This window comes from Phodopus roborovskii, unplaced genomic scaffold (assembly GCF_943737965.1).
Source record: "Phodopus roborovskii unplaced genomic scaffold, PHOROB, whole genome shotgun sequence".
NCBI lineage: Eukaryota > Metazoa > Chordata > Mammalia > Rodentia > Cricetidae > Phodopus > Phodopus roborovskii.
The window spans coordinates 8,485-80,228 of record NW_026125052.1 but is presented as its reverse complement, the minus strand read 5'-3'; the positions used below and the strand labels follow the sequence as shown (position 1 = coordinate 80,228).

Here is a 71,744-nt window from a genome sequence, read left to right as displayed (position 1 = left end):
CCCTCTGTGTCCTCCACCATCTCAGGCCTGAAAAGGACAGAGTGGCTCCTGGTTGATTGTGACCACCCAAGGCTTACCTTTGCACACAGGAAGACCTTAATTTGATACCCAAAACACACATAATATGGCATGATTGCAATTCCAGTGTTGGGGAAGTGAAGGCAGGAAGACTACTCACTAGCCATCATAGCCTGACTGGTGAACTCCAGGTCAAGGAAAGACCCTATCTCAAAGGATGACACCTGGTGTTGGCCCCTGATCTACACAAGCATGTGCACACATTTGTGCACCTCCCTCAACATGCATAAACACACACACACACACACACACACTGTGCTATATTAAATTGTAAGGGTGTCCTTTAAAGACTGCAATTAAACTCAACAAAGGAGATAATATGTTTTCAAAATAAACCCTAAACATCTTTTTTGTTTGTTTGTTTGCTTGCTTGTTTTGTTTTTTGAAACAGGTTTTCCCTGTGAACTGCCCTGGCTGTCCTGCAACTCACTCTTTGTAGACCAGACTGGCCTTGAACTCACAGAGACCCACCTGCTTCTACCTCCTGAGTGCTGGAATTAAAGATGTGCATCACCACACTGGGCAATCCCTAAACATCCTGAACTCACTTGTGCATGGCTGATAAAGCTGGGGTCTTGGAGATCACTTTTGATCTCTTATGCAGCAACAGTTGGCAGAGTTTCTTCTGCCTCAAGCTCTCCTTGCTGGCTTCTTCCATGAGCCTAGGCATTGTCCTTTGAACTTCATCAGGGCATTCAACTGTTTGCTGCAATTCTGACTCTGAAGTCCCTTGCACACCCTGAGCTTTGGAGTTAAATTCCTTTTTGCTGACTTTGGAAGTGAACCAGGGCTCTGAGGAATGACTGGAGGAGAAGCTAGGAGGAAGGGTGGAGGGGAGCAGGAGAGTCTTAGCTGGTCAGTCTGCATGGACACAGACCATAGGCACTGGCACCTCTTTTTGAGCTGCCTCCTCCTAGATGCTGCTCCTCCCTGTTCTGATAGCTTTTCTACATTCTTCTCTTCCTCCCAGTGACCCCCTAAAGCCCCAGGTCATTGGCTTGGCTTGCCCTGGCTCTCATGCTAGCCCTAGGTTTTTCCCTAGGAAGGAGGAGGGTGCATTTGTACCCACAAGGTTTGGTGTGGAGGAGGATGACCCACCGGACTGGGTTCACTGACTCACTTCCTCTTAGCCACTTCCTGCCCCAGTTCGTGACACCCTGAGAACAGAGGGGGTTTCCGTCTCTGTCCACTCTGGGTATTGATCTGAATATCCTCCCTCAGACTTTGCATTCTTCTTCATTGCTTCCTGTCACCCCAGGATTCTTAAAGATTAAAGAAATCATTGTTGAAATTTGTGGAGCGATTTCCTCAGATCTGGCCTGGTGGTGACAGGAGACAAAGCTGTGGATTCCTTCCAGACTAATGTGGTTTGAGCAAGCCAGACCCCCTGAAACAGCGTTCCCGGTGATCCAACATTCAAAACAGCTTGAACAAGGCAGCCTAAGTGGTGGATGAATTCTGATTCTGGACCACTAGTGGAGGGATCACTAGTGGGTTCTGGGCTGCACATCTCCCAGCAGGCAGTAGAGAGTCAGGGGTGGGCTCCCAGACAAGTTCACTGCAGAGACGCCCCAGTGAGCTGAATATTTCCGAAGTCCCTGCCTTTCCACGACTGCTGTTGCTTAGGGAAACGGAAGTAAGAAAGGGTGACGGTGGGCGGAGCATGAGTAAAGCGCATTATGAAAGCGGAACAAGGAACCCGAATATATTGTGCAGTTCGTATGCGCTCAAAACCAGAATCAGTTTCTTAGGGCAGGTTTAGATGCAACAACTTTGGGAAGTATTACTATAACCAAGTGGCAAGTGGGATGATCACCACAGGATAGCTCTGGGAATCGCACAGAAGGCTCTAGGATCCTGAGGGCACGGAGAGGGCTCTCACCCATCTGCATTTCCCCCCGGAGTAGTGCACTGCATGTCTTAAGCCCTGTGTTCAAGTGACTACCCGGGCACCTTTAGAGCAAAGGGACAGCCCTGCAGCTCAGGAATTCCAGCTGCTTTGGGGATGAAAAGGTCAGATTACTCACCCCTGAGCGTGTTTCGTTCTGACCAATAGAAAACACCTTGGGCTTTTCCCTGTTTCCAGTTTGCTATTTCACTTCCTGGATTGAGGGTGGGGTGGTTAAAGGCTCGCACGTAGTTCTCAAGTTTCCAGTGGGGCTCTGGAATTCAGGCAGGAGCACTCTTCAAAATATTGGGTGCAGCAAAGAAAGGATTTAGAGGTGAGGGTACAACCTGGGCTGTGGATGGTACTCGCCAAGTAACAGAGCCCATCCTGGAAGACATTCCCTGGCCGGGATTTGTAGCCCTGGATTGTTCCTCGGGTGACTCCAGACTGCCTCACTTCACCAACGGTCCGACTGGGAAGCAGGTATGAGCCCCGGACTCCAAACAACACAGCTAGGCAACCGCAGAACTCAAGGGTAAGTGGCCTCTTCGTTATAGCCTACTCGAGCCTCAACCCCTTCTGCCCTTTCTGTCCCTCTTTTCCTTCTCCGGGTACAATCTAGTGGACCTGGAACCATATGGAGGGTCGTCAGTACAAACATTATCTCTCAGGGGACCTTGGTTAGTTTATGTTTCTACTTGGAACAGTGCCTTTTGGAGTCTTCATAGCTCAATTTGACGAAGTACAGGCTGTGGAGGACTTGGGCACCTGGTGAGCCGAGGGTGCGGCCAAATGCCTTTGTCTGCTTGCGGTGGGGGGAGGGCTTAAGAGTTCAGGCAGAGAGCTCCGGTTCTGCTTTGTGTGCGCCTGAGCTGATGAGGCAGCGCCTGCTCCTGTCCCAGTGTGCTTTCCTGCCTGTCTGCAGTGCTGGTGTCTGAATGCCATGTTCTCCCCCTCTGAAGACAACTAACAAGACACCTTAAATCCCAAATCAAAATCCTAGAGAATTTTCCCCAGTGCACACTATAATTTCCGGGTAGGTTTAAAGGTGGGGAATCCATGTGTAAACCAGACTAAAAGATTCAGTGAGGTTAATGAATTTATATGCCAGGATTTGTGGCTCAACTGTCCTGTTTCTGAAGGATTGTGTCCCAGATAAATGAGGTGGTCAGTGTCCCAGGCTAGTCCATAACTCTTAAATATGACTGTATTGTGTCCTCCAGGAGTTCCAAATTTCCTGGGGACATGAGTATTGTTCTTTGGCACTTTGGTGTGAGATGAGATTTCTGTCCCCTTTCCATGTGGTCAGGATCCAAGGCTCAGGACAGGGCCTAATAAGGAAGGTGCCGAACAGGAAAGGCAGGGAAGGAATGAGGAACTGAGGCTGCTCAGCAGTGCTTAACACAGGGTGGGGCCGCAGCTTTAACTCTTTACTGGGCAGAGAGGAAACTGCAACCTCCTGGGCAGTGCGGGCTGCTTTAGATACAGTTCACTTTAGCTGTGGTTTTCTTTTAGTATTTTAGAGGGGAGGGAGACACACAGGGTCTTGGTGTGTACCCTAGGCTGGCCTGCAATTCACTGTGTATGTTCTGCATGCCTCAAGTCACAATGTTCACAACAGCCTCCCCAGGGCCAACACCATGCTAGGCTCTTTGCAGTGCTTTGGGTGGAGGTCTCATGGTGGTCTCTGGCAGGGCATTAGGGAAAATGGGCTCACTTCTGGGTGGCTCAATCACACCTATCCCCTCTTTCTGTGATTTCTTACCAGCCTGCAATTGTGGCAGAGAAAGGATATCTGAAGGTCATTGTTTCCTGCCAAAGATTACTGATTAGACACCCTGTGCCCAAGATCCCTTCTGAGAGAATTTTCCCAGAGTCAGGGCTATAATTTGAGAAGAAACTACCTGGTTAGACCCAGAAGTCCCTCTCTTTGCCTACCAACATTGGGGTGTTAGACACATAAAGTCAGCTTTTTTTTTTTTTTTTCTTCCATTCTTGGCTTTTGATGTGGGTGCAGGTCCTCATGCTTGCATAACAAGCACATTTCCTACAGAGCCACCTCCCAGCCATAGGGACCTTAAGTTTGACTTCATGCTGAGGCTGAGGGCCTGCCCAGCTAATCAGCAAAGGGGAAGGAGGTGCCCAGGAGATTAGCAGAGCCAGTGACTTTCTTTTTGTTTTTGTGTTTTTGTTGTTGTTATTATTATTTGGTTTTGTTTGTTTGTTTGTTTTTCAAGACAGGGTTTCTCTGTGGCTTTGGAAGCTATACTGGAACTAGCTCTTGTAGACCAGGCCAGTCCTGAACTCACAGAGATCCACCAGTCTCTGCCTCCTGAGTTCTGGGACTAAGGGCATGCGCCACCAACGCCCAGCCGCTAGTGACTTTCTGAACCAGCCAGTTATCACCCAAAACTCACAAGGCTCAAGGCTCATGAACAACAGCAAGTCGTGGCTCATACAAAAGCAGGAGGCACATGGGCAGTATCTTCTGAGAAAGGCAAGAGCCTAGACAATAGACAAAGTCATTCACACACTTGAGGTGATCTCTACTTGTCAAAAATGAACTCGGAACTTTTTCTCACACCACATTACACAAGCTGACTAAAAAATGAACTAAACATGTAAAGGTAAGACCAGAAAAGGAAACATAAGAAATAGAAAAATTACTAACAGAAAAGGAAACATAAGAAATAGAAAAATTACTAACAGAAAACACAGAAGAGGAGTTCCATGACATTGGCTTTGGCAAAAGTCATTTGGATGTTGCCTTGATTAGCTTTACTGTCAGTGTGACAGAACCTAGAATTATCTGAGAAGAGTATATCCATTGAAGGATTGCCTCTATCTGATTGGCGTGTAGCCACATGTATGAGATTGTCTTGATAATTGATATAGGAGTGCCTAGACCACTTTGGACAGCCCTATTCCCTAGGCAGGGGGAATCAAACAGAAGAAAGCAAGCCAGCCAGCAACATCCTCCAGGGGTCCTGTTATATTTCTTTGGCTGTGAATTGACTTCTTTGGTCAGAGATAATGTTGTTTGGAATAGCAACAGGCCTGTCTTCAAGTTCCTGTTTTGACATCCTTCAGTGGTGGACAGTGATCTGGAAGCATTTGCAAATAAACCTGTTTTATCCCAAAGTTGTTTATGGTCAGGATATTTGTCACAGCAACAGACAGGAAACTAGTGCAGAGGTTTCCTAAGCCACAAGCAAAAAAAGTCCCAGTGTAGACCTGCGATTCCATCAAACTGGAATGTACCCACACAAGCAAAGGAAGCAGTAAACAAAGAGAGACAATCTACAGAGGGAGAAAAGATTTGTGACACAGTCTAATAAAGGGTTAATATCCAGGTAGATAATGCACTTAGCCAAATGTAAATAAATAGTAATTGCAAAATGGACTGAATGGATACTAATCATAAATCATTTCAAAGCTGAACTAGACAGATGGCTCAGTGGTTGGTAGGAGCACTGGCTGCTCTTCAAGAACACCAGATTTCAATACCCAGTATCCACATGGGTTTACAGTCAACCTGTAACTCCAGTTCCAAGGGGTCTGGTGGTATCTTCTGGCCTTTAGGCTACTGCATGCACATGGCATCCAGAATTACATGCAGGCAAAACACTGGTACACATAAAATACCTAAGTCTAAAAAATGGTGTAACTAAAGCCCATGATACATAAAAGATGAAAACCACACAGATTCCACTGAGGGTTTATTTAGAGGAGGCTGAATACAATATTAAGTGTTAGAAAGTGGTAAAATGAGATTGAAAATTGGAAAGGCTTAACTACACTTGTAACATTACATCTGAAAACCCAGTAGGCATATAAGTTCGGCTAATGAGTGCAAAGGCAGAGGGAAAGAACCACTTCTCCACCTGCACAGTGACTGGTCCAGTGGAACATACGTAGCCAAGGATTATGCTCTTGGCTCCACAGTACAGAATTTGCTGTCTCCAGGGTTTTTCTCATTCTAAAGGCTCTGTGTGTTTTACAGGAAAGAAATTCAGCTTGAAAATGCAAAGGCTGATAGGGAAATGGTCATCACTGTTGATCAAGAAACAGATTGTCCTGAGCTGGTACTATATGTAGGAGCCATCACACTTGGGGAGAAGCATAGAAAGAAAATGAAGAACCCTCTCAGAAAACGGGAGAGTGAACACATCTCTCAAGCTATGTGTGCTCTCCTGAACTCTGGAGGTGGGGTGATCAAGATTAAAATTGAAAATGAAAATTATAGCCTCAACAGGGATGGCCTGGGACTGGATTTGGAAGCCTCTCTTTGTAAATGTCTTCCATTTGTGGGGAGGCACCTAGACTTCATGGAGCATGGAAGCTACTTTTACATCTGTGTGAAACCCTGGAGTGTGGACATCTTTGGGTCACCGATTGGCACCCTGAGAACCAATTTGTACGTAAGAACCTGGTCATCCTCAGTTGAAGTGGTTGCCTCTGATGCTCTCGAGTTTCTCCAAGACCTGGAGGAAACTGGAGGGAGATCCTGTGTCAGACCAGAGCCTCCTGTAAGCAGAGCCTGCCCTGGAGTAGAAGAAGAGAGTCTCCTGGAGGACCTGGCTGCTGCAGTTTTCAACAAAACCCAATTTCAGTACCAAGAAGACGTTCCCTTCACCAGGTCAGCTTATGCTGAAGTGGCATTGCTTTCAGGGAAACAGCTTCGAAAACACATTAAAGAGCTTATCCCTCGAACAGTTTCTGCCTTTGCAAACACTGAAGGGGGATATTTGTTCTTTGGTTTGGATGGTGACAAGCAACAAATAATTGGTTTTGAAGCAGATGAAAGCGATCTTGGGCCCCTAGAGAGTGAAATAGAGGAGTGCATCCGACAGCTGCCTGTCACTCACTTCTGTGAGGAGCAGGAGAAGATAAAGTACACATGCAAATTCATCCAAGTCCACAGACAGGGAACTGTGTGTTCATATGTCTGTGCGCTCAGAGTAGAGAGATTCTGCTGCGCCGTGTTCGCTGCAGAGCCGGAATCCTGGCATGTGGAAGGCGACCATGTGAAGAGGTTTACCACGGAGGAATGGGTCAAGTGCCTGATAGCTGGCAAGCCAAGTTCAGGCACCACTGGTGCGTGAGTTCACACAGGTCTACTGGGCATGTATTAGCTGCTGCTCTCAAGGAACACATATGGTTCAATAATGCCATTCTTTTAACCTGTCACAGCTGAAGTACTTCATGGCCACAAGTGGGCTCATGGCCACAAGTGGGCTAAGCCTGCAAGTCCCTGAAGCTCTGTAACTGGAAACTGAGAAAGAAATGCAGTCATGAGATCAGGCTTCTGTCAAGCTTGTGGGACTTTTTTTTTTTTTTTTTTTTTTTTTTGGTCTTAGACCTAGCTCGAGGCCAGCCTCGAACTCACAGAGATCAACCTGTTTCTGCTTCCTGAGTGCTGGCACTAATGGTGTGCACCACCAACATCTGGCTTGACTTTTCTCCCTTCCTTTCTTTCTTTCTTCCTCCCTTTCTAACTTTTATTGATTCTCTGTGGAACTATTGCATCCCAGTTCCACTCATCTCCCCACCCCTCCAGAGCTGCCCTCTGCCCTTGCAACCTCTAACAAGAAGGAAAGCAATAAACAAAAACTAAATAAAGATTTACAATGAAAAAGATCTCACCATGGAAGGTATGGTGTGTTGCACACAATAAACACTTTTTCTTAAACATCTTTACTTGCAAATGTTTATTTCAATGAGATATTGGTCTAGTTCCAAGCTCTCTGGCTTCTGCTGTCAATATTGGATCCTGCCCTGGACCCCTTTCAGATACCCTACTGTAGTCCTGTGTCATGGAGATCCTGCAACTGTGGTTCCCTCAGGACCAGCCCCTTCACATGTTCCAGAAGGTCACAGATGGGGTAGATGCTGAGGTGAGCCAACTTATTTCTGTGGATCTGGGCCTGGGTGGTCAGCTGGGATGGCCAGCCAGCCCACCCACTCCCTTGCACCTGTGCCACCAGGGCCAGCTCTGCCCAATGCCCCTGTGAGTGGCAGGACCAGCTCACCTGGGTGCCACAGCTGGTCATGGGCGTGGCTAGCTTTCAGGCTCTGCTGCCCAGGAGAGCTGCATAGGACATTTCTTACCTAGTGATTGATGTAGGAGAACCCAGCCTCTGCATCGGCTCCTGCCCCCATATTTCTGCATGGTTTGAGTTCTTGTCCCAGCTTCCTTCAATGCTGACTACACCGTGGAAGTGTAAACCAAGTACATCCCCCAAAACTTGCCTTTTGGTCATGGTGTGTCCATGCAGCAACAGGAACCCTAACCAAGACACCTGCTTACTGTGATGTCTATGAGGAAATTCTTACTGTAGCCCACTGGCTGAAATCTCAGTGATGGAGTGAGGAGGGTGATATCATGGGGTGGGTGAGGCCATGGCTGTGGGGGTGTGGGATAGATTGACAGGAGCAGGTTTTTGTTTGTTTTTTGAGAGAGAGTTTCTCTGTGTAGCTCTGTCTGTCCTGGAATTCACTCTGTAGACCAGACTGGCCTCACACTCAGAAATCTGCCTACCTTTGCCACCCTAGTGCAAAGATTAAAGCTGTGTGCCACCATTGCTGTCCTAAGGAAGGCATATTTTATCCCTATTGCATCTGTGGGTCTTCTTAGTGAGGCCCCTTATGTCTCCATCCTGGTGTCACTCAGAATAGGTGAGCAACATTAAAATAAAATCACATATAGAAATGAAAATCAAAGGTGCCCACTGTACTTCCAGTTACCATAGAACCTATAATGTGCCCTCTGCTGTGGCAATGGCATGACTAGAATGGGTACAATCATTTTTCCAGTTGGATTTAAGGTCATATCCATTCCCATGGAGGGAGCCTGTGCTTACTGAAAGCCAAGACAAAGGCCATGGTTGCAGATGTCCCAGGACCCATGGCAAAGCAACTACTTCAGTTGTAAAACAGAGATGTGCTTTTCAATCTAACTGCTATCTAAATACTGGTCCTTATGGATTATCATTGCAGCCTGTCTCATAAAGACATTTTCTTCCCTTACAGTGGGACTGGATAATGCAAAGACTCACAGCTGCTCACAGTCCCCAGTAAAAGTGATTACTGTTATGGTTCAGTGGACCAATATTCAGACTGAACATGGAGAAAATGAGCAGGTCTCAGCATCACCTGCTCCAAAAGCTTTGGGATCACAAAAGAGGTGATCCCCCAAAAAGATATCATCTTCAAAGTTTGTTTTTAGGATGACTCAGAATAAACCTTATTGTGATAAATGAAGAGAGATAGCATGTTTTTTTTTTTTTTTTTTTTTTTTGAGGTAGGTCTTATGTAGTTCAGACAAGTCTTGAACTCAGTAGGTCAGAGAGGATGAGAAGAATTCATGATCCTTTTGCCTCAAACTACACAAGTGTTAAGTGCCTTAGCTTTGTGATGATAAAATCTAATTTTTATTTTTCCAAATAAATAATAAGGCAATTATAAAATCACTATCCCAGGCTTTCATAAAGAGCAAAACACGACACTCACAGTATACACAAGCCCTAACATGGGTCTTTAAAAGTCAGTGAGTACTGGGGTAGAGAGATGGTTCAGTGCTCTATCAGAACACTTACTGTTCTTTCAGAAAAACAAGGTCAGTTCCCAGCCTCACATGGTGCTTCAAAACTATCTGTAATTTAGGTCCATGGGCTGTGATCTGTCTTCTGACCTCTACAGGCAACGTGCACACCGTGACACAGACATGCATACAAAGAGAACTTTCATACACATGATGTAAAAGCAGAGAAATCTAAATATTTTTAATCTAGTTCAGTAAGGTTTGATGGTACATGCATATAGCATTAAGAGGACAAACAAGAGACTATATAAGGTTCTAGAGTCAAGCGAAGCTACAGCCAAAATCTTGTTTTAAATAAACAAAAGATAAAAGTGTTTGCTCAGGGTGTAACTCAGACACCTGCTTACTGTGGCCCAAGTTGGATACCTATGAATCAGTCCAGCCCCACCAAAGCCAATCAATGTCTATTACACATTTACAGCTTAGTTCTGCTTGTTGCCCTCTGAAGAACACTTTGGTTATATTTCTGGTTGCTGTAACATCATCCTGAGGGCAGAGTCCATCTTGGCAAGGACGGACTGCTGATAAGAGGGCCTCTAGTTATAAGGGATGCAGTATGAGGTGACAGGTCATACTGTGTGCAAATTGAGCAGTCAGAGAGAAGCAAATGCTAGTTTCCTGGTGCACTTCCCTGTTTATTCATCCCAGGACACCAGACCATGGGATAAAGACCCCATACCAGGGTGGGTCATGCCTCCTAGCTAAACCTTCTTGGAAACTTTCTCACTGAAAAAAAAGCAGAGATGTGTGCCCTAGAAACTTCTAAGTGCAACCAGGCTAACATTGAAGATTAGTCATCATCTTATCAATAATGTCATGGGCCAGTGCTATAAGCTGAATGAGTCATCTTCACCCACCTCGTTCCTATTTTGAAGCCCTAATGTGGACATGATGCCACTAAGGAAGTGAGTGAAGTTAAACCAAGTCCTAAGGGTGGAACATCACATGGACACTAGTGTCCTTATGAGGTGACATGCCAGAGCACTTGCTTCCCTGTCCTTATGTACAGGTGACCACGAGGGCACAGGATGACTGGCAGCTAAGGAAAGAGGCCTCTGAATGAGCCCTGCTCTGCTTAATCTTGGTCCTGGACTCCCTAACCACAGGAACTGTGGGAAATGAATTTCTATTAAGACACTCAGTCTCTGGTATCTCCTACTGCAACAAAGAAGACTAAGGAGGCAGCACAATGTTTATTCTTCTAATACTGGCTGACTTTGCTATGTCAACCTAGGCTCAAGGTGTAGCTTTAATCAGTGGACAAAAGCATGTTAGCATTTGCTAGCCCCATGTTTGCTTAGCCTCTAGAACTAAAAACCAAAAACTCTTAAGGTTTTTTAATTAAATGTATTTATTTGTGTGAGAGAGAATGTGGATGAGTATATGTGTGGCTCTCCTTCAAGCCTGTCTTGATTTCTCTTCAGTATATTGCAAATTGTTAGGAGATGTTTTCCAAGGTGACCAGGTGACCCTTCTGAGCCCTGAGACAGGCCTCCTGCTGTTGTACACACAGATCTGGAGGAGCTGGGATAGCCACGTTTGTTTGGGTTGAAATGATTTTTAGCCAACATATAAAAAAATGTGCCTCATTATGTGTTCACACCTACATGTGCCTCATTATGTATTCACACCTACATGTGCCTCATTATGTATTCACACCTACATGCCATTGTACATCGCTCACATTCATCTCTCCATTATCCTCCTTCCTAGCTCCTCTCTCCTGATGGTCACCTTACTAGTCCCACAGTCCCCCTGTGGTGTCCACATATATGTCTGTACACAGAAGTGGATTCTGCAAATGAAAGAAAACACTTAACACTTATCATCCTTTGGCCCTCTCCATCTTCTCTCACTTTTCATCCTCTCACTTTTAGACACTGCCCTCACTCAACAAAAAGCGAACTTTCATATAGATGAGGAAGTAAGAAATATTTGCATTTCTGGGTCTGACTTATTCTATTCACCATGATGATTTTTTCTAGTCTTTTCTGTTTTCCATCCTGCAAATGACATACTTTCATTTTTTTTCACCTGAAGGACATTCCATGATGTATGTATGAGTATGCATATGTTACATATATAACATATATGATACCCATAAATGTTTAAATGTTTGGCCACATGTGAGATGAAAGCTGGAATTTCAATGACTCAGGAAAATGATAAATTCTGGCAATGCCAGGAGTTGGAAAGCCTGTCCATCAAAGGCACTTATATAAGCAGGTGGACACAAGTTTGCATTGGTAGATCAAGTTTAGGTTCAAGGCCTTGAGCATAATTTCCTCTGAGGACCCAGCAGTGCAGGAACATTGCAGTGGTGGAAAGGCCAGGAGGCATCAGAATGCATGCAGCATCGTTGCAGTAACTGCAGGTATGTGACAAGTGAGCCATATGAACATTTGTTCTACCTAAGGTGGGGGGAGGAGCACCGGGGAAGATGCAGAAGCCAAGCTTCTGATCCACTAGCCTTCCCTTGACTGGGGTGTCTTGAGCAAGGGAGCTTGAGTCATCCACAGGCTCTTTTACCTGAAGGCATGGGTGTCATGAGTTCACTAGACCCAAGATAAATGACAAATGGGTGTTTTATTGGGGAACAACTTAGAACAATAACAAACCACCACAGTCCTTCTCTGTCCTTCTGACCTGATCCTTCCTCCGAGAGAGAGAGAGAGAGAGAGAGAGAGAGAGAGAGAGAGAGAGAGAGAGAGAGAGAGAGAGAGAAAGCCCATGCACAAGAGATCACAGGCCAGATGCTGATGCTGCCACATTTACCAGCCTGAGGTTGATTGATGGAGAAGCACCCACAGCTGGGGATTCTGAGGTCCTGCCTCTTGCTCCCTGGCCATCCCTGGCCTCTCACCTTTGCCTAACTTCCTGCCTACCTCCTCACTGCCTCTGTTTTCTTACTTCTCACCCCTTCTCTCAACTCTACAGCCTGATCTTTCTCCTCACACTTTGTGGCTGTTAAAAAGCAGTGAGTCAGAGAAGCTTGAGTTACCATAATTATCCTAAGAGAGGGCACAAAAAAGTGGTAGATAAAACTTGTCTGCCTAGGGCAGCCTTTGGAGTGTCCCCAAGAAACCCATCTTCCCAAAGAGCTAGGAGATGCATCTTGCACCTCATGAGTCATCAGCCCACTCTGTCTCCCCTGGCTCCCTCTCCCTCCCTGTGTTCTTTCCTTGTAAGTTGTGACAGGTGTTCTTGTCTGTCCCTAATGTCATCTGCTCTGACTGGGTGCAGACACAGCTTTACCCTGTGCATTTGGATAAAGTTATGAAGGCCAAGGTCCCAAGTCTAGAAGCCCAGTTCCTCAATTTTTGTCAGGCTGAATGACAAGCACAGAAAGGGATCAAAGAGCTTAGAGAGTCCTCACACTTCCTGGATTGACGCTGACCAATGAAACACGGGTTCTCCAGGACTGAAATCAGTACTGAGAGTGGAGGAATCTGTCCACACCGCAAAGGTACACAAAGAGGAAAGGTTAGAGTGACCACGAGCACTGTAGCTTGGCACTCTCAAATCTAGTTGCTGAGGATATCTGGTGACAGAGACCAAGCCCCTGCTGCAGGAGTCTGTCCCCAAGCTTGAACTTTGCTGTTTCGTCCAGCAGGTGTCTACAGCACAGTAGGCTTCAAGCCCCTGGCTGAGTTTCATTGGAACAGCTCTTAGGTAAGTGAGCCATACTTCCTGGCAGCATCCTCCATCTCAACATCTTTAGCCCTCTTTTTCTCCATGCTGACCCAGAATTCACTCTGCTGGACCTGGGATGAGGTGGGGGGCTTCCAGTGCAACCCATGGACCTAGAGAGGAACCTGGTGGCTTTGTCTCCTTTCTGGGAGCCTTGGCACTTTCATAGCCTCTTCACAGATGCTGAGGGCTTGGAAGCTTTGGGAGTATGGGATGAGAGTGAAGGCCCTCATTCTGCTTGAGTCGGGGTACTTACAGATCCCTGATAGAGGAAGTCTGGGTACTGAGGGTCAAGGTGGGGCCAGTAGGGCAGGGAGAAGATTATGCACAGGTCAGGTCTGTGTATGCCAAGCCCTTCTGAGGGAGCTCTATCTTCCTGGAGACCCAACTCTGTGGGGAGTTAGGGGAAATTTGTCATGAGGCAGGGAGGAACTGCATCCCAGAACTAAAGATCTAAGAACCTGAAAGCGCTGAAGGGTCTTTATCTAGAGTGAGGGCATTAAGCTCCCAAGCGGGAGGCAAAGCATCATCCTAGCAGGGAATGGTCCAGGGTTATTTCTTTCCCCAAGAAACAGCTTCTTTCACTACTATGCCCTACCCCCAACTCTGTGCCTTTCTTTCAACCTGCACTGATTCCAGAACTAGGGGCATGGGTCTGAATGCCATTCATTTCCTGCCAAAGACATCAGCAGCCAAAGTCCTGAGTTCAGCTCAGAGAGAATTTTCTCCAATGTACACTCTGAAGAATTTTAAAAGAAACAACTAGTGTTTAAACCAGTGCAAATCTTGTGGGAGGAGTTTCATTCAGGCACTAGAAATGGTGGGCTCCAGAGTCCAGCTTAGTAGTTAAGGACTGTTTTCCAGATAGATGCCCAGAGGAGAGGGTTTAAATCATAGAAAATTTTCATAGTCACAAAAGTTGAGGTGATATAGCCCTGGTCCCATACAAACTCAAAAGATTCTCTATAAGATGATATAACTACAATTCCCCTGCGTTCCAAATTTACCAAGGACATGAACATTCTCCTTCAGGATTTTGGGACCCAGTTGTGGTTCCTGTCTCCTTTAGATATTGGCAAGTGAACCAGATGTGTTGGCTTCAGGCAGGGTCTGATTCAGGGGTGCTGAAAGGGAGGGGCTGGGAGGAAATGAGGAACAGGTACTGCTCAGCAGTGCATAGAACAGGGTGGGACTTCCGCGTCTAACTGGGAAGAAACGAAACTATGTTTTCCCCTGGCCTTCTTATACTTTCGGTTTTCTTTTTCTCTGGTGTGTTGGTCTCCTCCCTTCCTATATCGCCACCCCAATACCTACCCTGCAAGCAGACTGTAACAGACAGAATCTTACTAAAATATAGCACAGGTTGTCTTCAAACTCAGCTTTGCAAGTGCTGAGATGATAGGCAACCACATCTTCCCCACTCCCCTACCCAGTTCCCCACTTCCCCTTGCTGTGAGGGTGAAGCTATCTTTTGGCAGGCCCTCAGGGAAAATGGTCCAAAGTTTGGGGTAGCCCTCCCAAGGAGGAAATAGGAGCCAGGCAACATGAACTCACCATAATGAGGAGAAGAAAGATCAGCACAACACAATATGCACAGCATCGTCACACTGAGACTGTTGTGGAGCTTTGAACTCAACACAGATGGCTGTGTCTGCCTCGCCCCATTTGTGTTCCCTGGCCAGGAGTCAGGACTTTGGTGGCCTCAGCCTCACTTCCTCTGAAATGTCTTGGTCAGGTTCAAAAGCTTTCTCTCGCCCATCCCCACCCCCCCCCATGGCCTCTTTGAATGAAGTTCTGTCAAGAAGGCACCTTTGAGTTCCTAGGCAACCCTGAGGGATGCTGTACATGGTGTGTTCTAGGTTTGCAGTCACAGAGTGTTCTCCTAAAGGCATTAGATGGAGCCTGGAGCCCTGTAGACTTTCCTGAGATAAATCCGATAAAGACTGATGCCATCCTCCAGGGAAGGATTTGCTAGTTCCTCAGCTGTCTCATCACTTGGACAGTTAGCCTAACGTCAGAAGCATCTCTCTCCGTGCACACAGATGTATGAGCTCAGATGATGCTTAGCTAGTTTACACACCTGAGGCAGAAGGCCCGGTGTGGCATCATGGTTTAGCCTAAATCTTTATTTCCAGAAATTTCAACTCCTTCATCACATGAGTTTGCTCCTTCAGAGTTCCACTCTAAACTTTCTGGAGTCTGGCTCCATTCTGTCTACCTGTTCTGGCTTCCCACTCCATTCTAGCAGGTCTTTATAGATGCCTGAACTAGACCGTGTATAGGGACTCCATGAGGGAACTCTTGGGCTTAGTGAAAAATCAGATGTGACTAGCATGCCCAAGCCTCAGTCACTCTGAACCATGATACTAGTGTAGTTACAGTAACAAGGCACTCCTTTATTAACAAACACATAGATACTACATATGGTATTATGCTGCAGGATAGAGTAGTTTTAAAAAGAGTTAATGATATTATACAAAACTGACTTGAATAATATGCGATCCCATGGGAAGCAAGATTCCAAATTTTCTCTTTCAGTTTTTGTTAGGATGTCAAACCATGATGAGTTCATGTTCATAAAATGTTGACTCTGTATAATATTTTACTTTATTATACATTGGGGATTAACCAAGTGTGCAGTACTTATCAGGCTAGTGTCCTTTCACTGAGCCCTCCCCCATCCTCAAGTGTGGTTTTATAATGCTGTTACATATGACACAATCATCCACCCATAACAATAGGGGGAAGAACTTATAGATGCAAATTAAAACAAATACCAGAATATTAACTTCAGTGCTAGGGAGAAGAATGTTTCTCTGGTCACAGTTATTCAGGAGACTAAGGCAGGAGGATTGCTTAGGAGTTAGAGCCCACACTAGGCAGGAAGAAAGAAAGACAGCCCTCCTGAGTTCTCTTTCTTCCACAGAAATGTTAAAAATCCAGAAACCCACTGAATTAAAAGTCAGAGGTTGATGGCAACAATATGTATACCCAATCAAGATGAAGCCACATTCAAAGCTGGGAGATCTCAGGCTAGAAAGATGGCTGAGTGGTTAAGAGCACTGGCTGGCTGCTCTTGCAGAGGATGGGGGATCTGTTCCCAGCACCCACCTGCAGGCTAACATCCTGTCTCAGACGATCTGAATCTGTCTTCTGTGAACACCACACGCGCAGTAACAGATACACATGTATGCAAAACACCCATATGTATACAATAAAAATGAATAAGATCTTAAGCCAATAGCAACAACAAAAATAGTTAAAAAAAAATGTCACATTCTTTTAGTTCTCTGTCTGTAGGGAAAATGTACCCTGATGGTTCTTAAAAGGAAAACACCAGCAGGTGAGACTGAGGCGGCTGCCTGTGTCATTCCACCTGATATGACAAAGTGACATAGGCTTGGTGGGTTATAAATAATAAACATTTTGTTCTTGCAGTGTAGAGGGCAGAAGTAAAAAATGAAGATGCCATCATGGTCAGGATCTAGAGGCAATCTTGTTTTCTTTGAAGACTGCCAGTGTCTCACAGTGACATGATGTAGTGTTGGTGAGCTTAGCTATCTCCAGTACATTTATCAGAATCTTAGGACCATTAGATGATTCTACCTTCTTGACCTAGCAACTTCCCATAGGCATCATCACCACAAGAGTAGGAACACAACATGAATTTTGAAAGGTAGGAAACACTGGAGGCTAGTGATTCTGTTTTAACTATAAGAACCCCACCTCTCTGGACCACAACCCAGTCTGTACACTTCAGATCAATGGTCAAAGTTTGTGACTGAAATTTAGTGTCAGAAAGAAGATAATTCATCTGCTCTGTTGTTTTACTCTAGGTCCCCAAGGGCAATTTAGCCAAGAGACTCTCTATGAAAGTAGACAACTGATGAATGAACATCTGAGATTATTAAAAAAAAAAAGTATAGGTGGGTTTCCATAATAAACCTCTTCTTCTTAAAAAGCCCTGAAAACATAGGAAAATTGCCCTGCAGTTTAGTGAAAGAAGAGGCACAGAATTCAAGTTATATTATATTGAATTTTAGGAAGGAGATAAATCACTGATAAAATGAGGTTAAAATACAGAAGGATCATAATGATGCACAACAAAATACCTGAGAAATCAATACATATATACGTTATCATGGTCTAAAAATCTATTCCCAGATAACCTATTTCCACCACCACCACCACCACCACCACCACCACCCCGCAACTGCACACTGCTCCATACCATGAAACATCCAGCAAACAATTTTGCTGTTAGCTTCTCAGTGCAGAATTTCCTCTGTCCTATTCAACCTTATTCTAACAGCTGTCTGTCTTACAGGAAGAATTTCAGTTTGGGGACAGAATGGCTGCTGAGCAAATGGACATCACCATAGATCCTGAAAGCACCCCCTGAGCTGGTGGTTCTAAACCTAGGAAAATCACTCTTGGGGTAAAAAAAGTAAGGAGGAAACGAAGGTTTCTCCTAAGAAACAGAATACAAGGATTTTAAGAGCTGTGTGTGCTCTGCTGAATTCTAGAGGGGGCATGGTAAAGGCTCTTATTGAAAATGGGGACTATAATTTCAACAGTTATGGACTATGGAAAGATTTGGATACCTCTTTGAGGGCTATTTCGCCACTTGTTCAGAGATACCTAGATTTCAAGCAGGAAAGAGGCTACTTTTTCATCTCTGTGAAATCGTGGAGTCCGGATATCTCTGGTTTGCAGCTTGCCACCATTGCAACCAATTTGTACATAAGAAATGGGACCTCCTGTGCTCAAATGGACTTGCATACTGCTCTGCAATTCTTCAAAGACAAAGCCAACCCTGGACTAAGATCGCCAATAAAGAGGTTGCTTGACAAAATGCCTGGTGAAGATGTTTTAGAAGAACTCGGGCAAGAAGCTCTCTATGTTCAAGAAGAACTCCATGTGCAAGAGCTGGCTGCTGCTTTTTTTGACCAGACTATACTCACAGAAATGGCAAAATTCTCCTTTAGTGAATCCAAAAATGTTGAATATAAGTCATTTGGAACAGATAAGGTGGTACAACGAGTTAAAGAAGCTCTCCCTCGAATTGTCTCTGCATTTGCCAACACTGACGGAGGATATCTGTTTATTGGTTTGGATGAAGAGAAAAAGCAAATAATTGGTTTTAAAGCCAATGAGAATGATCTGGTGCATCTAGAGAGTGAAATAGAGAAGTATATCCAACGGCTGCCTGTCACTCACTTCTGTGAGGAGCAGGAGAAGATAAAGTACACATGCAAATTTATTCAAGTCCACAGACAGGGAACTGTGTGTTCATATGTCTGTGCGCTCAGAGTGGAGAGATTCTGCTGTGCTGTGTTCATTAAAAATCCTGATTCCTGGCATGTGGAAGATGGCTGTTTGAAGAGGTTTTACCACGGAGGAATGGGTCAAGCATCAGATGGCTAGCAGGTTAGAGTCAAGAAGGGAACTTAACATTTAGAATACAATTTGCTAGTTGCTAGTTGGAAGACTTTCTTTTGGGATTTGGAGCAAGGTCATTTGTCCTGACTTTACTCGGTGATCCACAGTGGAGCCCAGACGTCTCAACTGCTTCTGCCATTTACCCAGGGCATAGCTTCCTCTCACCCTGGATATTACCCAGCCACCTCTACTTGTGTGTAAAGAAAGCTCCCACATCTCCCCACTCGGGCTCCATCCCAAGCAGTAGGCATTTCTTCAGCCATCTTGCCTCCGTTGTTAGCTGATTCATCCCCACCCCTTTCCCGTTGACTTTTCTCCCTGAACCCTCTTCCCTTTCAGTCACGTTGTTAGACAATAGACAGCCCTAGAGTTTATTATAGAGAAATGGGCATTGCTGGTGTGTCAGGTTTGCAAAAGAGCCTCTAATGAGGCCAGATCAACACCAGGAACTCCGAATCTGCTCAGCTCCCAGCTGCTGCTGCCATCTCCTCCCATGCCTATCAGTGCTTCACCAGCCGCCATCTTCTGTTTTCCACAGCTTTTTCAATAAATAGATAAACAAAGAAAAGCCTCAACAATGTGCTCACAGTGGACAATCTTCTTTGTGAGAAACTGTCCAATGATTTTGGGCCCCATTAGCTCTAGGTCAGAGTTGAGAAAGTTTTGACTTTAAATGACAAGCATCCTACGGAAAATTCCAACTCCAGGGTCCAAAGCCAAGGCTGCCGGACTCCAAAGTCCATGTCATCCTCTGTGCCTCTCTGCCCACAGCACAATGAGTGCCATGCAGCTCCATGTTGACAGTAATTGCCTGATTTACGTTGAGAAGAAGGAATACACTTATAGTATCTTGTATCAACTAAGATTATTCCTCTTCGGTACTAAAACCTTTATTTAAAGCCTAATGTTTACTCAAGTGAGTTAAATAGCAGGAGATGTTCAGAAAAATGCATTATATACACTAAGAAATTTAAAAATGTAATTGTCACCAAAAAATTCTATAGGACTGCACTACAGAAAAATTAACAAGTAGAGAACCATAAAAGAAGACCCATTTTTATTCTCTCTGATACAACAGAATGAGCCACAGTTGTTTTTTACTTTATTTGTCTCTGTATCCAGATGCATTTTGGCTGAGTTGTCATCATAGGCACACTCCATCTGCTGCCCATTTGGGCTGATGTTCCACAGCCCCTTCCCACTCTGCAGTTTCCCACATGGCAGACAGAGCATCTTCCAGGTCACAGCCTAGTTACAGCAGGTCCTTGGTGCCTATGAGCAGGGAGGGGCTGGTAGTGCAGCATGTCCTCTGTGTCCTACTGACTTCCTGCCACAGCCTGAGCTTAGGCTGTTGGCAGAGGAAGAGGGTGTGGGTTAATATTTCACTTCATGAAGTCTTAAAGCCCAGGGCAAGGGAGGGTTCCAGCCCTTCAGACAACTTGACCACAGAGCAAAGCAAGACAGAAGCATTCGTTTCCCATCATTTTCCCCATGGGTTACTGTGAGATAATGGCATGGGTGACAATTGTGTCTTCCATGAAGAGTGGCAGTTGCTGAGTACAGAATCTAGGAGATGTAAGCAGATCCTGTCTTGCCCAAAGTTACTGGACAGTGTTTGCATATGCCATCCCAATATGTGCTGTTTTGTTTGAGTTAACAGCAACTAAAAAACTGCAGATGCAAGAGAGACAATCTCATTCTTTCTCCTCCTGGAAACATGGGAATCTCGGAGAGGAGCATTCGGTAGCAGTCACCTTTCTCATTTATATTTCCTCTCTCGCCCCAGTCCCCCTTTGCCCCTTCCTTGGCATTCCCCCATCCCACATCCTTTCCCCTCCTCTTCTTATTCTCTTTCCCTCCTTTCCCTTCAGTCCTGGTCTTCCTTCCAAATAAATCTGGATTCTTCCTGAGAGAAATCACCCATATTTCTCATTCTAGGACTGGCTTATTTCACTCAACATAAGGATCTCAAGGTACAGCCTCTCTTTTCGGAAAGATGGTGTTGCTTCATTTTCATGTGGTTACATCAAACCTCATTGTAAACAAGGTCACAGTTCCTTTATCCATTCCACTGTTGATGGGCATCTGTCCTATTTCCACATCTGGTCTATTGTGAACAATTCTCCAGGTGACAGGGATGTGCCGGTGTTCCTGTCATCTACTGACTTGGATCCCTTCAGGCTTTGGCACAGGGTTAGTGCAGACTCATCCTGTGGTAGGTGTTTTGTTTTGTTTTAGTAATCTTCACACAGTTTTGTTTCATGATTGCACTAATTTACACATACAGCAAACTGTTATTATCCTCTATGGAGTGGATCAGGGCAAGAAGATGAAAAGAGATGATGATTTCTGTTGTTGTGATTCTAGTATCTTTTTAAAAAAAATGATTTTTATATTTCTTGACAATTTCATACATTGAACAATGCATCTTGAGCATATCAAACTCAAACTGCTCTTGAGCTGTGTCCTTCCCATCTTCCCCTCATCTCTTTAAAACATAATCCACTGAGACCAATAAGTGCTGCCTGCTTAAGCATGGGCAAGCTTGATCTATGATCAAAAATGATTGTCCCTTGTGCTGGACAGTTTTATGTCAACCTGACATCACAGCTAGTCATCTGAGAGGAGGAACCTTAATTAAGAAAATGTCTCCCCAAGATTGGCTGTCCGCTTTCCTTGTGGTGCATTTTCTTCATTTGTGATTGATGGTAGAGGGCCTGGAGGGCCTGGGTTCCACAACAAGCAGACTTAGCAGCCATGGGGAGCCAGCCAGGGAAGCAGCACTCCTCCATGGACTCTGCACCAGCTCCCTGCCTCCAGGTTCCTGCCCTGTTTGAATTCCTGTCCTAATTTCTTTCAATTACAGATTACAATGTGGAAGTGTAAGTCAAACAAACCCATTCCTCCCCAGTTTGCTTTGGTCATTGTAAGGATTCAGGCATTATGCTGGCCTGCCCTTCACCTGGCAGAATGCACTCAGGCGGTACTCTAGTTAGCCCAGGCTTCCATGAGTACATGAGTACATGCAGGTAGGTGTAAAGGGCCCCTTTAAAAGTCATTTAAGCTCTATCTGCCTGGCATGTTATTCCCTCCGCCTCAGTCACCCTCACCTGCCATGGAACTTGCTAAGCTCTTCCCCATGGTCCCTCACCTCGGGACACCCCACTCACTCACTTGGGACCCCCACATGGGACCACCCCCACCCTCCCCAGCCTTATTCCTACAACTGTAATAAAAGAACAACAGTCATAGTGTTTCATCACAGCAATAGAAACCCTACGACACTGCCTCCAGAAGCCATCAGTAGCCAATACCTTCTCTAGGATGGAGGCTCACAATTCCCCCCCCCATCCACGCTGAAGTGACTGGCTTGACCTTAAGCAGGTTTTAGGGAGATGCTCACAGTTGCTCTGGGCCCATGAGTACAGCAGCCTTGTTATGTCCAGAAATGGCATTTCACGGAACTGGAAGGGGGTACTTTAAAACATTTTCAGACTTTGACTCACTATGTAGCCCAGAATGACCTCCCGGTATGCAGCAATCCCATACCTCAGTTCCCCAGACTGCTGGGACTGAAGGAGAGAGCCTCCACCCAGGCGTGTTGGGGAGTTACTTTACATGTCCAATAATTCTGAGTTGCTCAAGAAGTGTTTTTCAGTAAGGAAATGGAAAAAGTAAACAAGATGAAAAGACAAAAGTGCTAGCGCCAACCAGAGAATCAGTCAGGCATCTCCTTGTCTACTTGCCCTTTCTAGTAGCCTCCATGACCCTGAGACCTCCACTTACTGGTGTAGCTTTTTTTGTTTGTTTGTTTGGTTGGTTGGTTGGTCTTTCAAGACAGGGTTTCTCTGTATTGCTTTGGAGCCTGCCTGGAACTCAATCTGTAGATGAGGCTGGCCTCAAACTCAAGAGATCTGCCTGCCTCTGCCTCCTGAGTGCTGGGTTTAAAGGCATGTGCCACCAATGGCAGCTCCAGTGTGGCCACCAATACTGTGGCATCACTATGAGTTTCTGTCACTGCCACAGTGACTGACCGCTCCCCCACAGCCACACTGGTCTCCACTCTTTGACATCTTTTGGCTTCTGTCTATAAGGATGGAGAGAATCTCTCTGAAACAGATTAGCCATCAATCTGTAAGGCAGTACAACTTGTGGCATGTCATGGGGAATTGGGTTAGAGCTGCCATGGAGCAGATTAGTCCCCAGCCTCAGGTCCCTGATGGAGTCTTTCAGCAACAGGAGCAGTTCCCAAGCTGCTCCCCAGACACACGTGATTCCCATTATGAGTTGCTGCTGTGAGATCATCCAAATGTCCCATAGACAGCATACACATGCAGGGCACTAAACCCCTCACTCAATTGTAATCACAAGGCGGGCACAGAGCCTACTCATGGGAGAGGTGTTGCTCATTTTTTCTTCATGAATATTTTATCTTTTAGTCTTCCTCACCATGGTGACATTATGGCATTCCTTTGCAGCTTGGGATGGGGTACAGTATTAAAGTGAGCTCTGAACACAGGTGAGGTCTTTGGATTCTTTCTCAACCCCTATGTTCCTGAATCCCCCTACTTTAAAAGACCAATCTTCACAGGTACATTTGTTTTAATTGTTTCTCAAAACCAGTAACTTTTTTAGGGATTGAAAATGATCTTTGCCTGCCATAGAGGCTCTTGCCTTTAATCCTAGCATTTGGGAGGCAGAAGGAGACAGCTCTCTGTGAGTTTGAGACCAGGCTAGTCTATAATGGTGAGTTCTAGGACAGCCAGGGCTGCACATAGAAACCCTGTTTTAAAAAAGAAAGAACAAGAACAAAACAAACCCATGAAACAACAAACTAGTTCTTTATTTTTTAAATTAAAAATTTCAATGATTTATTTATCTTTATTTTATGTACATTGGTGTTTTGCCTGCTTGTATGTCTGTGTGAGGGCATCAGATCCCCTGGAACCGGTTGGCAGACAGCTGTGAGCTGCCTTGCGGGTGCTGAGAATTAAACCCAGGTCCTGTGGAAGAGGAGAAAGTGCTCTTCAGTGCTCAGTCATCTCTCCAACCCACAAACAAGCTCTTAATGCTTGGCCACAGATGTGAGAAGCATTCACCAGGATGTACAAGCCAAGGAAGATGCAGCCCTGACATGATTCAGAAAGTTCTTTCCCAGAACTAGAGAATGAGTGCTGAGGCTGTGTCCTGTCCAATGCCTCATTCTGCAATCCCAGCACTCTGAAACCGAGGAAGGGGAATTGCTGTGAACTGCAAGCCTGTTAGGGCAAACAATAAGAAAGAACTTTGGTTTGGTTTGGTTTTTGATACAGAGTTTCTCAATGTAGGCTTGGCTACCCTGTAGACTAGACAGGCCTGAAAAACAGAGATCAGCCTGCCTCTGCCTCCTGAGTGCTAGGAAGCAAGAATTTTTAAAGCACAGGGGAAGGGGGTGGTGGTGGTGGACAGGAGACAGAGTCAGACAGAGACAGAGACAGACAGACAGACAGGCATTGAGAATAAAGACCACTATCATAAGTTATCAGGGTAGTGCGTGTAAAGACACAACTGTCCAATTCGGTGGCTCTCAATCTTCTTTACACTATGACCCTTTAATACTGTTCCTCATGTTGTGGTGACCCCCAACCGGAAAATTATATTCATTGCTATGTTATGTGTGTAGTTTTGCTACTGCTGAGTCATAATCTAAACATCTGTGTTTTCTGATGATCGGAGGCCACCTCTTTGAAAGGGTCCTCCAGCTCCCAAAGGGGTTGGAGAACCAGAGCTTGAGTATTGCTGTTCTAGGGGAATGTGAAATTCCTCCATGAGTCACTGACTCACTGGCCTGTGGTACCAGAAACGCAAGGTACCAGAAACCAAGAAAACACAAGGACAAGAGATTTGCACACATAGCTAGATACCGACGGAAGAAGGTGACAAAGCCTGTGTGGCCTGCTACGGCTCCTGAAGACACTCACTAGGCTGGCACTCACACTGAGAGACATCTTAGTCACTTTATACCCTGAAGCCACTTAGCGTCAGCACTTGTCTCACTGGCTGCTGGAGACCAGAGAGAATGTTCTCAGTGACTACAAACCCACGTTCTGGGATGTGATAATGTCCTGATTGGACTCTAACAAATAAAGACATGCCTGAGGGTCAGAGGGTGGAGCCAGCAACTAGCTACCCAAGGAGGTGACAGGAAGTGATATGCAGGAAGAGGAATATTGGCCGGAGGAAAAAGGAAGTCACCCTTTCTCAGCTGGGGCGTTGAAGAGGTAAGATGGGGCTGGGTGTTGCTCTTTTATTTCTCTGGGTCTTTCAGCATTTTCCCCTACATCTGACTTCAGGCTTTTCTTATTAAGACCTATTAGAACGCATGCTACATTGGGGACATAAACCAAGATGAAAGATGAATAATACTCCATTGTGAAAACATTACGAAAGGGACAGAAGGCACACAGAGACTATTTCAGGGGAGGCACACCAACAAATTCCTGAAAGTCATAGGAAAGAACCAGATCTCTCTCTTTCTGTCTCATGTCTGTGTCTCTCTACCTCTGTCTCTGTCTGTCTGTCTGTCTCTCTCTCTCTCTCTCTCTCTCTCGTGTGTGTGTGTGTGTGTGTGTGTGTGTGTGTGTGTGTGTGTGTGTTTAGAGAATGACACCAGACTTATTAGATAAATCTAGGTCAGGACTCCATCGCTAATCAGAGAAGGAAGTGATTTGCATACTCCTTGCAGATTCCATTGTAAAATGATGAAGCTGAAAAAAATAGGGAGCTGCAAATATGTAAAATGTAGTAAATCAAGACTAGAAAATGTAGACATTCAATTAAACTGTGTGTGGTGGCAAAGATAAAAATTCCTGGAGAGATGGAGCTGTAAAGTACAGTAATAGGATGTGTGCTTAACATGAAATGTACAAACACAGACAGAAAGAGACACAGATCACACACACACAGAGAGAGAGAGAGAGAGAGAGAGAGACAGAGACAGAGAAACGAGGATGAGCTGATGAGGAAGAAGAGACTAATAAAAAGAGGAAAAAGAAACCATTGCAGCTGTCTCATATATGAAAAGTAGAATCACAGGTATCTATTGGAAGGAGAAGGAAGTTACTGAAGAGACTAGTGGGGGAGGGGACGGACATAAGGGAGAAAAATGGGGCAAGGGACAAAGCTGTAAATGTGTGAAAACTGCAGAAGCATTCCTTTATTTTGAGCATTAACTAACAGAAAGCATTAACAATAAAGAGAGAGCAAGAACAAGAATTGAGATAAAAAACCAGCAGGCCTGGAGGCTCACACTTATGATCCCAGGACCTTGTGGGGGAGGGTGGCAGAAGGATTAGGAGTTCCATGTCCAGGCAGGCAGCACAGCGAGTCCAAGGACAGCCAGGGCTGCATGAGGCCACCTCACCACAAAAGAAACCTATGAACACAGTCAGTGATCATCCAAGCAGTCTCCCCCTTGCTCTGCCAGGGACTCAGTGAGTGGCTCTTCTGATACAGTTTCTTCAGTCTCAAGCCAGAGCTCAGGGACATCACACTGACTGGAAAGGAAGACTATTGCCCAACAGGAAGTAGCCCTTGCTTCTTGATATTAGAAGGGTGGAGACAGGAGGCCTGAGAACTGTGCTTTCTTTTCCTAAGAAACGGAAACCTTGGAAAGATGGGGAAGTGGAAGGAAGCAACCCTCAGCCTTTTGCCTGGACTTGCATTACCTGGCAGAGCCAGAATGGAGCTGTGGTCCTTCTCAAGCCTTGGGCCTGCGTCAGTGTCTGACTCTTGACAAATCAGGGCTTCTGGAGACTTCTTCTCCTTCAACACCCAACACTGTGGATTTTATTTCTTTAATTCCACATACAAGTTCCTTGCTCAAATTCTCTTGGAGATGGGAAACAGATTGACGTATAATTATGAGTAAGTCATCATAAGGAGTCGGTGACACTATCTCCCTCTGCCATAGCAGTGACTGGAGCATACTCACTCTTTCATACCCAGGCAGCAGCCTACCTGTCCCTGACTGTGACAGTATGGGCTGCATTCCCTCCCAGCAGCAGGCAGCTGAGGCAGGAGCAGGCCTAGGGTGGAGCTATACAGGCCAAACAATGCACCCCTACAGAGTCCCCAGGAGATGGACATTTTGTCCCCTGTGTATCCAAATCTGAGGTCTCTGTTGGCACTGGAAGAGAGAGAGCTAAAGAGATGAGTATGACCAAAGCATGTCCTTTGTGTTTAGGAAAATGTCACAGGAAAGCCCAGTTTATGCAAAATATGTGTGTGTGCACTAAAACAAACCCCACCAAAACTAAAAACAAAACAAGAGCTTGAGTTTTCCTGAGATTACTCACAGAAGCAAAGAACTAGAAAAGCATGCATTGGTGCATTGCTTCTTGAGACTCCTTCAGGCCACTGGAGCCTTTCCTTGCAGGGACAAGGGGGATGCTCTTTGCCTGCACTGCTGCAGCAGCCCTCTGCATGCCTGTCCTTCTCCTCAGGATGTCACTTCTTTCCTCCTCCTGTCCCTCCAGCACCTGCTCAGGAAGCACCAGGACTGAGGCTGCTCGTGGAAGGCTGGCAGAGATGGAAGGCGGGAGCTCCTGCTACAGAGACTACAAGAACTTCATTTCTTTTTTCAATTAAATCGAATTTCTTTCATGCAGGTATTTACTATATATGACAAATTGCCCTTAACCTCTGCCTCTGTTCGCCCTTCTTACATGTGCTTACATGCCTGCCCCATGTTTTACCATGTAGTTTCACTTCTGTTTCTTTATTGTCCTTTTTGTTCTTGTTTTTGTCCATTTCAACCAGAATTGCATAGAGCATGGAAGTTCCTCATAACACTTCCTGGAGTGACTAAACGCTCAAAGTCCAAGAGTGCCGACACCCTAGTATTCATGGAACTAGTCCACTTCACGTCATCAAGCATTCACACATCGGCTATATATTGGCCATTTCTGGCCACCCAGATCTGACTGCCACTCAGTCTGGAAGCTTACATTACTCTGAGATTCAAGGTACTTAACTTCCAAAACACAGACTAAGTAAACCAGGTCCATTGCAGCATCCTCAACCTCCCTGCCCCTCATCGTCTTTCTCCTTATTTCCCCACCCAATGTCAGGTCCTGTCTACTGTTTGTGGGTGGATGTGGGGTGGGGGAGTTGCTAGCACAACCCATCTCACTCAAGTAAAACCAACCTGCTTTCCTTGTAGGAATCTTGAATCCTGGACATCTTCAGACTTCTTCTATCAAAGCACTGACTGCTGAAGACTTGGAGACACCAGAGCTGTGGTGAGGGCAAATGCCTTGCTCTCTGTGAGAGCGAGGAGGACTTGAGGTTGCTGGGAGAGCACCCATTATGTCTGTTCTGAGGCTGGTTATTGAGGCAGGAAGAGGAGGGTCATGATGGGGTATGAATGCCAGGCTTGTGTGAATCTACAGAGTCTCTTGAGGGTTCCCACCCTCTTAGAGACCTGACCTTGTGCATGGTAAGAAAACATGGGTCCCGGAAGGGGAGGAACTGTACTCTAGACCAGAAAGAAATGAGTCCCTGTGGGATTTGTAATATATAAAATGAGAACTTTGCTTTGACAAGGGAAATGACAGGGCCAACCCAGGAGAGAAAGAGTGGTCTAACCTTGCGTTGTTTTACTCTGTTCCTCTCCTGGTCCCTCTTTCTGTGGGATCTTACCAACCTGCAATTGTGGCAGAGTAAGAACATCGGAATATCATACTCTTTCCCAGCAAAAAATAGTTGACTAGACACCTTGAACCCACAGTTCCTTTCTGAGGCAATTTCCCCAAAGTCAGTGCTATAATTAGGAGAAGAAGGAACTACCTGGTAAATTAGTCCTAAGGCTTCAGGAGTTCAGTAGGCTTTACTTAAGTTATGGAAAGTGGTGATCTCTGTTGTCTGCCTTGGTTTTTAAGGACTGTGTCTCAGCTGTGTTCCTGAAGGTAGAAGTATGAACCTTAGACAGTGTGGATAGCTGGGGTCTTGATCTGAGATGATCAGTGTCCCAGGCTAGCCCACAGCTTCTCTAAATGTGACTGCACTGTAGGACTCCTGGGTTTTAATAATCTCAGGGGCATTGTCATTTTGCACTTTGGTGTGAGATGAGACTTCTGTCCCCTTCTGTCTGTCCCCAGACAGGGATGCTGGCTCAGGACAAGGCCTGTTATGGAAGGTGCTGGACAGGAGGAGCTGGGAAGGAATGAGGAACTGAGACGGCTCAGCAGTCTGTGGGCTGGGGAGAGGTTATGGGTGCTGCATTATGCTTGCTCAACTACAGAATTCCTAAGACCCGGTTTAACTGTCAGTGCCACAAACATGAAGTCTGACCTTGCTAACTCCACATACTGCCAAATTATGCTTGCTCTAAGTCTGGCTACTGAGGCAGGAGAGGAGCGGGGTTTGGGTAGACCTCCAGAGCCCCTTAGAATGCCCCATCTACTTCCAGAGCTGACCCTACAACCAGAAACTGTGAGCTGACCCTACAACCAGAAACTGTCAAAAGATCTCTACACAGGGAAGCATGAAGTTACATCTCACACTAAAGATACGGGAAACTGAAAACAGACTAAAGAGATACATTTCAGATCCCCCAGCTGGGGTGCTGAAAGAGAAGCCCCAGAAGCCCTGATCTCTTCAGGAGTCAAAGGCTGGATAGAGGTTGGGGAACATTCACAGCAGACTCAAGAGATGCAGATGCAAGAGAGGCATTAGGCAAAAATGTTAAAATCGCCAATTATGGAGATGCAAGAAGCACAGTGAAATATGATTTGCTCTTGGTCACAATGACTGCGAATTCATTGCTTCCATCATGATTATTTTATTAGTATGGTTGTTTTGCCTGCATGCATGTATGTACACCATGTGAGTTCCTGGTGCCCTGTAGAGATAAAGAGGGTAACAGGTTGTCTGAAACTGGAGTTACAGAAGGCTGAGAGTCCTCATGTGGGTGCTGGGAATTGAACCAGGGTCCTCTGGAGGAGCAGCCGTTTCTGTCCACTGCTGAGCTATCCCTTCAGCACCATGACTTTTTTAAGACTAATTTTATTTTATGTTCATGTATGGAGCCTGAGTCTTCTGCAAGAGCAGCAGGTGCTCATAACCATGGAGCCTCTCTATCCAGCTCCTGACCCTGCAATGGCTGTTATCAGAAAGATGAGAGATAAATGTTGCCACTGACATGGAGTGAAGGAAACCTTGCACAGCGTGGACTGAGAGTGTGAATTAGAGTGGATATTGAAAAACATAGTGGCTCCTCAACAAGTGTGAGAAACGCTACTGGGTTTGTTCAAGAGGAGATGAAGTCATTATAAAAGAGAGACAGCTGCATCCCTGGCCATTGCTGAATGTTTTTAAAAAGTCAAAGCACGAACTCATGGGTGGATGACAAGCACAGACTATATAGTATACACAGTGGTCTGAAATGGAGTCGTAAAATGAAGGAAATAGAGTCATTCGTAAACACATGGAAGACTCTGAATGACAATATGTTATGTAACTATGAGGACCACATAAAAGCAAATATGCATACATTCACTTATATAAGGGATCTAAAGAAACTGAAATGATGGTAGTAGAAGTTAGGGTAGCAGGGAGCAGTCAGTGGGGTTACAAGTTGAAAGAGTTAAAATGTGCTACAGAGCATTGCATAATGGGATGTTTCCAGCAAACCAGAGTGTTCCTCTGTTTTGTTTCTTTGTTTCTTGTTTGTTTTGAGACAGGGTCAGTGTGTTCCTCCTTGAAAGCTACCAAGAGGATAATTTGTATTTGGTGGTGCTGAGGGTTGAAGCTGGGGCCAAGGGCAAACTGGGCTCTGCTTTTAAACTCAATTCCCCGGAATCAAATGAGTTCAGTGGGGGTTACCCCACAACAGCCACAGGCATGAGAAGTTGCATTTACTTGGTATTGGCCAAGACACTGACATGCCCCATCTTACCCTCTTACATCCCTACAGCTCCTCTTGTACAAGGCCTTGTCTTTGCAGTCCTTCTGCATGTGAGTGCCCTCTAGTGTCAGAACAGCAAAGTCAGCTGCAGTTCAAAACAACCTCCCACAGAAAATGAAACTGAGAAAATTGATTTGTTGTGTAGTGATGTTTTTCCTTTCACATGAGCCTCTTTCTTATCAATTGGTATTAATATTTGGAAAGGACCAATAGCAGAGTGAGTAGACAGAAAAAAAATCTGTAAACTGAAGAAAGATGAATAAAACCACTAAGCCAGGGGAAATGATAGGAAAAGCTGTTTTAAACTAAATGTCAATTCTTTGATTTTACCGACAAAGACTCGGGAGTCAGATGCTCGGGTGAGAGCCAGCTTTCCCCTACACTGCCTCAGACAAAACTCCTCCTAATGAGTGTCCCAGCCTTCTACTTCCCGGGTGTCTCTTTCTCTGTCCTCCTGACTCCCTCTTAGTCTCTATGGTTTTTGTTGTTGTTGTTGTTGTTTTTCCTGTTAAATAGTTGCTTGCTCTGCCTCCTCACCTATGGTCGGCTTTGTTTAAACCAGTCTACAATATTCAAGTAGAAAGCTCTTTGAGCAAAGGTGTGTGCTAGGGCTGAGCCACACCAAACTAGGAACAGGGTTTTCCAACAAATAAATAAAGCGGTCTTGGGTTTGACAGTGTGATCAAATATCCTGAAACAAAGAACTGAAAAATGTAAAACAAGCCACACAAAGCCCAACATTATGTGGCTCACTATCAGGAAGGCTAACGTGGTGATTGTGTTTGTCCCCAGAACCTGAGGTCACAAAGGAATTGAGAAGTTCTTTGAAGAAATCATGTCTGAAAACTCCCCCAATGTTGGGAGAAGATGGGAACCCACAGATGTTCACAGAGTGGTCTGGTCAACTCGAGTGTTCAGGGGACATTCTCCAGGGCACACAGCATGCCAAACCAGGACGTCTGATGGAACCAAAGTATGTGAACTAACTGACTGTCATATGGGAAGGAGTTAGGGAAGCTGCCCAGAGGGAAAGTCAGAAGCACAGAGGGTCCTAAGCAGGAACAAAGCGCTCCAAAACAAGGGCACAAATAAGATTTCACATGATTAGAAAAAACTGTCCCGAGAAAATGAAGAGCCAAAACAAACAAACAAAAAAAAAAAAAAAAAACCCACTAAACATAGAAGCCACACCAGGAGGGAGACTTAGGGTGGGGGAACACCTACATTAAAGGACAAAGAGGGCTGAGGTGTGCCTCCTGGAGAAAGCTACCTAACAAACGCAAGCCTTGAGTGCCATCCCCACCACTGTGGAGGATGGAGAGCACGGAACATGCTCACACTCATTGAATCCAGCCAGTTCCAGAAAGACAAACCTCAGATATTTCCACTCAGTGGTTCCCTAGAGTTTATAGATTTATTACACAGCCTTAAAACCGTGCGCATGTATAAGACATGAAAGAAGTGGCGAAGCTGTATAAGGGGACATAGGGGACAGATGGGAAGGGGGACATCACAGAGAGGTCAGACAGCAGAATGTGCTTAGTGCGCAGCACACACTTCTGGTGTCTTTCTGCAGAGGTTGGAGAGTTGGGTAAGTGCTGAGGAGAAGTTGTCACCCTTGCAGAGGGTTGGGTCAGATTCCCAGCACTTACTCAGTGGTTCACAACCACCAGTAACTCCAGCTGAGGAATTCAACACCCTCTTCTGACCTCCATGACCACCAGGCATACCTGTGGTACACATACATACATGCAGGCAAAACGCTCATACACATAAAGTAATAAAACAAACAAAACTACACAATTTTATATGTCCCTTCTATAACACAGTGCCATGAATGATGAATATACATAAAGAAGTTTATTAGTTCAAAATATTAGAAGATGATCAAATACAATCTTAACAATGAATCTGAAAATTGTGCAAGCTTACTGGTTATTGTATTCAGAATTGACCCAACAGTTCCTAAACAAGACATCACTTCAGACCTTCACGCTTAATTGCCCAGAGCAGCTCAGACTGTTGCGCTGTGTCTTGTAAAGCAGAGCTGGCTCTCACTGCTTAGGTCTACTGTAATGGATTTCTGTCTCTTTTACAGGAAACAATGTCGTCTGGGAAACAAAGCAAGTGCTAGCAAAATGAGCATCAGCCTTGATCAGGAGACAGACTATGCAGAACTGGTTCTCTCTGTGGGAGAAATCACACTTGGAGAGATGTATAGGAAGAAAATGAAAGATACTCAACTAAGGAAAAGAGAGGCCCAAAGTGTCTCAGAGGCTGTGTGCACTCTGGTGAATTCTGGAGGGGCGTGGTCAAGGCTCACATCAGCAATTCCAATTACTCCTTCACCAGAGATGGAATGGGACTGGATTTGGAAAATTCTTTTGGTAACATTCTTCCACTTTCTCAGAAATACCTAGACTACATGAAGGACAAAGACTACTTTTTAATTTTTGTGAAACAATGGATCCCGGATATGTCTGGTCAGCGTGTCCTCACCTGGAAAACCAATTTCTATGTGAGAAGTTTGTCATTGTCCCATGAACTGAAAGCTCCTGATGCAGTGCAGTTCCCCAAAGAAAGAAATATGCTAAAGGGATGTCAGGTTCAAGACTAAGTTGGCCTGGATCATTTGGCTGTGATGAATTACAACGTGAAATGCTCGCCATGTTTTTTAACAAGGAACAGTTGACCTACAAGGAGACTTTGTGTTTCACTAAGTCGAAATATGCTGAAGTTAAAATGTGCCCTAAAAAGAAGATTAAAGAAAAGATTTTAGCGATTCTCCCTCAACCTTTTTCTGCATTTGCAAACACTGAAGGGGGATATTTGTTCTTTGGTTTGGATGGAGACAACCAAGAAGTAATTGGTTTTGAAGCCAATGAGAATGATCTGGTGCACCTAGAGAGTGAAATAGAGGAGTGCATCCGACAGCTGCCTGTCGCTCACTTCTGTGAGGAGCAGGAGAAGATAAAGTACACATGCAAATTCATCCAAGTCCACAGGCAGGGAGCTGTGTGTTCATATGTCTGTGCACTCAGAGTGGAGAGATTCTGCTGTGCCGTGTTCACTGCAGATCCGGAATCCTGGATGTGGAAGGCGGCCGTGTGAAGGGGTTTACTGCGGAGGAATGGGTCAAGCGCCAGATGGACTCCACCCCAGGTTGAGGAAGGGGCAAAACAGTCACTTTACATTTGGGACAGAGGGTTGGAAGATTTGTGGGACTAGGGAACATCACACCTCCTCATGTTTCAACAGCTGATTTACTGACTTCTGCCAGATACAATCCCGAGTGGACAACCTCCTGTTTCCTTCTGCCCACTCAGGAGATTCGCTATCGAATGCTCCTTACCCGCTTTCAGTATGCTATGAGCTTTTTCCTGCACAATGGCCAACTGTGATATAGCCTGCTTCTCCAGTGGACAGGATTGGAGTGGGAAGAGGAAGGGGCCCCCACCTCATAATTCCCTCCAGGCTGTTCCCACCTCTCACAGTGGCTTAAACTGAGATCTCTGCCAAGACAAGGCCATGGGCAGAACGCAGCCCAACATTTTGTCACAGAACATTGAAAGTGGCCTGCAGTCCTGGCCTCCCTGGCAGTCCCATGTCCATCAGAAGGCTGACGAGCAGAGCCTTTTGTGGACACTGTCCTCTCTGCTTCCTGAACTTCTGCTCATCATCCCAGAGTTCCCTATCGAGTTGTCCTTGCCTCTTCTCAGACTACATCTAGCTTGTTTGTCAAAATCCCTCCCTAGTGCAATGGCTTCTGTAGCCTGTCCCCCAAGGACCCACTGCACTGATCCCATTTCTCATTGCCAGCTTTCTGTGTCAATCATCTTTCACTAACAGTGACAAATGCATTAGAAAATCAAGTTATGGGAAGGGAATGTCCCTTTGGTCGGGCATTTGGATGTGCTGGCCCACCATGTACTCTCTCCATTGCTTTGTGCCTGTGGATGACCAGTGTGCACTTCAGAAACCACACCCTCTAATCTGCCCCCTTTGTCCTTTACCACTTTATTCCCATCGGCCCCCTCTGCTTAAAGCTTCTTCCTTCCTCTCACAGTTCAAAATGGAACCATACTTTTTCCTCTGAAGGAAAGGAAAATGCTGACCTTTTATCTCCTTTGGAACAGGAAGCCTTAGTTGAAACAAGCACCAGAAACTTTACACCATCTGAAAATCAGAGCATCCTCATCTCTGCACAAACCCACCAGCCTTCTTTGCTTCTGGATATAACTGCTTTGAAAGAAAGCAAAGCTGGGGACATTTCTGAGGTGATAGAGTGCTTGTCTAGCATCTAGAAGTTCTGGCTTCCATCACCTCCATTCTGTAAAATCATAAAACTGGCCCAAGGTCCAAGTAGTGGTTTGTGTCAGCATGGTCTATGTGAATGCCTGTCTCTAGTTTAAAAATGAGGAAGTAAAACAGGCCCATGGAATTGCCCATACATTCCACTAGCCCAGTGCACTTTGTGCTGTTACGTTTTCTGTAAGTGTAGTGTAAGCGTCATTTTGAAAATTGTATTTGTCCTCAAAAAAATCTAACACCAAACTCTAACCCCATTACCGCTTAGGTAAACACAGTTCAACTGAGACTTTTAACACACATTGCACTGTTATTGAACACTACGGCCTGGGGGGAAATTTAAAATAACTTTTGTCTTCTCAGGTTTCTCCAAGGGAAAAGATAAACAGACCCTTCAATCAAGCATCCCACCACTCCGTCTCAGTAGATCGTTTGTTCATGACATTCCAGAAGCTCAGCAACAGAGGGCCCACCTTCCAGGTAGTGTCACTGTAACTTTCTAGAGTGGCTGCTGTGACTATGTTCAAGCCTCCTTGCCCCACCAGGGTTCAAGGCCTCAAGCTTCCTCACTGGGAGTGATACTTTTTTCAGGTCCCTGGAGTAACTTTCTCTCAAATAGTAACCACCCCACACCACCCTGCCCAAGCCAAGCACACACACAGACTAGTACATACCACATCCCAACATAGGAGGGCAAAGTAGACTTCCTCTCCAATGCTAACCAGACAGGTAGAAGGTGACAGTGTGTATTCAAACTCAAGGCTTTCTAGAACTATGGGTTTTCACTGTGATTGCCAGTCTCTGCTCACCAGGGAAGCCTGGCCTGCCTTGTGGGGGCCATTATAGAAAAGGTGGGATGTGAGTGTTCAGCCACTTGCAATGCTCCCTCTTAGCAGAGCCTGAGTTCTAAGTCCCAGGACCCCTTGCACCTGCTGCCCTCCTGTTCCTGAATTATTATTGTTTGGTATCGTGATGATGAAAGTGGGGGACTTACTAGCTGCTTGGTGATGGCTCACACAGGATATTCCCAGCAGTTTTGTTTTTTAATTGGTATACTTATTTATTTTTCTAGCCGTGTGTCGAAAGGTGACGTGCTCTCCAGAAGCCCTCTGCATGGAACTGTGCCCAGAACAGGGGGAGATACGAGCAGTTACTTTGGACAGAGTTGGCCTCACTTCGTCGAGGAACGCTGGTCACCTCTAAGAGCTGGACTCTGGGTCCTGGCTTGCCTGAGAAGCAGGAAGTCATCTTGGATTTGCTTCATATTTCCCAGGACAGTCTTCTGACCCTTCATTGCTTTGTCCTGGGAGACGGGGAGCTGGAAGACGACAGCACTGTTCTGAATGAATTAGGTGCTAAGTTAAAGAACTATTGTAAACAAACTGCATTAACTTTAAAGCAGATGCTGGTAAATCTTGGCGGTTACACTGGGAAAGTCGGTGTGGTGATAAAGATAGTATACTTGGGTCATAGGGCAGTGTCTCTATATGATTCAAGCTCGAAAATAAGTTACCCTAGAACCTATTATCTGACAACCAAGACAGTAAGGCACTTAGAGAAAGCTCTTGCTGAGGTTGTAGAGACGGTGTCCCGACATAAAACTATAATGATCAGTTTACCTTGAAATTTTAAACATATAGCCTTAGATACTTTACTTTTTGAGGAATGTCCTAGATCATGATTGAGACTTCTTGACATGTGAAATGGACTATAATGCAATGATATTTCATGCTTTATGATAATGTTCTCTCGTTGGATAAGTATATGGAAATGCGTCTTTGAATAACTTCACAAAAATAGAAATGAAATTCTGGGAAAGGGATTGGCCGTTAAAGAAGACTATGATCAAACGGTGCTTTAAAAATGTGTTCCTGTAAGGGGATGTGACCTATGCCTTTAATTGTATCACTTGGAGGAAGGCTGGTCCTCTTAGTCTACATAGGGAGTTCCAGGAAAGCCAGGGCTATAGGAAGAGACCATGCCTCAAAATAAATACATAAGTAAATAATATAAAACAAAAATGTATCCCATTCTGCATTCTGGCTGAGGAAATTCATGGTATCTTTAATCAAGGAAGACACTCTTCCTAGAGTAGTGAAGAAAATGATGATGAAGGCACTATAGGCAACGTTCTGTCACAGTGTTGCTGCTCTGCTGCCTGTGTTATTGCTGTTACATCTGTGATTTCCAAAATCGCAGAGGCAAGGCTCAGGGTATGTGGAAAGTAAGTACAGACTCCTCACAGAAGCATACAGTAAATATGGGAGGTTTCCGAAAAGGTAAAAACACATAGAAACGAATACAATTGTCTATTTTATCTTGAAGAAAAAACAATGTATCTGTTGGTGTAAGACTTCAAAATGTCAACAAATCCCAGGAACTAGGCCATACAAATACTCTCTATGGGGTAATGGCATGTTCTCAAGTTCCCATTTGTAACATTGTTCCCTTTTGAAGTCTTGATACTATGTCTTTAAGAGTTCGATATTATTCTCTTATGGTTCTCTTATGGTTCGATGTATGTTTTATATTCGAATTCTAGTATTGTTTGTGCTGTAGATTAACACCTATTATGGTATTTACAGCACTGAATTTATATGCGTGTATTGTGCTTTAATTTGAAATGTTGGTGTTTCCTTCATAAAGGAAGCAATGTCTTCATTGTACATCTTCATTTGTGAAGGACAACATTTCTCAACACTTGGACCCCCTAAGGGTTATGATATATGTAGTGGTACCTGTTTTGACTTTTGATGGAGCTCATCAAAAGGCAGGTTGACCATCATGAGAGCTCCTATGACAGGGGCTTTGGGCTGGTGGCTCACAGATGCCAGTCATCCAAAGCCATGATTCCTGTTTTCATCTCTTTCTTAACCAATACAATTTATTTTTTAAAATCAACCCTCATTTCTCGTCTAATTTTTTTTCTTAGATCTGGATCTTTCTGAATACAATTTTTTTCCTTCATCTTTCTTTGATGAATTTTCATTGTAATATGTGGGAAGTTATACTTAGCAAAATTTAGATGCCAACAAAATGTTCTGCCAGTTTTTTATGTTCCTAAAATAATCATTTCAAAACATCATCAATGTCTTTTAAATAATTTTTATCGTTTTCCCAAATAATAGTTCTAGGTTTTAGATGTTTTGATTACTTGGGATTGTAGTTTTCAGGAGTTGTGACTCAGACCTTTGCAGACCAAGGAAGTAAGAGGTACTGTTATCCTGAGCCATGCCCCCAGTGTTTTGCCCAATTCTCATGGGCCTCTTTCTATTTCCCTGGCCTCCACTCCCCTAAATACACAGGTGTAGCTAAGAGGCGAAGGTCTGTATTTGAGAAGGTATGTTCTATTTGTCTTTCTGAGCCTGGGCTACCTCACACAGTATTTTCTGTTTCTAGCTGTCTCCGCACAGCAGCAGCCTGCCTCTGCTGCCAAAGCAATCATTGTCATCCCCTGTCTCCAGGTGCCTTCCCACCCTCAGCTGTGTGACATGTGCTTCCCTTAAAAGTGCCCACCAGAGTACAGCCTGCTCTCTTGTCTCTCACTCCTTGGTTGCCTCCCCTTCCCACTCCTGCCTCTTACTCCCTCTCTTGCCCCCTGCTCCTCTCTTGCCTCTCATCTTCCTCTTGTCTGTCTGCCTGCCTCTCTCGGGTCCCCACTCCAACCCAGCCTTTCACTCTCCCCCCAATAACGCTCTGGCACTCACTGTTGCACCTGCCCATGTTTGCTTAGTGGCAGGCATGTCTTGGCACAGCCTGCCAAAGGGCCGATTTCCTAACATTTTTATGAATTCTTTTTTTTTTTTGTTGTTGCTGAAAAAAGTTCCAATGTGTATACAGACTAAATTTTCATTATACACCAATTTCCTAACATTTTTATAAATTCATTTTTTTGTTGTTGCTGGTGAAAAAAGTTTCAACGTGTATACACACCAAATTTTCATTATTCATTTGTCTGCCAAGGTTCAGTTTTAAACATTAAACATGAAGGAGCTAATTTCTGTGTTTATTTTGTTTTAGAGAGAGAGAGAGAGAGAACACAAAGGGGTGGGTAAGGGAGGTAGGTGTAGTGAGATAGTTCTGTGGCACTGACCACGCCCATTGGGGGGTGGAGCCATGGGCGGAGTGACCTGTGGAAGGAGGTCAGGGAGGGGGCCAGGAAAGGCCCTCTTTCTGGCTGACTTGGACAGGAGAGGATCGGGTTGAATTTCCTGGTGTTCATCTGTCTAGGTTGTAAGTTATTTCTCCCTGAATAAACATCTATTGGCCTATTTGTTTATCCTTATCCTTATTTACCACGATAGGTAGGGAGGATCTTGAGGAAGTGGGTCAGGGGGAAACATCCAGATCTATTATATGAAAGTTTTTCAATAACTTACAAAAAAAAAAAAATGCTGTCTTTAAGACATCCGCAGGGACACAGAAAGTGGGTAAAAGCTGCTTTGTTACCAGGTCTCTGTGCATTGAAGAAAACCTCCCCTCCTTTCCTCTTCTCCTGTCTTCCTTCTTCTCCTCCCTCCCCCTTCCCTGCCTGCACCTGGGGACCTTGACCCAGGGTGTAAGAGGTGAGGGGCCAGGGCAGAGAAGAGCAGAGACAGGCTACAGTAGAGGTCCAGGAGAGAAGCGAGAAGAGACAGAAAGAGCAATAGGGGCGCAGAGGCTGGAGAGGGAGGAAGGGGCCCTGGATGTAGCTGTCTCTCCACCATCAACTTCAGACAAATAGTCATCTTAAATCACAGAGCTTTGGGTTATTTGCCACACTCCAAGACGCACTGAAGCAATTCAGCAGCATCCTGCTATCTTCCTGTGTTTTCCATCACCATCATGTTCCAGAGCTGCTCAGTTCTCAGTAGGAAATGGTGTCTAAGGCCTTTAACCTTACTTGATCCCTCAAACCCAAGCTTGTGTCCGAGTTTAAAGTGTTTGCATCCTCTTGGCAGGTCTCATGTGTCTAGGATTTTACCTGCTTCTGGATTTCCCCAGTTTTATGAAATATAAATTTTCAGTGATTCTGCACCAGTCTGTATTTCACCTGTTTGTTGTTGTTGTTAATGCAGGGTCTCACTCTGTAGCCCTGGCTGCCCTGGAACTCAGCTATGTAGACCAGGCTGATCTCGAACTCACAGAGATCCGCCTCCCTAGTGCTGGGATTAAAGGCCTGCATCACTATGCCTGACTTTTACTTCCCCTTTTAACCTCTGATTTTTTAACTTTTTATTTCCCCTTTCCTCCCTCCAAACCCTCCCAATTACCCCTTCTTACTCTATTTCCATTAATCATTGCTACATGCACATATGTATATACATATATATTCCTAAACATCCCTATTCGGTCTGTGTAGTGTTACTTGCATGTACGCACTTTCAGGGCTGACCATTTTGTATAAGGTAATGAATTGATGTGTTTGTCCCTGGGGAAGCCTGTTTCTCCTCCTATCAACATTCATTAGTTGCCTATAGTCCTTTACATAGGGTTGAAGCATTTAAGTTTTCTGTTTCTTCTTTCAAAGAATCAATTCATTGCTTGGTTGATACTTTATAATGTTCTTTTAATCTCCATTTCAGTTTATCTGCCCTGTTCTCCATTATTTCTTACTACCTACTGCTTCTCAGTTTGGATGTTCTCGTTTTTGTTGAGGTTATTTACTTGAGGTTTTTTATTTTTAATGTTAACATTCACAGCTATAAACTTGCCCCTCAAGTGTGCCTTGGTCAGAGCCCATGCATTCTGAAAAGTCATATTTTCATTTTCTTTTCTTTACAGTCCAGGTCTTTATTTCTTTTTGTTCATTAGGCCATGAATTCGTATGGGATGGGCTCAGGCTCCTTCCCATTTGTCCTCACAAAGTGTGCTTCTCTGGGTGGAGCAGGCTGGCGCTTGAGCTGAACCCAGGTGCCCTTCTCCTTGGCTTCCTTTTTCTTCTGGTCGTTCTCCTTCACCCGCTTCAGGAAGCTGTCTCTGCTCTTAGAGTGCTTGATGTGCTCAATCCACACGTTAATCCTCTTGGCGAGAATCTTGCCCTTAACTTGCTTGTTTACAATGATGCCCACGGCATGTTGAGTGACATTGTAGACTCTTGCCAAGGTAACACCTGTGGGGCATTCCCTTGATGTCTACAATATCGCCCTTCTTGTAGATTCACATATACGTGGCCAAAAGAACAACTCCATGCTTCCTAAAAGGCCTAGAGAACATGAAGGCAGTGCCCCCCCCCTCTTTCACTTGGTGTTTGTCATTTTGACGAGTTACTGGAAGATGGCTGCCGCGGCCAAAAGGCCATATTTTCATTTTCATTTGACTCTAGGGACTTTTTAGTTTTCTCTCTGATTTCTGTAATAACCCATGAGTCATTTAGGCATGGTTTGCTCAGTTGTTATATACATTCATAGTTTCTGTATTTTGTTTTATTTTTGAGACAGGGTCTTACTGTGTAGCTCTGGCTAATCTGGAACTTGCTATTTACACTAGATGTGTACTTTTAAAAAAGGGAATCACAGGGAGAATGTGTGTGGGGCAGTTTCTTTCTGGGTTTTTGAAAGCTGGAGGCTTCGGGTTGCATCGTGGAGGAAGGGGAGCGTCTGTCAAGCTTATGAACTCTTGTTTTTCCTGTGGTTTATGCTGTGGCTGCATCTGTACCAGACTGATCAGCTGCAGTTCACTCCCTTCTTTGTGTACCAGCACCCCCTGCTGGTCATATCTATATTGCATTCTGTGGGCTGGGCAGTCTCACCCTTCTGAGATCTTCAGATCATATCCACTTAAGGTGGCAAATGCTTGCACTGGGAATGACTTTGAGGTGTTTGGAAGCATGGGAAAAAGCCCCAGTACTGTAATCAATGTAAGCAGAGAAGATTTCCTCACACTTCAGCATTAACCACCCTGCTACAGAAACACAGCAGTGGGTATATTGTACAGCCCTGGAACATCAGTGTTCTCCCAGGTCTTTAACAGTACATGATGGGCTGATGGCTCCAGAATTTGACCCAGATGCTTCAGGCTCGGGGCTACCAAATTCCAGGATATCAGTAGCCACTGAGGACTGGGCTAGCTCTCTGTATGCACCTCCCACCTTGAGCCCAGATTCTGTTACTTGCACCTTTGGTTTGTTAGTGTCTGGGCTTCCTGTTTTTCATGACTGCCTCTCTGGTGTTCCCTCACCCAGAGAGAGGGGGCTGTGACAGGCAAAGTTGAAACCTATGAATGTTCCCTGATATCCAGCTCTCACAGTAGTTCAGCTTTTTACTAATCAATTGTCAAGACAATGCCTAGCCACTGCTCCCCTAGCTCGTCATTCATCTGCTGAGGGGTCTACTGTTTCCTTAAAGCCTGCAAATGAATTTAAGGCTGGTGAGGGCTATCTGTAAGCACCCAAGCTTACTTACCAGGCCACTGTCACCTGATATGGTGGCAAGGAATTAAGGATGGAGGCTTTGACAATTTTATTGAGATACAGTCATCAGAAACAGAATATAATGACAATTGCCAGAATTAAATACAATTGTAGTTGCCAGGAGATATGGTATTTGCAAACTTTATAGGTAAATGAGATTAATGTCTAAGACCAATTGTCCTGTCTTGCTTCCACATGTTTTTGACTACTAAGGGGAATATCCAGAGAAATACAAAGCAGCCTGAATGCTTGACAGTCTGAGGGAGTACCTTGGTCTCTCAGGAACTTGAAGGCACATTGTACAACCAGGAGCCTTGGACCTCCAACCTGGAAAACCTGTGATTCATGCCTCTAGAGGCAGCTAGGCCAGGCCAACTCCATGATTCCTTGCAATTCCCCCCATTTTATTTTGTTGTTATTTTTTAAAATTTAGGGTATGCAAGTCAGTCTTCAAAGCAGACATGGAGTAGCAAATTATTCTTTAGGCTATAATGCTTCCTAGTATAACCACCACCAACAACAAAAATCCCAGAGATATTCCTATGGACCATAGTTTAGGAGTCCAATTAAAGGCAGAAAAATAATGACCAAAAATCTTTGCCAGGTTTTGTGTAGCAATGGGAGAGGGTAACTTATCTAACTTTGAATGGTTAACATCAACACTCAAATTATCATCTGACAAATTTTACCTGGACAGCAATATGGTTAGCAGTGGAGACGTCCACTATCTGGGAGTCATTTACATAAGTGGAGATGTCATTTTCTTCCCAGTTAACACAGTGAAGCACAGGAGGATCAGGGGCATAAGGCCAAACATGCTTCAGCGGTAACAGATGCATTCAACAAGGACAACTAGCAAGAAATATCAACTAAGCAGGCACACCTAAGATGTTATCAATTATTTTCCCTCAGTCACTAGTTTCTTCATCTGAGTCATTGTTGGTGGGGGGGACTCTATTCTTCATGGCTCAACAACTCCATCACCCCCGTTGACTTTCTTTTCTTCCAGCGTATCTTCTGTAGATACTTTGGACGTTCTTTGTCTGTCTTCCACAGGTCTATTCAGTCTTTCAGGTACCCACACGGACTTTTTGGTACCCTGAGGAAAAAGTACAAATAGCTTCGGCTCCAGGGGAATTTCTAGAGCTGGGTCATTCAGTTGGCCAGGCACAACATTTCTGCAAAGGACCCTGACCCTGAATTATTTTTGGAGGGACCCAAAAATATTCTGCATCAGTGAGGTCATACTTGTCCAAATTTTAAAAATTTAAAGTACATATAACAGAACATAAAATATTGTAACAAGTAGCCATATTATCTTCCTCCCCTCCTTTATTTTTATTTATTTATTTATTTTTTGATTTCTTTTTCTTTTTTCTTTTTTTTAAATTGAGACAGGGTTTCTCCGTATTGCTTTGGAGCCTTCCCTGGAACTAACTCTGTAGACCAGACTGGCCTTGAACTCACAGAGACCTGCCTGCCTCTGCTTCCCTAGTGCTGGGATTAAAGATGTGTACCACCAATGCCTGGCCCCCTCCTTTATTTTTAAATAATGTTTAAGTTGTTCATTAGCTCTTTCTGTAAAAGATTGACCCTGAGGGTTATATGGGATGCCTATAATGTAGGTTATGTCAAACTGTTGGCAAACTTTTTGAAAGACTTGGCAATGCATGAAGGAATGTGGCAGTTTGAATGTGATTGACCCCCATAAGCTCATAGGAAGTGGCACTATTAGGTTTGGCCTTGTTGGAGAAAGTGTGTCACTGTAGGGTGTTCGGGTAGGGGTGGGCTTTGAGGTCTCCTATGTTCAAGCTACACTCACTGTAGATTCAGTTCACTTCCTGTTGCCTGTGAATCAAGATGTAGAACTCTCAGCTCCTTCTCCAACCATATCTGCCTGCACACTGCCATGTCCCACCATGTTGATAATGGACTAAATCTCTGAAACTGTAAGACACCCAGATTAAATGTGTTCCTTTATAAGAGTTGCTGTGGTCATGGTGTCTCCTCACAGCAATAGAAACTCTAACTAATATAAAGATCATTGTCAGTTTTTAATATTTTGAAGGGACCTAAAATGGGAAAATCACTGGGTAAAAAGTAATAATATCCTTAACTACCTTTCCTGATAGGAAATAGCAAACATGAGCAATGAAAAAGTATCCACAATGATATGAATATACTTCAGGCTCCCAAAGCTAGGACATGTGTCCCAAGGGAAGGGAGGGCCCTATTTTTAAGATGGCTTTTTTTTTTTCCTTCAGGAGCCAAAGCCCACTGTCCTGAGTTGAGTTATTTCCTAATACATTACCATGTGTTGGGTTATCTGAGCCTTTTGTGGGTATGCCCAGTGTCCTGTGGCTGCCAGAATGTTTAGAATGTTAATAGAATATCTTAAGAGTCTAATTTTTAGGCCCACAAATGAAGGGACCATCTATGTGCTGAGGTAAATGACTGTTCCTTAGAGTCAAGGACTCTCAATGTACATGGGCAAGGCTATTGTTACAAGTAGAGACTCGAAGACCACTCAGCATGACCAAAGTTCGAAGTGAGAGTCTGTGTTAAGCTTGAAAAGAAACACTTCTCACAGAGCAGCCTCGAATGCATAGCACAGGGGGTTTTAAAGACAAAGAGCACACAAAAATTACATCCTGGTTGGCAGAGTAAAGCAAGTAAGCAGTTTAGCACGCACTCAAGAACATGCAATTAGCTGGGGGATTTCCACCTGAGCTTCTAGAACAGAGTTGAGGGCTTTCCCACAGGACTTTTCAGGGCATGGGGGTGGAAAAGAGGGGTCAGTTTTAGTTTAAATCAAGATGGCTTCAGCTGAGACAAGATGGAGAAACCTTTGCCCTGTTACAGTGTCACAAGGACTCAGGGGCCTGTTTGGGGAGGCACTGGCAAAAGAGCTGCTCTCAAAGTGTCAGAAATAATCCATTTAAAGGTAAACATGAATTATGGCTCAGGGTGTGGTGAGATGTAAAAGGAAACGTCCACTGAGCTCAAGGACAGTACTCCACACAGTTTCATTGGGAATAAACTGAAACAGCACAGGCATGTGGGAGTGTTGAGTATAGGTGAAGGGCCTCTTCCTTGGTTGCCCCTTAGATCCTGAGGCAATCAATACTCCACAGTGGCTTAGAATACTGGAAGCATTGAACTGTTATACGGAGAGGTGCCAGGGGGCCAAAAGGCCGTATCTGAGTCGCCTGGAAATAAGCTCATATCTTTGGCTTGCCTCAGGATTGAGAAGACACATGCATTCCTGCTGTACTCGGAAGCCAGAAGAGAGCATTGGATCCTATGGAACCAGATGGCTATAAGCTGCCCCATGGGTATTAGGACTAAGACCTGGGTCCTCTAGTAACATGATCAGTGATTCTAACCTCTGAGCCATTTTCTCCAGCCCCATTAAATGAATAAACAGGTAGAACACTAATTGTCTGTCCTGGAGTCTCTACATCACAGAATTTGAGGCTCTTCTTGGGGTAATATTTCTTTATTTCTTCATTTATTTCGTTTATTTATTTATTTATTATGTATAGTGTTCTGCCTGCATGTATTCCTGAATGCCAGAAGAAGAGGGCACCAGATCTCATCAATGGATGGTTGTGAGCCACCACCATGTGGTTGCAGGTAATTGAACTCAGAAGAGCTGCCAGTGCTCTTAACCTCTGAGCCATCTCTCCAGCCCCTACGGTCATATTTCTAGAACAACATTGGAGGTGTCCTTCTTTTCCACTTTGGCATACAGCACTCTTGTGGAAGAAGATATATGTTCTTGGATCAGTTGAAGGGTTGCATTCAAGAAGGCTAAAAGGCATCTAACAAAAAAGGTAGGACATTCAGGAAGACCTAAAAGATGAGAGAAGCTAAACCTCCTGTCTTCCTGTACACAGTTCTGTGAATCCTAGGTGCTAATCAATACCAGTTATCACAGTTTCATGTAGGGAGCTGCCCTGGGTCCAGTAAGGCAGAGGAGAAAGTCTGTATTTAAAAGGAAAAGTCATACCTTTGCCTGCCACTTCCAGCCTTCAGTTGCTAAAGTGACCTATGGCAGAAATTGCAATGCTGGAGTTTCCATGAGACCCAATCCTCAAATCGTATTCTAGAGCCATAGTAGCAGAAACAGTGTGGTGGTGGCACAAAACCCACACGTGTGGACCAGTGGAATAAAAGAGGGCCCAGAAATAACCCACAGTTACAGCCACCTAAGCTTCAACAAAGTCATAGAACTACATATTGGTACATTCAAGAACATAACCTCCTGACCGACTACCCTACTTGCTATTTGTGCTTGGCTGCTGAGTTTCATGCTTAGGCAGGCGACTTTCTAGATAAAATCAGATACCACATCCTTTTTTAAGTCTCAGTTGCATAGCTAGCAGGGAGGTGGTGGCATATACCTTTAATCCCAGCACTTGAGAGGCAGAGACAGGTGGATCTCTGTGAGTTCAAAGCCAGACTGGTCTACAGAGCTAGTTTCAGGACAGGATCCAAGGCTACAGAGAAACCCTGTCTCAAAATAAAAAAAAAAGAGCTGCATGGTTAGCAGCAGCCATTATGACTGGGGTGAGATGGAGTCTCAAAGCAGTTTGAATTTTCATCTCCCTGATGATTACACATCATTACTTTTAAAAGTCTGTATTGGTCATTTGTGTTTCTGAGAAGGACTACCCCTTAACCCCCACATAATTCCTCCTGGAGTATGAGGCTTCACTCATGTGATTCCAAGTGTCACTCGGATACCAGGTTCCATCTGCATTTTTAAAAGCTCATGTGATGAAGATCTGCTGATGACAAATCCTTTGCTGAATTATTTTGTCAGGAAAGAACTTCGTTATTTTCTAATACTGGGTAGAGAGAGAGGGGATGGGAGAGAAGCAGGGGGAAGGGAGGGAGGGAGAGAGAAAGGGTTGAATTTTAGGTTGACAGTCTTTTTCTTCAACACTGTAGAGCATGATCCTCGATCATACAAACAATCTGGAAAAAAATACACATTTTAAAGGAAAACTTAAACACAGTGTTATGAAGGTATACTAAAATGGAAAGTTTGGAACCATGGAGAAACAGGTTATGAACTAGAATGCATATCATAATGCCACTAACTGTGTTAACCCTGTGTTGTAAGTGTGCATGCATTAAGGACACACAACCTATAAAGACCTGCAAGGATGAAGGGTTAATGATGGTTAGTTTTCACCTCTGAGGCCAGGGGGTGAGATCCTGATAAAGGCTTTCAAGGCAGAGAACTCCACCTGCAGGCAGAGGCAGTATAGCTCAGGGCTGCCATCCAATGGGCCGCGTCTGCAGTGAGCAGTTCCGCCCACCGCCCAGGACGAGAGACCGGCAGCTAGATAATCCAATCCATCCCCAAACCAACAGTGAGCTCAAGCTGTCAGCGTGCCAAAGACCTCCAGCTGGCTAGAAAAGCTCCTACAGTTTCGTTTTCCCCCCATGAAAGGATCGGAAGTTAGAAGGGCTGACCCAAGCATTTCCCTGCGACCATCGCCAAACCCACGTGGGAGCCAGGCCTGGTCCTCTAAGCAGGTGACCAATTCACGACTGCAACGCCACCCGATCACAGACCAGGCAGGATTTGTACCAGAGTCTGAGTTCTGGAAGGGGAAAGATTTGTGGCTGTTTCCAAGTTCTGCTTTTCGAAGCGGCCACCGGAAGCGGAGCGAGAAACTGAGATCTCCCCGCAACCCCACTCTGCCCAGGCAGGGCAGTTTGGAGGCAGGGAGTTTGGAAGCGGTGAGAGCCCGGTGCGACCTTCGAGGGAACCAGGGTCGAATGGGAGGCGGGAGGCAGAGGGGAGGGCCTGGGAAGAGCTTTTCTCCTCTTGAATGAGTTTTACCCTGTCGCGTGTGATTCATTATAGGTTTATGAATAGATTGATAAATGCAGAACGATGGGCAGGTGATGAAGGGCTGGGAGAGAGGAAGAGCAGGGACGAGTAAGAATGGCGGCGGCGACCAAAAGAGGAACTAAAAACGCCAGGAATAATCAGAAGCTCAATGTATCTAAAGTTTGGGATTGTTAAAGTTTAGTTTATCAAACACATTCTGAGTTCCAAGCTTCCTGGTATTTAATAGACTTTCTACTGGTCTCTTCGTTTCCGCGCTTTTTGGCGGGAGGAGCCAACCAGTGGAAAGGAAAGGCGGACCTAGTGCCAGCCGGGCAAATGCACTGGAAACAGGAATCAGGTCAGGCCCGGGGTGCTTAGAGCCCCTCAGCTCCCCGACCAGCACCTCCGAGGTCTAGCCCGCCAAATCCGGGACCTGGTGCCTGAGCAGCTCAAAGCCAAGGTGACGTGTGTGTATTTGTGTCTTTCTCCTGCCTGAAGGCCCGGGTATTTTATCAGGCTCGGCGGCAAGTTCCTTAAAAAGCATGAGTGATAGGGGATGATCCAGGTGGGTGTGAGCCTGACCAGGCCAGCACTGGGGGGGGAGGGGAGAGGAGAGGGAGGCGGGGAGCAGAGGAGTGAGGGACGGAGGAGGGAGGGGTAGGCGCGGGACCACACGCAATCACGCTTGCACGCAGGGACCGCTGCATGTGAGGACACAGGTGCAGTACTCCGCATCAGGTTTCTGTGCTCGCAGAGCCTGTCACAGTTAGCAGATTCAAGTTAGTGCAAGTGCCTCAGGCCCCCATTTGCAATTTTTGAATTACAATGTTGGAAAGAGATTCTGCAGATGCCTCTGAGCAACCCCTGTTAGCTACTGTCCTTAACTGAGGCACCAAGGGACAGAAATAGAACTGTCTAACCCGGAGTTTATCACCTAGAAGCTATTGGAAAAGAGCCAAGGGCTCTGTGACTGCTGTTTCCCAAACATCACTTGTTCTATGGTTCTGTTTCCTTCTGTTATGGTTCTGCCCCAAGAGAGCCAGTCCCGATTTGTTTTGAGAAGTGTATTGCTCCAGCCTATCTAGAGTTTTGTGTGCCCCATCCTTACTTTGCACACACATCCATCGAGGGTCCAATCTTTCATCAACAGTTTTTATGGTGGTGTAAGGGAGACAAAGATCACCTTTCTTCGGTCCTCATTGAGTGGTACTATTTACTATTGAACCATTTCCTCCTGAGAGGCATTCTGCCTATCAAACTCTACTATAGCTTTATTCTGTGTCATATGACATTGTTAAGATTTAACTTCTAAAAGCTCTGTTATATGGAGCTGGAGAGATGGCTCAGCAGTTTAGAACACTTCTTGTTTCTGCAGAAGACCCAGGTTCAATTCCCCCACATCTACATGGCAATGAGCACCTAACTGTCCATAATTCTGGTCCCAGGCATCCGATGCCCTTTTCTGACCTCCACAGGCACCAGGCAGGTGGTGCACAGATATACATACAAGCAAAACACTCCTATTCACTGAGCCATCTCTTCAACCCCTTGTCTTTATGCAAATACTATCATGATGTACATGCCCTGCTATAGAATTGCTTTTTCAAGTCATTATTACATTTTGTAAATTTATATGTTTTGGACACATGAAGATGTGGTATAACAGTCAGCTTGATGAGATAGGGAATCTCCTAGGAGAAAGGCCTCAGGGCACACACCCGAGGAGTTATGTAATCTGCAGGCATATCTGTGAGTGATTGTGCTGACTGAGTTCATTGAGAAGACCCCTTCTAAAGGAGACTGGCACCATTTCCAGGCTGTGGGTGGTGTCTAGGCTGAATAAAAAAAAGAGCCAGCTAGCTGAGCACAGGCATTCCTTGCTCCCTCTTCCTGACCGTGGGTGGGTTACACTGTGACTGGGCTGTGTAAATTCCAGCTGCCTTGACTTCCTGGCTCTGGTGATCTGTACTTCTGTGAGCCAAACCAACCCTGCCCTCCTTAAGTTGCCTTTGCCAAGGCATTTTATCACAGAGGCAGAGAAGTAGCGAAGACACATAGCTTACTCCTTTTCTCTGCAGCATCTTTATTTGTGTGCACATCCTTTGTTCCCCATGTAGCTGTGATATTTCTTCAAACTATTTCTACTCTATAGCACTACATTTCTCCCTCCTGCCATTCTGGCAAAAGCCTCTTTCCAGAGGAAAAGGGAAGGCAGTAGAGAAGACTCTCCCCTACTTCCCACCCCCCCATAGCTATAAACCTAACCTCACCGCCTTCTTCCAGATTCTGAGCCACAATCTTTTCCAAATCTCGACTTCTGGGATTCCACTGTTTCAGTCACTCAGTCTCCTCCTCCATCCTTAAGTTCTCACTTCGCTACTGGCTTACTCTCATCTAGGGTAAATATTGTTAAGCCTTTCCCACACTAATGAAAAAAAAAATCCTCAACTTCTCTTCCTCCATGTACATTTCTGTACCTCTCTTTTTTAGTAAGCTGGTCTAATGACTGATTGTCTGCACTTGATAACACTATTACTGTGTCTGGTATTCATTACTTAACCCATTGTGACATAATGACAATTAGTATAATTTTGCTTACTGGACATCTGTGAGCCAAAGCATAGTGTTAAGTGCTTAGTGAATTATTTAACCCTTTATACTAAGACTCATATGAGGTAAATGATCCCTGCTCTGTTAGCAAAGACATAGGGTTAGGCATTTCTAAATATCCAGATAAATATAACAATAGTATGTTTTAATGAGTGTTTCTCTATCCCACAAGGCAGTTCCCAAATAATGACATGGAGGATTCTTATTAATTATAAATGCTTGGCCTTGGATTAGGGGTTGTTTTCTAACTCGTTCTTATAACTTAAATTAATCCATTTCTATTAATCAATATGTTGCCTTGTGGCTCCTGGCTTTTACTACTCCTCCTGCATGTCCTGCTTCCTCTGTATCTGGCTGGTAACTCTTTCTTCTTCCCAGAGTCCTCTCTGTCACCCAGAAAGCATATAATGCATAACCCCTAACCTGCCTGGCTATTTGGCCATTCAGCTCTTTTTATTAAACCAATCACGGTGACACATCTTTACACAGTGTTAAGGAATATTTTGCAACAGTATGTGATGGAATTGCAAGCCAAGCCACATCTGTTGGCACTCATCCCTAAGACCTCAGCTTTTGCAGTCTTTTCAAAGTCACAGTTGTGTCATTTACTAAATCTTTTTAAGGGGTGGAGTTTGTGAGACAGGATTTCTTTGTATAGCCCTGGGCTGTCCTGGAACTCACTCTGTAGTCCAGCCTGGACTTGAACTCTGCCTTCCAAGTGCTGGGATTGCAGGCGTGCACCACCACCTCCCTGGTATTTCACAAAATCATATAAGACTTTCCAATCTCAACTTGCATCCCCTGTCAGCAGCTTATATACCTGAAAAATCACAGCAGGTGGTCTTGTGTTCCATCCCCCCACACACCCCTGTCAATACCGAATTCTTTTGTTCATTTCCTACCTCTCCAGGTTTTCATGACCTTTTTTTTTTTTTTTTACATCTCCTGCTAGTATATTCTCTATTTACCCCAAAATGCACTGGGAATCTGTTCCAAGCTGTGAAATCTCATGCCGCGGGCACACCCTTGCATTAGCTGATCCCTCCTGCTCCTGTCACCTCAATGCTAATGTCTTCACTCTAACAATACCAGTGAATAGGTGACATTGTCTCCTCCCTGGGAAACATTAGTTAACTACAGTTTAATAGCCAAATTGATTCAGACACCTCTTTAATGTGTTTTTCCTTCCATAGCCTATACACATGTGATGGCAAGCTCTACTTTCATTCCTCCTCAAAACAATTTCTAAGATATTTTATTGCTTTGACAGGATCTATCCACTTAGACTAATTTTTTTCAGTAAGTAGATGAATGAATTGTGGGCATGAAGGAATTAATCTTAATAAAGGTAAAACAAGTGTTTGGATTGTTTGACTGTAGGACTAACATGGAGACAAATCCCTTCTTGGTGTCACAGTCTTACCCAGACTTGGTCATCCGTGTAAAAGGAGTGACTCTTGGGGAAGAAAACCGAAAGAAAATGGACTCAATGAAGAGAAAGCTGGAGAAGACAAGGATTGCAGTGGCTGCCTGTGCTCTGTTAAACTCTGGAGGCGGAGTGCTTGAGATACAAATGGCCAACAACACTGATCACCCTGTAGAGATGGGACTGGATTTGGAAGAGTCCTTGAGAGAGCTTCATCTACCCTTCTGATCTTCAGGTTTTCTTTGAGACCCAGCAACGCAGGGAACCAGTTTTACATTTTTGTTAAATCGTGGAGCTGCAGCCCTGAAGACAGTTTTGCTAAGCATCGCATTTGCAGTCAAAATTCTTTCCTTGTGGTATAGATGTGGAACTTCTGTGTTTACCATGAATTCAACAAAGGCATTCACATTTCTAAATGATAAGAAGAATGCCAAGTGTATCCTGTCTGACGCAGGAGCTCCACCCACTAAAATCCCCAGAGCTATGTATCAGAATAGCCTTGAATCACATCCTGCTTTTGAAATTTTCCAAAGTGAGAAACTTGAGTATGGTCAAAGCTTGCCTTTCCCTGAATCTATATCTATAGAGTTTAAACAATTCTCTACAAAATGTGTCCAAGACTATATAAAAAGTAAAATTCCAGAGTACATCTCTGCATTTGCAAACACCCGTGGAGGCTACCTTTTCATTGGAGTAGATGACAAAAGCAAGAAGGTCCTGGGATGCCCAAAAGACAATGTTGACCGAAGCTCTTTGGAAAGAGTGGTAAGTGAAGTGATATCCAAGTTGCCAGTTTTCCATTTTTCTTCATCTGAAGAAAAGGTGTCTCATAAGACCAGAGTCATAGATGTGTTTGACAAGGGGAACTTGCACGGTTATCTCTGTGTGATCAGAGTGGAGCCTTTCTGCTGTGCAGTGTTCTCCAAACCTCCCACTTCATGGATCGGGACAAGAAGAAAGGTATCTGCAGCCTGACCACCAAGGAATGGGTAGGCATGATGGTGGATGCTGGTCCAGGTAAGAGGGCAGACATCTTCCTTCTTTGTCCTTTCTGCCTCTTTTTAGTTCCTCTGTATCCTTCACACTCCAAAAATCTGAGTTCATTATACCAACTTTTTCTGTATCTTTATGCTTTTTTGGATACAAGAAATCTAAATGGCTAGAGAGATGGCTCAGAGGTTAAGAGCACTGGCTGCTCTTCCAGAGGTCATGAGTTCAATTCCCAGCCACCACATGGTGGCTCACAACCATCTATAATGAGATCTGGGTGCCCTTTCTTAAATAAATAAATAAATCTTTTTTTAAGAATTGAAAATTCTTAAAACATGAGTCACTTTTTCTTCTACCAAGTGGGTGTCAGAGATCGAACTCAGGCCATTAGGCCTGGAGGCAAGCACCTGTCTTAGTTAGACTTTCTACTTTGTGAAGAGACACCATGACTATGGCAACTCCTTTTTTTTTTTTTTTTTTTTTTCTTTTAGTTAGGGGAAGAGTGTGAACCCAGTCCCTCATTACCCAAATTATGCAGTCAAGTTTCCCAAATTTGGAGAAATCCCAGAGGTCAGCATATCCAGAGTGCAGTGGATAAGACTTGGACCACAACAGCAATTCTTATAAAGGAAAGCATGTAACTGGAGTGGCTAGCTTACAGTTCTCAAAAGTTCAGTCCTTATCATCATGGTGGGACATGGCAGCGTGCAGACAGACGTGGTGCTGGAGATGTAGCTGAGAGTCCTCCATCTTGCAGACAACAGGAAGTGACCTGAAAAACTGGGAAGTATTTTGAGCATATATAAGACCTCAAAGCCCGCTTCCACAGTGGCACACTTCCTTCAACAAGGTCACACCTCCCAATAGTGCCACTCCACTTGGGGGCCATTCTCTTTCCAACCACCATAGCACCCTCTGAACCATCTCACCAGTACCATGAAAACTGATTTCATGTTTACACACATATTATTTAAAATCCTCCACTGCAATTTGCTGGAACTCCATAATAATGATCACCTGGTGCCAAAGTTTAGCATGTTTCCAACTCTGGGAATCAGGAACCTGTACTAGATATGGTATATTTTGTTTGGACCCTATTGCTCCTTTTGCCAAGTCTTCTTTGGCTAATTAGTCTTTTGTGCTTCTATGTGAATTTCAGGATTTTTTTTTTCTTAGTTCTGTGAAAGACATCATTGGGATTTGATAGGATTTGTATGGACTCATTAGGACTGAGTTTAGTGACAGCCATTTTCATAGGAGGCTTTTTCTTCTGGTTTCTGCCTCAGTATTTTAAAGTTCCCACTGTAGAGGCCTCTTGCCTCCTTTGTTAGGTATGTTTCCAGGGATTTTTTGATGCAGTCATTAATGAGATGTTCCAGATCTGTTTATCAGCAAGTTTGTTATTGGTATATAGAAAAGCTGGTTTGACTACTACTGATACTTTGCTAAAAGTTATCAAATGTAAGAGCTCACTGTTAGTCTTTGAGATCTTTCCGTTTAGGATCAGATCATCTGCAGATGGGGATGATTGACTTCTTTTCTGTTCAGTTTGTACATGTGCCTTGAATAAAAGTGAGCCCTTGATTTTGGAGAAGGCAGTACTTTTAGTTATTTCTCACCTAGTATAAAGTAAGGCTTAGCTTTATCATGTTGGTGTCTATTCTTTCTGTTCCTGGTTTCTTCAGGGATTTTATCATGGAAGGATGTAAAATTTCAACACAGGGCTTTTTTTTTTTTTTTTTTTTTTTTTTGCATTTAATGAGATGATCTGTGATTTTTGTCCCTGATTCTAGTTATGTAACACATTGCCTTTATTAATTTGCCTATACAAGCCACCCTTGCCTCTGAATAAAACCAACTTGATCATGGCAGGTGATCTTTGCAGTGTTTGGTTAAGTTTGGTTTGCAGGTTCTTTATGAGTTTATCATGGAAACTGAGTGACTGATTTTTTGTTTTGTTTTGTTTTGTTTTTTGTGATTGTGCTACCAAGACAATAATACATCTTTATGGGGTGAATTAATAGTGTTTCTTCCCCTATTTCACAAACTAGTTTGAGGAACACTGCTATTAATTCATCAGTGACGGTCTAGTAGAAGTCAACAATAAATCCATCCAGTTCTGGGCTTCTTTCTTTGCTGGCCTTCACTTCATCTTCCTTGTGTGTTGGCACAGATGGGATGCTGTACTTCTGCCTCAACTCTTTGCAAAGAGACACCACCATCTTCTGCAAGTGTGAGAAGCTGCATCGAAATGAAAGGGGTTTGGCTTCATGTTGGCAGCTGCCACTTCAGTGATCTTGATTTAGTTTGAGTAGTTGTTATGTGTCCAGGGTTTCTCCTCTGACTCAGAACCCTCATTTTCTCACCTGTTTAGAATATAGGTTTCCCTGATGATCCCTAGATTTTATTGATGCCTATTATAATGTTATCTCTTCTTTCTTTAGTTGGTTTAGCTAAGGGTTTATCAACCCTATCTATGTTTTGAAAGGTCTGTTTTACTCATTCTTTTTCATTTCTACTTCATTGATTTCTACCCTGCTGATTATTATTTCTTGCCATCTGCTAATCTGGAGCTTGGATTGTTCTTATTTTTGTTGGATTCTTTCTGAGTTGAAATTCCATGATTTTTTTACTTGAGGTGGCTGTGGCTTTTCCATGTAATGGCTCATAGGGAATAAGCTCCCCTATTAGACATGCCCTTTTGATATGTTCCAAATGTTCCTATAACTGCGGCTTTCGTTTTCATTTGGTTATGTGAATGTTTTAAGTTCCTGATTTCATCAATGACATTCGGTTTAGAGTTTAGAGTTTTTATTTCATTTTGGTCTAATGAAAAACAAGATTTTTTTCTTCTTTTTTTTGACTTTTTGACTTTTGGTGTTTCAAGACAGAGATTTCTCTCGCATATCTCTGGCAGTCCTGGAACTTGCTCTGTAAACCAGGCTGGCCTCAAACTCACTAGAGATCTGCCTGCCTCTCCTCCCAGTTAGTGCTCTCCACCTCTACGCCAACTCTCCAGCCCCAAGCTTCATTTTCTGAGTCTAGCCTCCTACTACCTGAACTTTTTGGCATGTCAGTGGCCAGTCTGTCCTTGCCCCATGCTTACCTTTCACAGCTGTCTCCTAGCCTGAACTATGGCAGGCTGATCTGAGCTTGTTTTTTGCTATCAGGACCTCTGGTAGCTCAGTTCCAAACAGTGTGTGTTCTCTCTCCAGTTGGCACCCAGTGAAGTGACAAAGTGAACCTCCTCTCTGCTGCTACCCATGATGTCAGAGGAGTCACTGTGTCCCCAGAGCCTTCAATTGGATTTTTTGTCATACAGATGGGACTTCGGTCTCTCTATCAGGGCTGCTTATATTGCTGATATTACCTTCTCGCATCAAGCTTTAACTTCTTTGTAGTTTGTGATGTTCTTCCAATCCCCCCCCCCCCCGCAATAGAGCCTATGCTTTGTTATTCTGATGGGTTTCATTCACTGTGCCACACAGAGGCAGCTTCCAATCAGACATCTGGGTCTCCATAACCTATGTGAAGATTTTGAGAGTCAGCTGAATCTCTCCAACAGCCCCCACACTGCAGACCAGTGTATTTTCCTAAGAAAGGACTGGAGCACAAAGTCAATCTCCAAAAGCATTTATTTCCAGGTATGAACAGCTAGTGTTTCCATTAAGAGAAAGAACATCACCAAGCTTATGCTGTACCAGTGCTGCAAATCTCTCTTGAAGTCATCTAGCACGTAACTAGCAAAATCTGATATTAAATATGTAGAGGTCAAGGACCCCACCAGGAGTTTGGGGCAGGCAGCCGTCTGTCCCCCTTGAGCATGCGCATTTGAGTTAGCTTCTCAAGGTTTCAGAACTCACCTAAACCAGTACAGCCATAGCCAAAGCCTTAACTGGGAGCACAATGATATAGTTGACCTTTTCAGTCAGCTTCTGAGGGTCAGAGGAAAGAACACAAGCAGGCATTCACATGGTGGAATAGGAGGGCAGTGAATCTGGTCTTGGTACGAAATAATAATTTCAGATGATAGATGATGTCAGCCTTTAGCTCTGACTATATGTGAGATCTGTTTCATCAGATAGTGATACGAGACATCCTGTGGATATATAAACATGTATGAAGGCCCAGATAATTAATGTGTTAAGATGGTCTAAGGTCCGTTTTCAAAGTTAGTTTACCTGAACTCTTTTCACTTTTTAGCTTATCAGAAATGCTTTTAAACCCCACAAAGGAATCTGCACAGATTTTTTATTTTTTGCACTTCCTTAGGCTTAATAAATTCCAATTTTGTTGGCAGAGACTTTTCTGTAAGATAATGGGAAAGCCACATCATTCCATCAGCCTGGTGAGATAGGAGTTAAAAAGGGGATATATATTCTGCACATATATTCTGCACATAGGAGCTTAGTTCACTTTTTTATTTTAAAATGTTTTATAACTTTAATTTTTATTGAAAACAGATGTTTTGCATACAACATGTTCTGACCACAGCTTCCCCTTCCTCCAGCTCCTTCCAGATCCTTGACACCTCCCCACCCACTCAAATCAACAATCTTTCCCCTCTCTCTCATTATAAAACAAGTGGCTAACTAAAACAAACAAAACCAGAATAGGAAAAAACAAACAGAAAAGAAAGAAAGAGAACCAAACAAAAAGAACAAGAAACACAAACAGAGCAGACACACACACACACACTCTCTCTCTCTCTCTCTCTCTCTCACACACACACACACACACACACACACACACACACACACACCCAAGAACACAAAATCAAAAACTATAGTAAATAAGCAAAGGGCCTGTAAGGTAAGAAATATAACCAGACAAAGCGTATGATGGGGGAAACTCCAAAAATACCATTGAGTTTGTTTTGTGTTGGCCATCTACTTAATTTTCTGTTTTAAACATGTGAGTCATACAGAACGATGCAAACACTTATTTGAAATCTTGTCTATTCTTTCCATGTCCAGTGTCACCAGGATATTTGACATACACTCCTGAATCCCTTTGGAAGAAGCTGTGCTCACAGAATAAGGGACTAAAGAACTTAATAAGTCAGCAAATGCGCTCTGTCCACTGTGGTCTGCTGATCCTCTCTAGGAGCTGGGCTGTGGACCTAGACTTGGAGGAGAAGCAGGGAGTCATCTGTGATGCTCTGCTGATTGCAGAGGAGACCACCCCAACCCCTCTATACCATTCTTGAGCAGCAGGATGAGGGGGGACAAGACTACTGTACCCGTACTGCCTTTGCTCTCAAGCAGAAGCTAGTGAACACTGGTGGCTACACTGGGAAGGTGTGTGTCATGACCAAGGTTCTCTGCCTGAGTTCCAAGAGCATTGTAGACACTAGTAGGGTGTCAGCCCCATCCATAGATTACCCACACTCCTATAACCTTGCAAATACCCGGGAAATGGAGACCTTGCTGCAGGCCCTTGTGATTGTCTTGCTCAACTTCAGATCTTTCTTGAGTGACCAGCTTGGCTGTGAAATTTTGAATCTTCTTACAGTCCAACAATATGAGATAATCTCAAAAATCTCCACAAACACAAGAAACTATTTGTGCATGGCTTGCCTGGGTCAGGGAAGACAGTCATGGCCATGAAGATCATGGAAAAGATCAAAAACACATTCCGCTGTGAAGAAAATAGCATTCTCTCACATCTGTGAAAATCAGCTTTTGAGGGACTTGATCAGGTAAGTGTTTGGATCTTATGTCTGTGTGTTATCAATCTGTTTGAATTTTTCTTAGTTACCCTGATTCTTGGAAATTAGCAGTGCTTTGTGTTGCTGGGCATGTGATGAGAAATACCTAATGACTTTTTCACTGTTACAGGACAAAAAATATTTGTCAGGCAGTGACCCGGAAACTTTTCATGAAAGATGAGCTTGAGACAAACATGATCCAACACATCATTGTTGATGAAGCCCAGAATTTCCGTACTGAAGATGGGAACTGGTATAAGAAGGCAAGTGCCATCACTCAAAGAGATAAAAGGCATCCTGGAATTTTCTGGATCTTTCTGGACTATTTTCAGACCAGCCACACTCATAGGGAGTGGCCTGCCATGTTACTCACGACAGAAACATAAGGAGGAACTCACAAGAGTGGTACGCAATGCAGATAGAATAGCTGAGTTCTTACAAGAGGAATTACAGAAAATCAGAAATAACCCTCCACCCAGGATCTCTGCTGAGTCTCTGGAGCTACTCAATGAGTTTACCTGGGCTAATGGCATCTCAGGCAGCTTTAAGTGCAAATACTTGAGCTTGAAAGAAATGGTGAGCTATGTAGCAAATGAGTGCAATTGTTTCCTGAGGAATGGCTATTCTCCCCATGATATTGCTGTACTCTTCAGCACGGAAGAGGAAAAGGATAAATATAAAGATAACTTCCTGAGTGAAATGAGGAAGAGAAGAGTGTCTCAGATGGATGATGCGTCTGTCTATCCTCCTGGCATGTTTGACAGCATCCGTCGGTTCTCCGGCCTGGAAAGAAGCATCGTGTTTGGTATTGATCCCCATGCAGTTGAGCGGGACATTTCCAGCAACCTATTGCTCTGCTTGGCTTCCAGAGCAAGGAAACATCTGTATATTCTGAGGTTTCCTGGTCGTTCTACCCCATCAGTGTAACTCAGTAGCTTGAATGGGATGCTTAAGGTCCTAGGTTCATTCACTGGTGATAGGAAAGCAAAACCTAGTTGAAGCCATTCAGTACAAGAAGACAGATACAGATACAACAAAACTCTTGTCTTGTAGTTTCAGAAAAATGCTGACAAAAAGATCACCTTTGGACACTGAAACTAACCGTGGACCTGATGCTGAAAACAAAAGTTGAAGAAAAGAGGGGCAAAACAATGTGCACATGACATGGTTAGATAAAAAACAGTGCAATATAGTAAGCTGTATCTTATTTTTAAGACAGACTTCCATTTTTAATTGGTAAATACATTTATGAAAATTAAATGTATTTGCAAGGATAAAGATAAAAGCTGTCCCTGACCTCCTACCAGCTGCAACACCCAGGAGAGCAGGCCCTACACCTGGCCAGCGCAGCACAATACAGCCAACCTGTTAGTGCAGATATGGGTGAGCCAGCCCCAAAATTGTGAGCATGGGAGAGCTGTCCCCATTTCCAATCTTGAAGACCATCCCTGCAGCTGGCCAGGCCCACACCCAAGGTTATGATGTGGCCCACCCCCATCATCCACTTCATCTATGATCTCCTGGAGCACATGAAGGAACCTGACCCACAAACACAAAGCTGCAGGATCTCCACAACACAGGGTGCCGGAGGGTTGCCCAGGAAGAGTCCTAGTGGGGGCTCAGCATTGAACATGTAGTGAAGACCAGCGGCCTTGAACCAGACCAATGAATGACTCTGCAAGGAACACTTGCAAGTAGAGATGTATGGACAAAGGGGTATATAGCACGATTTGTTGGGTCACACTGCAGCTTCCATGGTGAGATTCCTTTTTTTTCTCTTCAATTTTGTTTTATTTGGGGAGAGGGTGCATGGCGGGGGGGGGGGGGGGAAGGGCAGATGTGAAGGGACAGGGAATAAATGGAATTAAGATACATGATGGGAAAACACATAGAATAAAAAAAAATAGAAACTAAAAACATAATACTATTAAGTAGTAGTGGATAGTCTGGCCCTTGTTTCCATCTAAGTACTGGCTTTCCTGCAGCCTCGAAGGCACCTGGTGCTAAGAGGCCAATGGAAGGATAGATACACTGCGCTTGAATTCTGCAGTGTGTCTGCAGGTCTGTTCTTTGTAATGCTCCAGATTTGTTGATGTTGTTGTTGTTTTGTTTTATTTTTAAGAAAAAAAAGAAAAAAACCCAGTCAGATCAGTTCTTGAAATAATTCCATTCAAAGACAAAGAGACAGAAAGAAGCAAAGAATAAAGGGAGGGGAAAATAAATCACACAAGATGAAACCCTGCCCCCAAATGGGAGGAAACCCAGAAAATAAGGAAGAGCCAGAGGAGGAGGGAGAACCAGAAGAGGAGGGAAAATCTGAAGAAGCTCCTAGGGAAAGGTTGATTCAAACTCTGCAGGAGTGGAGAGCAGTCAGACAGCAGGCATTGGAGCAGTGGGGATGTTCTTAGGTAATGGATGATACAAGAGATAAGGAGAAGCAAAGGTAAAGTGATGCTTTGGAAGGCTGGTCAAGGACATCCTTTCCCGATTTCATGTAATCTGCCTTGATTTCCATTTTACCTGATATTATCATAGTATGGTAGTTTGAGTATAATTGGTCCCCATAACCTCAAAGGGTGTGGCACTGTTGGGAGGTATGGCTTTGTCAGAGTGGGTATGACCTTGTTGGAGGAACTGTGTCACTGTGGGGGCAGACTTTGAAGTTTTCTATGCACAGGATACCACCCAGAGTCCTAGTCAACTTCCTGTTGTCTGCAAGATGTGGGAGCTCTTCTTCCAGAACCACATCTACCTGCAATCCACCATGCTCCCCATAACGATGGTAATGGACTGAACCTCTGAAACTATAAGCTTGTGTCACCTCAGTTAAATGTTTCCTTATAAGAGTTGTCATGGTCATGGTGTCACTTCACAACAATAAAAATTCAAACTAAGACACATGGCAATATAGCTTTCTTTTTATCAGCATTTTCATGGTCTACATTTGCTCATCTTCCTACCTTGAATCTGCTGCTGTTGGTGATTTCAGATATAGTTCTTCTTTGTACCTTAGTATTCACTGTATTTGGAATCAATCTACAAGTTTCTGGCTTTTATTTAATAAGAGTGCTTTTATTAATGTGTAGAAACAGGGAGTTTCTGATAGGGTTCAAAGAAAGAAAAGGTTACAAAGGAGTTTGAGAATATTGTAGTTTTGAAAGACAAAACTTTCACATAAACTTGTGAAAGACAGAAGAATCCAGCCTCATTAGTTGAATTGTAAATGACATTTTCTGCTTTTTTTGTTTGGTTGGTTTTTTTGTTTAGTTTAGTTTAGTTTTGTTTTTCAAGACAGGGTTTCTCTATATAGCCCTGGCTGTCCTGGAACCTTGCTTTTTTTGAACCTTGCTCTGTAGACCAGGCTGGCCTTGCCTCTGAGCGCTGGGGTTAAATGTGTACCACCACTATATGGCTGACGTTTCAAAGGTTCTCACCAAACCTTTGAATGATTGGAATAATAGATATTTCACAGGGTCAGTATGAGGCAGTTCAGGAATGTGGATCATTCTTGCAAATTGCTCCCTACCTAGGGGAGATAAAGCAACACCCTGGATTTCCCAGGATTGTTGGGAAAGGAGAGGAGAAGGTAGAGCTGGATACCACAACAGTAGGAGCTACAGCTTCAGTTCCAATAAAAGCCCACAGGTCCAGATGGATCCAATGTGGCAGTGAAGCCAAGAAACCTTCTTCCCAAAGAATGAGCTCAGTCAAATCTCAGAGAAGAGGGAGGAGACAAAGAAAAAGCACCTCCAAAACCCAGGAGGCAGCACTCTCCCATCCCAGGCTTCAGCTCCAAACCCAAAGTCGAGATTGGAATTCTGTCTGCACCTCGGTTTTTCTTCAGTGATGATGGCCTGTGAGCTGGCCCTCCAGAACACTCACATTCCTGGGGAAGGGGTAGTGGCAGCCCTGCCCCCCAACCCTCACTCCTGGCCAAGGGCAAGTCAGACCTGGGCTGACCAGCAGCCTGCCAGTATGCCAAATGGCAATAAATCGGCTGAAGTGATCGGGCTAAGGCCTGAATAAACTCAGACATAAATTCCTTACGGAATTAGGGTGTGACTGCCATAAGCAAGGCAGGCACTCTCGCGATAGACTAGAACAATAGTATAGTATATCTATTTTCAGCCAAAACTTTGTGTGATTCTAGTTGAACAGCCCAAAAGTCTTCCTGTCCATCACACCAGTATGGCATGTGTGATAAATGCACCCAAAAGTATGACTAACAACTTTTCTTTTTAAATTATGTCCTTAAAATAAACATGTTTTAGGTATCTACTCCTTAACTAAACATGCTCAGGAGTAGGCCCTGTGATGGTTTGAGTGAGAATGGCCCCCATTGGCTCATGTATTTGAATGTTTGGTCTGCAGTTGGTAGAACTGTTTGGGACAGATTAGCAAATGTGGCCCTGGATGCCTTTTAATCCGAGCATTTGGGAGGCTGAGGCAGATGAATCTCTGAATTCAAGGCCAGTTTGGTCTACAGAGAAAGTTCCAGGATGGCCAAGGCTACACAGAGAAAACTATCTCAAAAAAAGAAAAAAAAGAAGAAGAAAAGCACATGCCATTCTCAGCTCTGCCTCATGCTTGTGGATCAAGATATAAGCTCTGCGCTCCAGCACCATGTGCTAACCCCACTGGGTGAGAATAAGACCACTTGCCACAATTTCAAGCCAAATTTAAAGCAAGGTCCATGGATACAGTCCGTGTTCATTCCTGGTATTCCCAGAGGATGGCCCAGAATTACATTAGTCAGAGGTTTATAAAGCAAAACACACAAGTCTATGTACATCACACTTTCTTCCAATCAGGGACAAGCACATATCCTGATGTACTCCTGCCTACATACCTCCTGCCTGCATGTAATCAAGCACACATGTTGGAAATTGGTGCACCCATGCTTGTTTACAGAAGTGAAAACATTACACTTATTATCTTACATGAACCCCAGCATTCCATCTGTCCTTGGATGAGTGGAACTTACAGGTTAGAGGCATTTTTTTTTCTTTCTATTTATCATGTCCTAAGCACAGTAATTTAAACTTAAAACATAACTTTAGCCATCACACCCTCCCAACCCCAAGTTGTGTCCTGAGTCAGAATCCTTCGGACTCTGTGGTGGGTACCTGGTTTATATTGGGATGTAATAATCATCAGCTTAATGGTACCTAGGTGGGGATTTATGTATATAGTTGAGGCATTAATGATGCAAGGGCCAATAACAATCAGCAGAAACAGAAGAGCCAAAGGCCCCTGCGATGGCTGACGTCAAGTCACTATCTAAGAGGAGCCTGGAAATCAGAATGAGAACCAGAGAACCAGTCATTTATTTCATTTATTTTCCCCTGTTTTGCATATTTTTAATACAACCAGATTATCTCTAATTATTCCTGAGTGGTTTGCATAGAAACGATTTTTTTTTCCAACAGGCAGTGGTGGCATGCGCCTTTAATCCCAGCACTCAGAAGGCAGAGGCAGGCAGATCTTTGGAGTTCAAGGCCAGGCCTGGTCTATAAAGCTACACAGAGACACAGACAAACCCTGTCTTGAAAATCAAAAAAAGAAAAGAAAAAACTTCTTTCTTAAAGCCATATGATAACCCCTTTCTTTTACATAAGGGGAGTAGACTGGGTGCCCTATCATGTTATAAAACTATTTCAGCAAATGAACCTACCTGTTGATAGATCTGGGTCTATTTGGTTTCAATAGGTACCATTTCTGGAATGCCAATAGGCATTATAGGTAGCCATTTTGCCCCCATGCCAGGAAGTTTCCTTCTGAAGTAACACTCCATCCTTTTTGTTGAGGACAAGTAGCAACATATTCTCTTCTGTAACTGGTTCCTGCTAACATTAAGATGTCATTGTCAGGGCCCAGGGAGGCTGGAAATTTAGCCAAAAAGCCAGGAGAGGATTCAGGTGATGGAGCATTCAGGGAATGGGCATTCATCAGAAGCATCTGCTTCACTGACCCAGCTGAAGAGGCAGGGAGCAATCACATCAGCTTTCAGCAAGTCCAGGGTCATCTGGAGCAGTTTGTAGTCAACAGCAGATTCCTGGATGGTGTCTGTCAGGCAAGTGCAAACTTGCTGGGACAGATATAGACCAGGGACAGAAGTTAAAGTTTAGGAACTTGAAGGAGATCTTGCATTTGTAACTTTCAAGCTCATGTTCCTGGTAGCTAGGGAAGGAAAGGAGTCCCCAAGACCAGGGAGAGAAACAGCAAAATCCCACAGTCAGGGAATAAACAGGTGGGGAAACTTGAGACTGTTGACTGACAAAAGTACTTATCCGGAGCCCATTTGACCTCTAAGAGGTTGGATCCAAGTCTTACAACTCCCTCAATTCCCTGAAGCTTACATGGATTTTTTGGTTACAAAAATAGATAAAAGGTTTTAGATGGTCAGGTGGTGTAGGCACATACCTTTAATCCCAGCACTTGGAAGGCAGAGGCAGGCAAATCTCAGTGAGTCCAAAGCCAGCCTGGTCTACAAGTAAGTTCCAGGACAGCTAGGACCGTTACACAGAGAAACCCTCTCTGAAAAATTTTTTTAGATATATTAGCATCACCACTGTTTGTAGTCTGTACTGAAATACACATTGTAGAAAAAACAGCTAACAGGTATCTGTAAAACAGCTCGAGTAGACTCACACCTTGGAATCATTAAAAAAAAGAGAGAGAGAGAAATAAAAATGAAGGAAAAAAAAAAAGCTATGGCTTTGTGTTAAGAAACATGAACACTCTTTTCTCTGTGTAGAGAGCCGAAGATATGGATTGGACAGAGATGTTTTTAGCCTGATTAGAAGCACCTCAAGTCTATACTTAGAAGACAACAAAAGGAAATTTGGAGTTTTGAGCTTGTGACTAATAATAGCAGTTATTGCTTTTACCAGCATATCAGAACACTGTTGAGGATGTTAAAACTCTGAATGTTTGAAATATTAGTATAACCATATAGCATAGAGAGGGAAAGAAATCTGAAGCATTTTCATTTTCATACACCTTAGATCTTTGAAACTTAGTTAGGCTTTCACAGCCTCAGACCTTTAAACACTCTAGAACATGTTCTCAGAGCATCAGAACTTATGTAAACTTGAAACCTTTTTTATCCAGTTGCCATGAGACACAGGTGGTTGATTACTGAGAACGGTCATTTACAAAGCAAGTTCCTTTACATAAAGGAATAGTGAAAAGTTAATCTGAAACCTGTTTATCCTTTAATATGAATTCTGTAAGTTTGCCTTCTTCATCAGGAAACCTAACAGTTGTAGAAAAGCAAGGCCTGATCTCCATTTATGATATGAACTGCCCGGGGCAGCTGCAACCTGGGTGGGTGCCTTCTGCTGCCAAACTGATGAAGCCACAGTTAGCCATCAACACCATCAGAGATCTGAGAAGGATACATTATAGCAGGGCCTCTGTATTGACTAAAATGACAGAGACTTACCAGCTAACAGGACTATTACCCTAGTAGACTGCCGTGGTCTGGATGGCTTTGTTGTGGTTCGGAGGTCTTTGGCTATTAAACAGGACAGCAGTACATCTTCAAGTGCTGCACAGGACACCACAGGCCTTCAGCTGATGGACCCAGAGGGCCTGAGATTCTCCTATGGATGAAGAACTCGGGAAAATAGGCCTTCCTTGACTTAAGCAGAGTGGGACAGTCAACCCAGCAATGTCCACAGTTTCTGCAGGACCCTGGAAGCAGGTGAGGCATGGAGAAGTTTCTTCCCAGTGGTTAGCATCGCCACAATCCAGGTCTGTGCTCCATCTGTCTTCTTTGAAGACCTTAGGGTTGCCTCTAGGCATTTCTGTCTGCCACAGGAGGTTTTGTTTTGTTTTGTTTTTCCCATTAAACATGTCATATTCAACAGATCTCTGAAAAAGGTTTTGAGGGCCATCTATTTTTGCCAGATTTTAAGTAAACTTTGTTTTTAGCTACTTGCTTTAGTCTTAACCTTGAAAACACATACAGGAGGCTAAATAAAACTTATTCCTGTAAACAAATTACATTTGCACTTAGCATGACTACAGTTATAGTTCTGTGCACATTAAAGAATTTGATAATTTATAAGGTGACTGACTTGCTTGTCATAATAATCTTTAACAGTTCACAGTTAAGTTAATGGCCTTTATAAGATTAGTATTTGCATTTTTATCCCTGTTAGGTTTAGCCTAAAAAAAAAATAACAATTTTGAATTGAAGCTCTTTTTGTATGAAAGCAAGACTTTAATTCATACATATAGTTCATAAGGAGACTGGCAACTTTACTTTTCCTGTTCCTTTCATGGTGCACTATTACAGAATATAACTGTTTCTTGTATGACTCAGCTTATCAAAATAGCTAAAGCTACTAAAGTAGAAAAGTCAAGGATGCTAGACACATAATCTGAAGTCAGGTTCTGTTAGCCTGAATAGACCTTTGGGAAGGAGAGACATTCTATAGGCTCTTGGCCATATGCTTAGGTCATTGTCTTGCTGCATCATAAGGCAGGAATATCCCCGTTTCTAGTGTTTAGTGTTTGATGCTCATAGCTGTGGCCCTAACTCTTTAGCCTTTTATCTTTTTAGGTTACACATTAATAAAGACACCATAATATAAAACATTTATAAATATATAATGTGCCATAGTCTTAATACATTTTCAAAATCCAGGTTTTTTTTTTTTTTTTTTTTGTTTGTTTAAATTTCTTAAAGACTCTCAAAATTTCCTTTCTAAAAAGAGCTTAAAATTTCTCGACTGTGTGTTCCTAGCAATATTAAAGAATAAGCAGCTGTTTTACTTCAAGAGGGAAGAAGTAGGGCACAGCAACAGTCTGGACAAGGCAAAACCACGCTCCAGCAGTGCAAGCAGCTCCATGTTCAACATCTGGGATTCATTCACAATGCTCTGGGCTTCCCCCAGGAGCTCAGGTCATCTCTCTGGTTACACCCTTAGCAGTATGGCCAGCCTGTCTTCTGTGCCCCAGCTAGTTCCATCTCATTCTGGCTGTTGTTTCTGGTAACCATCACATGGCACTGGCATCTCCAAATCTACTGGGGTCCCTCTGGAACTTTCTTTAGAACTCAAGCCCCGCCACATAGTACCAAGTCTCAGTTGCTCTAATTGGCCCCCTTATGCCTTTAAAACTAATACTACCTGGGTGACTTTTGCATTACAAGTTTGGCTGCCAGCACAAGGTACATTCTTGTGTCTGAACACATGCAGAAGGAGCTTTAGACTTTATTACAAGGGTTGTTTTTAAATCCCATCTTTCATGAACCTTGTTTTTATGACTTTGTTTTCAGGACAAAATTATACAAAAATCCATCATAATCCAAAATATCTTGGAGACCTGTTGCTACCTCTTGGTAGGTTTATGCCACGTGGTCACCTTTAATCAAGATGGTGGTGAAGTCACATGGTATCCAAACCACTCCAGCCCTAGCAATCATGTCTGCCAGCCATGTGGCTGCCTCCATCCCAATGGGGGTAGCAGCTGTGATGGGGGCAAGCCACATGTTGTTTATATCCCAAGATCCTTTAAGATTACCCATGTATAGATTTTTAACTACCAACCCCCTGTGTTAACAAGTTTTAAGTTCATTTTTTTTGTCACATAATTTACAGCTTCAACCTTACCCAGTAAACTTACAAAGTTTGAGGTACAGAAAATTCATATAATAGGCTTACAAATCTTGAGATAAGATTTATGTCTTAACAAAAGTTTTAGGCAGTTAAATAAAACCAATAGTCTAATTTCTTTTACTGTTTTCTGCTTCCTTTTCCCAGTCACAAAAGCAGGTAAGTCACCTGACATAGGACAGACAAGAGACCTTTAAATAAGCATGCTTGGGTCTGGAGAAGGAAGTCATAACCCAACTCCAGAGCCAGCTTTTCAATAAAGTAGAACAGCATAAAACAACTTTAATATTCTCCACACCCAAAAAAATTAAATCCCTGCTAAACTGAATCCACTGGCCAGAAAGCTCAGAGATAAGAAATTCTGAGCCATATGGAGAGAGATACCTTGCTCAGTCTAGACACAGGAGTATGGGGGTGGAAAGGTGCCTTGGGTCCTGCCTCAACAAGATGATGGGACAGACTTAGCAGACTTCCTATGGAAGGCCTTACCTCTCTGAGGAGCAGATGGGAAGTAGGGAGGGAGTGGGAGGAGAGGAGGGAGGGGGAACTGGGGTTGGAATGTAAAAAATTTAAAAAGTTAAAAAATAGAGAAAAAATTCTGAGCCATCTAAGTAAGCAGCCATGACAAATGGCAAATGGAGATGGCAGTGGCCTGCAGTTGGTGGAGGCAGAGACAGCAAAAATAAAATCAATAAACACAGAACATAGCAAGCTCATGCATTCAAAGGAGACTTAGTCAAAAGCAAACCAGGTGGTGGACACCGTCATTCACACATTCAACTCAACCTGGCCGGTTTTCATCTCAGCTCCCATGTTTGCAACAAAACTTCTACAAAGACAAGACGAACAAGATAGAAAAAATAAATAAATAAAATAAAAAACAACCAGACCAAAAACCTCAGGTAGGTGGGTATGTCTTGTTTTTATTACCTTAGATAAGAGAGTATTGGGTCCTGTCACACTACCCTCATCCCAGATCAGGATCCCAATAGAAGTAGATGTCACAGAAAATTCCTGACTTACAATGGGAGGCCTCGGCATAGGCTGGCTGCTTTTCTCAGCATAGCAATTCACTCTGATAGTCTTTGAAACCAATTTCATGCCTTGGAGCCTTGGATGTCTCAAGGGGTGCACATCCTGAGGTGTGCCTTGAGCCCTTGGAGTCCCAGAGTGAAGGTCTGGTGATGCGGATGTCTTTCTGTATATTATGTTTCTTATTGGCTGAGGAATAAAACAGTTTGGCTAGTGACCAAGCAAGAAGGATAGGTGGGACTAGGAGAGAAAGAGAATTCTGGGAAAGGTAGACAGAGGGAGCCCACCTGACAGACACCATGGAGGAGCTGGGAAGACAGGACAGACCAGGTGCTCTCCAGTAAGATGAGACCATGGAGAAATGTATAGATTACTAGACATGGGTTAATGATTAAGACAGCTAGCCAATAAAAAGCCCTAGTCATTGGCCAACAGTTTTATAATTAATATAAGTCTCTGTGTGTTCATATGGGGCTCAAGAGTGGCGGAACCCAGCTGGGAAAGAAAAATCCTGCAACTGTCTGGCTTTAGAATGTGGGTGGACTGATGTCTTTGGAGACTCCAGAAAATGTTAATCCCACCAGGCAAGATTAAGATCACTATGACATTTGAGCCAAATTTGAAGCAAGCTTCATTAAGTACTGGCCAGGTCCAAGGATACCTTTGTCTAATCAGACACATCCTGACACTTCCTGCCTACATACCTCCTGCCTACATGTGATCAAGCACACATCCTGTGCAATTGGTTTAGAAAAGTTAAACACTGCACTTGTTATCTTCTATGAACCCCCATAATTCCATCTGTCCTTGGACCGGCTAGAGGCATTTTGTCTTATGTCTTAAGCACAGTAATTTAAACTTTAAAGATAACTTTAGCAATCACATATGCTCGGCTGCCTGCTGCCATGTTCTCTACTGGAGTCTAGCCCTCTGGAACTATTAAGCCTCCAAATTAAGTGCTTTTTTAAAATAATTTTTCTTGGCCAGTCATAGTATTTTGTCACAACAGTAAAAAGTGATTATTTGTGGCTCTAGGGCCCCTGAATCCACTTTTGTTTGAGAAGAACCCTGTTTTGGAAGTAACTCTCATATTCTTTGTCAGCTACGAGTAGATGGAAGTTTCTGTCCTACCTGGTCCTGTAACCATTTAGTCCCAAATAAACATACTGAGGCTTATATTAATTATGAATTGTTTGGGTAATTGCTCAGGCTTCTTACTGGCTAGCTCTCTCTTAATTATTAGCCCATTTCTATTAGTCTGCATTTCCATGTATTCTTGGCTTACCAATGATGTCTGGGTCTCTTGCTTCCTCTGCAGCTACATGGTGTCTCCTCACTCTGCCTTCTACCTTTCTCTGTCCCTGTTTGGATTTCCCAGCTGGTTAAATCCTGCCTGTCCATTGCCCAAAACACCTTTATTCATCAACCAATAAGAGAAACATTCACAGCATACAGAAGGATTTCCCCCACCAGCTATAGGCAATAAATTCTTCCTGATTTGTGCTAATTTTGACTTATGGTCACCAAGCTTTGAACTCCCAGCATTCTCTCAGTTAGTGTTAAGTTGCTTTGCCAAAATGGGAGGAGGAGAGGACCCTATGAACTCTTAACACTTTTTAAAATCTCTGTGCAATTTGCCTTACCTCTATATTACTTTGAAGACTGTTTTACAGAAGGGGTGGCCACCTCTTTTTTTTTTTTTTTTTTTTTTTTCTGAGACAGGGTTTCTCTGTATTGTTTTGGAGTCTGTCCTGGAACTAGCTCTGTAGACCAGGCTAGCCCCGAACTCACAGAGATCCACTTGCCTCTGCCTCCCGAGTGCTGGACTAAAGGCATGTGCCACCAACATCCAGCCAGGGTGGTCACCTCTTTTATACCAGGAAATAGTAGAGAGATTGCTGTCTCTGGTCTAGCAAAATGACTCAAGTGCCTCAGCCTTGGGACCTTGCCCAGTGTGTCACTATGGGACAGATTAGGGAAGCTTGACCTTTCCTAAGGGGATAGATATATGATATTTCTGCAAAGGCATTCAGCTAGGAGTTAAGTACTGGATAAAGTCCACTGGGTGATAAAAGGATTTACTGTTACTTAGATCTTGAAGGAAAATGAGGACATGGCTGCTCTTAGGTTTTGTTAAGGAGAAAGTTTTTATT

At 44.0% G+C, this 71,744-nt stretch overlaps 2 protein-coding genes and 3 pseudogenes across 2 annotated transcripts; 4 read left to right on the top strand and 1 right to left on the bottom strand.

Moving 5' to 3' along the window:
• Positions 1 to 1,985: 1,985 nt before the first annotated feature.
• On the top strand, positions 1,986 to 7,662 carry LOC127218459 (schlafen family member 12-like). Its single transcript, XM_051179525.1, has 2 exons — positions 1,986 to 2,501; positions 5,970 to 7,662. The coding sequence occupies exons 1-2, from the start codon at positions 2,452 to 2,454 to the stop codon at positions 7,069 to 7,071; spliced, it is 1,152 nt and encodes a 383-aa protein (XP_051035482.1). The 5' UTR covers positions 1,986 to 2,451; the 3' UTR covers positions 7,072 to 7,662.
• A 10,043-nt stretch (positions 7,663 to 17,705) lies between these two features.
• LOC127218182 (ribonuclease SLFN12-like) lies at positions 17,706 to 18,756 on the top strand (the record flags this gene model as incomplete). Its single annotated transcript, XM_051179241.1, is given in 2 exon segments — positions 17,706 to 18,647; positions 18,649 to 18,756. Coding segments are annotated over 2 exon segments (1,014 nt in total), but the record flags the coding sequence as incomplete, so codon positions are not given.
• A 12,747-nt stretch (positions 18,757 to 31,503) lies between these two features.
• On the top strand, positions 31,504 to 37,239 carry LOC127218371 (ribonuclease SLFN12-like; annotated as a pseudogene).
• A 3,506-nt stretch (positions 37,240 to 40,745) lies between these two features.
• LOC127221250 (60S ribosomal protein L21-like) lies at positions 40,746 to 41,192 on the bottom strand (annotated as a pseudogene).
• A 10,999-nt stretch (positions 41,193 to 52,191) lies between these two features.
• On the top strand, positions 52,192 to 59,973 carry LOC127218273 (schlafen family member 13-like; annotated as a pseudogene).
• The last annotated feature ends 11,771 nt before the right edge of the window (positions 59,974 to 71,744 follow it).

What these genes read in the sequence shown, in the direction of transcription:
- LOC127218459 (XM_051179525.1), top strand. Translation starts at nt 2,452, where the DNA reads ATGAGCCCCGGACTCCAAACAACACAGCTAGGCAACCGCAGAACTCAA. An exon ending in GGCAACCGCAGAACTCAAGG is followed by an intron (nt 2,502 to 5,969) that starts GTAAGTGGCCTC and finishes TGTGTTTTACAG; the next exon opens with GAAAGAAATTCAGCTTGAAA.